The sequence below is a fragment of the Rhipicephalus sanguineus genome, chromosome 10 (genome assembly GCF_013339695.2).
Source record: "Rhipicephalus sanguineus isolate Rsan-2018 chromosome 10, BIME_Rsan_1.4, whole genome shotgun sequence".
Lineage (NCBI taxonomy): Eukaryota > Metazoa > Arthropoda > Arachnida > Ixodida > Ixodidae > Rhipicephalus > Rhipicephalus sanguineus.
Window position 1 is genome coordinate 122,641,100 of NC_051185.1, and position 72,089 is coordinate 122,713,188.

The 72,089-nt window shown below is 47.2% G+C and overlaps 1 protein-coding gene across 1 annotated transcript; it reads right to left on the reverse strand.

Annotated features, from left to right (window-relative positions):
- Nucleotides 1-9,367: 9,367 nt before the first annotated feature.
- On the reverse strand, nucleotides 9,368-59,101 carry LOC119406714 (uncharacterized). The gene is made up of 6 exons (XM_037673445.2): nucleotides 59,019-59,101; nucleotides 50,022-50,166; nucleotides 30,446-30,618; nucleotides 23,076-23,182; nucleotides 11,235-11,309; nucleotides 9,368-9,486 (listed from the first exon to the last, which is right to left on the reverse strand). Exons 1-6 carry the CDS (start codon nucleotides 59,099-59,101, stop codon nucleotides 9,368-9,370), a joined length of 702 nt encoding a protein of 233 aa, XP_037529373.1.
- Between the last annotated feature and the right edge of the window lie 12,988 nt (nucleotides 59,102-72,089).

Genomic DNA, 72,089 nt, shown 5'->3' on the forward strand with positions numbered 1-72,089 from the left:
TGCATGTTCTGTTTGCAGCGTCGGGACGATGCTTTTCTAGTGCGTGTGTGTGTGGGGGAGGATGAGGGAGGATTGCCACGAGCGCTAGTTTATTTTCACGTGTGCGGGCTTCACTCACAAATGAAGTGTTGCACGCGTTATCCCTCATTGCAAGCTCCGCCTAAAAAGCATCAGTACGTTCTAGAATGTTGTCGACGATTCGCAACCATTTTCTGCGCACCACGAACAACCTTACACAGCACCGACGTACTAAACTGCAAAACGATTCCCATCGATTCCCAATCATTTTCTGCGCAACACGAAGAACCTCGCACAGTATTCACGGATTTCACTGCGACATCTTTTTTTCGTATAACGACAGCGATCAGCAATTGCTCGCGATGACCACGTCATGACGAGGGAAATCTAGGTGCTGAAGGCAATGTTGGCTGTGATGTAACTGTTCCGAGTCAAAATTACGCCGATATGGCACGAACAATAAACGCTGGTAACGAAAATACGTGCATTACCTTGCCCATTATTTTCGTCTTTGAATCCGTGAGTACTGTGCAGCCGCCCATACCTTTAGTTAGCTTTGCGCGAGCGGTGCCTTCTCTAAAGCCCCATAATCTAGGATGAACGCGCTTTAGCCTTCTCAGTGCATCAGCACCATATGACGGAGCGAAGTTGCAAAAAAAAAAAAAAAAAAAAACGAGAGAGAGAAAGATAATTGGGCAGCTACGACCTAGTGGTGCGAAGACATCGAAGGTGGTGGCCTTCCCTTTCTCCTCACTCTCACTTCCCTTTCCCACCCCTTTGCTATCCTAAAAAATGACTATCCTTTGCTTTCTTGCTCTCCCTTTCTCTTTCTTTCTACCTCTGTCTTTCTCTCTGTCAATATATTTGTCTCTTCTTTCTGTCCCTTCTCTCTATTTCCTTTTTTCGTTCTCTCGCCCATAGCAACGTAATCATACGGTTCCCATAAACGCTTGTTCCGCTAGTGTGCCTGGATATCCGAGTAGTTCCAACGCTCGCCTTCGGACCGTGGGTACCGGGTTCGAATCCCACTTTGCAAAAAAAATATTGTGTACTTATTTGTCCTCCTCTCCTCCTCCTTTCCTTCCTCTAACGCTCTCTCTATTTCTTTCTCTCCCTCCCACGCGGGACAAATCGGCGCACGTGTTCTGGGAGCGAAGCAGAACATGAATGGACGAAGAGCCAGGGGCGTAGCCAGAAATTTTTTTCGGGGGGGGGGGGGGGGGGTTCAACCATACTTTATGTATGTTCGTGCGTGCGTTTGTATGTGTGCGTGCCTATATACGCAAGCAAAACTGAAAAATTTCGGGGGGGGGGTTGAACCCCCCAACCCCCCCCCTTTGGCTACGCCCCTGCGAAGAGCGCTTGCCGCCCGAATTATTGCGTTGGCCGCTCTAGGCTTTAAGGTAGGGGCCGTTCAAGATGATAATTTCTGTTCACGACTAACGGAGTTTCTCCGAGCATAAATAGATCCGTTGTTAGAAGGTTGAGGGTAAGCGCATGCCCACACAGCGCGCTCAGCTGCGCTCATCGACTACTAGGTTGTCATCCCACATTGGCGCCCTTCAGGCTAACTCGCAGCGTGAGTAGGAGTGGATTTACTGGTATTTTACGAACGAAACATCAGCATTGAATAGAGGAAATTACATTTAAAGATACGCCACACACGCATACTCATGATATAAGCCGAAGAGCACAGACCATTCATTTGTTACTTGCTGACGCAAACGCTTTTTATTGCGATAGTAATTATATGGACACATTCGGCTGTTTTTGCCGTCGCCATTGCCGTCGCCGTTATGTCCAGGATATGTATATCTATGTATATATAAATAAAAGCCACAAAGAAAAATAAATCAGAAGACAAAAATTTCCGAAGCGCGCCACCGGGATTCGAAACTTCGACCACTCGCTCCGCAGCGCGCTGGCTTTAAACAACTCGGCCATGCGCCACTTTTTTTTTTTTTCTTTATTGTCGGCCATGCGTCACCGACTGTTGTTCATAACAACGGCGAGCTCTTTATCTACACCATTTAACGCTAACGGCACGCAGAGCTCGGAAGTGCTTCGCGAGATTGCCCGAAGGGCGCGCTAAAAAGTGGCCCATTTCTGTACCCACTGACGATGTGGAAAGCCGAGTAAACGATGCGCCGAACGCCACCGCCCGACAGGAGACGTGGAGGGGTCACTCCACGCGCCACAGTTAAAAAAAAAAAAAAAAGATGTCTAAGAGCGTTGCGTTGTAGCGCGCTTCTCATACACGAAGAAGTAAGAACCGTAACAGTTCGCGCTCGTCCTGTGTGTGCCTGTGCGTTCTTTTCGAGTGTCCTTCCTTGTGTTTGAGCAGTGGGCTGCAAGTGTCGAGCTGTGACCGTTGTTAGTTCGCGGTCATAGAGTTTTATAGGATAACCTAGAGAGGAAACTGGCGCTGCGATCGTTCAATCACAAAGGGAATGATGGGAAGTACAGCCAACTGTCTACGTATCTTTTTCTACGGTTTCAGTTTCGTTCTTTGCGAGGCGTGTGCAGTGGGGTGCGTTACAAAGCACTCAAGCAGGCTGAAGACCGCTAGGTTTCTTGGTTTGCTGCCCCGTTGCAGCTCTACAGGTTGTATGTGACAGTTTTAGCAAAGCGTCGTGCACTCACCGCTTCGCATAGATGTAGCGTCCCATGCCAGTGCAGGAAATTGCATAGAGTTCAGATTTTGTGATAAGCGCTACTTGTCAAAACTCTTTCAAATTGACTGCAAAACGACGGCGAAGCTAAGTAGACGCACCGTCACGCTCCTCTGACTTTACTTCACAACAAAACGAGAGATGCGTTGGAGGCAGACCACTTGGACAGACGCACCTGGCATCGCCGCAGATGATACGTTAAGTGTTTCTCACTTAATACGGTACTGTTATTTCCATAAATAGATAATGCGTACTTTCGACGGAAAGACAAGCGTGTTTGTTTCAAGTGTTGTCAAGAAAATAATTCATTATATTGTGATGCGAAATCTGGAACACAATTGCAGAGCAATGCACACCCTGGTGGTTGAATTTGTCCAGGTTTGACTTTCATCTCACGGTCACGCAAACTTTTTGCAATAAGTTTTACGGACAAAAGAATTAAGCAAGTTTTAATTGGAAATAACTTCATATCACTTTGTTTTACACTATGCAAACAAGCGTCGCGAATCTCAAGAACCTAATCCATCCGAAGCAAATCCGAAGCCTGTACTTCTCATAATTTCCATGGTGGTTGAAGAGCCGCTCAAGGAGTCTGCGTAGACACTAGCTCCAGATTCCCCTCTAGGTATTATTGTAAGAAACTCTATGGTTCGCGGTCGTCCTGTGTGTGTTCTTTTCTCCAGTCCTTCGCGCTCGAGCGGCGTGTTGCAAGTATCGAGCTGCTTGCCATTCTTCGTGTGACATTCTAATTTGTTGCTATCGCATTCATTGCTTCGCTGTTGCGGCGAAACTGTGACTTTTTTTCATCTACAGAAAGGACTGCTACTTGCATCATGCGCACATAACAGTTTCAGATATATTGCATTGTCATTGCTAAGGGAAGCTGCCAAAAAAGAAGGCGAAGCTTTCACTATGCCGCGTAAGGCTAGAAACAGCGAAACAGGATAATTTTGAAGACTAATCTGGTTCCTTCTAGGTTGTTTCTAGGCCTTAGCTTGGTGATGCAGGTTGTTTCTAGGTTGCTGATAGGTCGTTGCTATGATTTAGCTAGATGATGCTGGGTTGTTTCGACGTTGATACTAAGCGAAGAGAGGTTCGACTTAAACCAGAGACAGTCACAGACACGACAAGGATGTCCAAACTCCAGACAAAGAAACTCGCGTTGAAACCAAGCGTTCGCACCTCTCATATAGATCTACGGGCACGCCGTCGTTGGCGTAGACTAGTAGTGGTGCCTCCGTCGTTTCGGGGTCTTCTCGAGCTGCCATTGCCTTCCCCTTTCCTCATTATACTCTCGTTGTACGTACTCGGGGTCTTCGGCTCGCCGCCATGGTTTCGTTGCCATTTGTTTCGAATGAAAACATTCGTAGCATTAAAATGCTATCGCGTTCAAATGCTACGAATGTTTTCAGTAATGTTCACGCCAGCTCCCTTGGGTGGTCAATCTAGCGTCATCTCGCCAAGGCTTTCAAGGTGCGTTGTCATACGCGTGCCGTGTGGAACGGAAAGATCATCTTGCAGTAAAAAATGTTCATCGCTGTACGGCCCATCGATCTTGTGAGGTAGGAGCTGGTGATCCACGATTGCTATATTGTCTTCCGAGCACAGACGACCCAGCCTACCAACAATACGGTGGAGAGGCCCGAGGCGGTCTTTCGTGAGAACCCCCAATACGTTCAGACTTTCTGCCACTTACTGTAACGTCCTGGGGATACGCTAGCATTTAAAACGAATTCATAATAGTTCGGTATATAAGAAAGCAGGCCACGTGGTCAAAATACAAAAGTAAAGTGATTTGCCTTTTAGCGACTGGCCGGCATAGCTTTTTCTTCTGGTCCCACTGAGTATAGAAGCCATTTTTATATCGAAACACGACATTTCGCCAGTCATCGACCGTCCATTGAAAATTCTTTTGAGCGAAGGTGAGCCCTATGGCACTGTCAAAGAGCAGGAGTGCAGCCACCCTGCGCTCTTATCCCTGCTTCCCTGAGCGGTTGCCTAATGTGTTCATCAGACAGATTAAGGCCTAGGTTAGCCCTTATCTCACTGATATGAACGTGTTGACTCTAACAAAGGCAACAATCTGCAGGTCTTCTACCTCGGTTTTTTTTAGTGACAAAGCAGGCAGCATCCTTGATTCGGTCTTCATTCCACTAGGCACATATGATTCTGCCCTCTGAAGCCTCAGCCACTCCAGTTACTCAAGCTATTTGCTTGTGCGACGAGCCGCTCAATGACATTCCCATATTACAGCGAAGCTCTCATAGTCTACCTTGTGCCGGCGTTGGCGCTCGCTAGTCGCGTGACCTGAGAGGCGGAAGTGAGACTCGGCGGAAAGGGCTGCGCCTCGCCGAGAGAGTGGCGAAAGAGAGGCTCGCATGGAGGTGGAGAATTGGCGAGGAGCGTCGTTGTACGCTCGCTTGGAAGGGGAGAGGAAATTTGGAGATCCAACAGACTTAGACGCAGAAGAGAAAGGACTTAAGCGTAATAACAGGAGGACAAATGAGAGCAACCCACGCCTTTCAAAGCCGTCGGCTTGCACCACATAGCTTAACATAGAGCAAAGATGGAATAAGAATGATATAACAAAGAAAATTACTAGAAAATTCTCGCGAAATAAGACAAGAAATCTAACACCGGATGAAATGGGGTGACATCTTCACTGTCCGCCGGCTTTCACGGCGTGGACCTGGCTGGAATTTTTGTCGGAGTCTTTTCGCTTGAGGTATACGAGGTGGCGTTTGGTAACTGTTGCAAACTGTCGTGAGCACAGCCAGCCTTAGAACAGCATCACTGATTCGAAGTTTCGCAGCGGCCTTGTAGCTTCGCGGTCACGCTTAAGCTATAAAGCACGCATGGTGCAGATATCAGCCCTTTTTGCAGCTAAAAAGAAGCATTTCAAAATGTTAACAGCGCATATAACGATTAGGAAGGGACGAGATAACAAAGGTAAAGAGCGCTGACTTCTAACTAGTCTTTATTTCGATAAGAAGTGCATATATACATGGCAAGGGAGAGGGCGCTAGACAAGAAAAGAAAGAAAGGATGTACAGGTGCTGCCATCGTTGCCTCATCATCGCCAATACAGCGCGCATATCACCACGTGTGCCCTAAAACCCAGCCAGGTAATCAATTTCTTGATTTAGAAGCGCAATATAGGGAGCGCTAACGCACTTATCTCCTAGCTTATGTATGAAATGGGCTTCAATAACTTCGCGAGTTAGCTGATCCCTATGCCTCGCCATCACTTAGCTCTGATTGAAGCCGGGTGTACACCCGCAGTCACGGCAATGAATGCCGATGTGACCCTGGACCATATTGCGCGGACACCACAATAACGTCTTCAATACGGTCCAGGGCCACATCGGCATTCATTGCCGTGACTGCGGGTGTACACCCGGCTTCAATCAGAGCTAAGTGATGGCGAGGCATAGGGATCAGCTAACTCGCGAAGTTATTGAAGCTGATTTCATACATAAGTTAGGAGATAAGTGCGTTAGTGCTCCCTATATTGCGCTTCTAAATCAAGAAATTGATTACCTGGCTGGGTTTTAGGGCACACGTGGTGATATGCGCGCTGTATTGGCGATGATGAGGCAACGATGGCAGCACCTGTACATCCTTTCTTTCTTTTCTTGTCTAGCGCCCTCTCCCTTGCCATGTATATATGCACTTCTTATCGAAATAAAGACTAGTTAGAAGTCAGCGCTCTTTACCTTTGTTGTCTCGTCCCTTCCTAATCGTTATATGCGCTGTCAACATTTTGAAATGAATCCACACCAACTTGCCCAAGTGTCAACCCTTGTAAAAAGAAGCGTTTGTGACAGCAAGTAACAAATAAACGATCTGTGTTCTTCCGCTGGCCTCAAGCGTGGAGGCGTGTGGCGTATCCTTAAATTTTAGTTCCTCGATCGCGCGCTGATCCTTAGCACATAATATACGAGCAAAACCATTCGCCTTCTCACGCTGCCTGTTCGTCTCAAGTGCGCTAGTGTAATATGGGCGACATGGGTGAATATGGGGAACTCCGGCGATTTTTTATATTCACCAACTTCAATAAAATTTTGAACAGATGTTCTCTTCGGCACCCTAATAATATGTGCCGAATTATACAACCCTAAGTCATTTAGTTTTTTTAGAAAACGACTTTATAAATTGGTAGCCAATTCTGGAATCACGCCTTTAAATGCAGGCCACCCTGTATACATGACGCATCATTTCTACCCTATCCTACCCCGACTCGCGCAGCGGATGGAGCGCGCGCTTTCTTCGTTTTGCCGCGGCTCGATGCCATCGATGCGGGGCACGTCAGCTGCTTCACACGCCGGCAGGTCCAAATCAAAAGGCGATGCTTCCGCGCTCAGGTAGCTGCACTCATCGCTGAACTCGTCGTTCAGACGAGCTGGCACAGCTGGATTCCGCGTCGGAAAACATCGCCATTTTTATTTTTTTCGCGCAATAGAAGAATCGCGTGTGCTATGGCGGCATCAAGTGTATTTCGTGACGTCATCGTCTGCCCAGCATGAAGCAGCTCCCTATTTCGGTTTCGCTTCTGACACATCGTTTATTGCTTATTTAAACTTATTGACGAGTCTCTCGGCAAAATGAAGCACCCTAGCTGTTACAGAACTGTTAATACTATTTCAAAACGGCATTATCTCAATATGGTCGAAAATACACCGGAGTTCCGGCAAGCACGCTTTGTGGGCATGCGATAACCCTCGCTCTGTTTGCAACTTGGCTCCGTCATATGGCGCTGGCACACAGATAAGGCGCCGCTCGCGCACGCTACAGTCAAAGATTTGGACGACTGTACATTCTGTAACTGCCACGAGCGCCAGTGATATCGCTTGAGCGCTCGACGATGCGTGCATAAAACCGACGCGTTTCACCGGAGGTCATATTACCAAAGACCAACGACTCTACCCGGCGCCATCATTTTACAATGACTGTTACTTGCGTGTACTGTGACTGTTTCTTTTGCTGAACATAAGTTCGCCCAATAAGTAACTAAATCTTGACCGGTAGGACTGCTTGGTAATTCACAGTCACAACCGCGTTACAATATTACTTTTGTCTGCGCTTACGATATCAAGCTGAAAATGTTTACACAACAACAACATCAGTATTTGATACAGAGTTAGGAATGTGTAGAAACGTTGTGCTTCGATCTGTTAAACTTGCTTAATTTTCATCAAGTTTTGCCAAGTTTTGAGGCCTGGATTCATCATTTTACTTACTATAGTTGCTATACTTCACAGAATTTAATTTCATCATTGGCTGCACAATGAAAACACTTCTGCATTTCATTAGCATTTGAGTGTGGCAATTCACCCCAAGGTGCTACCTTCTGCTTAATGGCGAACTGCAATTTAAATATCACTTCGGTGGATTGTGACTTTGCCAAGGCAATCCGAACAAGATAAACGCATTTGTAATTCCTTTCTTCTAAGCAGCCTTCAAGCAAATGAGCCAACCAAACTTGGTGGTTGTACGCGTAGGCACACCACCACTGAGGTGTTTCAGCATCCTCTTATCGCTGAGGCCAAACTGAAGAGCCCGGCGTTGTACACAGGCCTTGTCTTTGTCACGAGTCGCTTCAGGTAAGCAATGACGGCAACATTTTCTTGTCTTGCTGCCAAAACTGTGGGCTTTTCATGTTGGCTAACAGCTTGTTGTAATTGGTCGCTTCAGACAGATCTCTGCATTTACACAGCTTTGTTTGTAGTTACGGTATGAAGTCATCAGCGAACGGACGACGATGCGAAACTTTGGCGCCACCTCTTAGCCGCCGCAGGCAGAGCTGTGTTTCCGCGATCGCTACTCTCCGCCTTCGCTTTCTTCCTCATGGCTCCGCTATACCTTACTCTGATTTCCTCCTCTCAATCATTTTCCTGTCGCTGTCGTCCATTCTTTGGTACACTCCACGTTCGCTCTCTTCCAGTCTCTCCTGGGCCAATAGTTCATGCCGACGGCGTGAAACGCGCGAACGGGCGCCTAAGGGGCCCCTAAACCACCCAGAGGCCCAAATTTAGTTGTGGTGTTGCAGCTGTTCACGAGTCTTCAAAAGACACGTAACCGCGAGAATTTCTCGAAGCAGTGCCGTAATAGCGAAGTTACACGCGTTTGATGATCCAAAAACAGCGATTGCTCGTTTCACTACTTTTCGCTATGCTTCGTTCGTCGGCTCGTCTCTCCGCCTCTCCGAGTGCTTCTCGCTGTGCGAGGAGAAGTACTCGCGGGGAGAGAGTGTGCGAGGAAGGAGCGCACGAATGGTGACGTCACGACGAACGCTAGGGGATACCGAAAGACCAGGAGAGGAGTAGGGGATTGTTTTTATTTACTTTGATGCACGCTCACGGCTACTAGCGATGCCGCGATTGGTATTGCTGATCGTGACGGCATTCTGAACTCGATACACGTGTTTACTTGTGATGTTAAGAAATATATCGGAGGTTGTTTAGGGGCCCTTTAACAGAGCGTCCTAAACGAAGAGAACTCCCACCAGAATCCAGCGCCATCTTGCCATCGCAAAGGAAGGTAGGACAAACACCGAAAATATGCTTAATAATTATTTCATTGTCAAAATCGACTGCAAGACAATTCCATGTTTTAGGGCTTATAAGAACTCAACTAATTGTCAATTATAGTAAACTAAGCGTCACAATAGGGGGAACTCAAGTGCGATGCGCTGAGTGGAGGCTCCCGTCATCACTTGTGGCTTCGTTTGCTGTGGGCAAGGTTGGACCTAGAGACGTGCCTTCGGAAGTGTTGTGCGGAGGAACCGTTGTAGTTTCTGAAAAAAAAGTTAAGAGAAAAAGTATGGTAGCATTTACCATTAAAGACCTTGTTATGCGGTAGGGGAACTACACAAGCATATATTACTTCACATGACGCATTTATAACTCACTTTCCGGTTCACAATTACGCTAGAATGTTCCCTGTGTGGCGAACCTCACGCAACCCTTTCCCATATTCTTTTCGGCTGCCCTGCTGATCCTCCCCCGCGGGGACAGCCTGCCATCTCCAGCTGGGAGGACTGGGAGGTCCTGCTCTCGTCTGGGAACCCGGCGTTGCAACTTCCTGCGGTTACTCGGGCTGCCGATGTCATCGCGGTGAGAGGCACGACCGTGTAGACGTGACGTGAGGCCACGCGGTGGTCCAGGGACCCGGGGGGTCCAAACACACTTGCTAAACAAAAATCCCTCGCACTTCAGAAAAAAAGGATTCCTTCTTCCAAATTCTTAACATGATGCTCATACGTCCTCCTTATCAAATCATTTTAAAGCATTAAGGTTTGATTACATGTAGAAATATCGCTTCCTACTAGCTTTTGAAACTGAAGGTAACAAAGGAAATGAAAATACTAGCTGTGTAGCATGCCTGCAACGCAACGTCACGTCGCTATCCACTAAGTGGTGCGAGTATTGGAACATTCCCCGATTACCAAATATAAAGGTACGTAATATCGCACACTTAAGTTTCAATTTTCATCAGAGCGCCTTCACAGCGCGAAATTTGAGCTTAAGCTCTTCCATTATCATTACGGTGGAATGTACACCCTTCTGTATTAGGATAAGCAGCATAGAGTAGCAAATATCTATTTTATCCTCCTGCTTTTTTCGCATTTTTCTTAAAGTGAAACCGAAAATTTTTGCGTTGCCGTATTGTTGCAGTAACAAATTCCTCCCGTTTGAATTTTCGAATTTGTTTTGTACCTCGTTGTGTTCTCCATTGTGCTACTGAAGTGTTTGAAATGTATTTCGGAAGATGCCTATATTCTTGAATGCTGACACTTTTCTCATTTTGCCGGAATGCATGCGGTGCCAGTCCAATTTCTGATAACTCCAACTTCTTTTTGCCTTTCACACCACAGTTTGTTTCTTTTTTATAGGGGAGCGTCCGAATTGCATAAATTGTGCAAGAAATTGGAAGTTATTATTTATAGTTCATCGAAAACGTAAGGAACAATTGCATATCTACAAAGTAACTGACTCTTTTGAACGGTTATCGTATCGTAAGTTCTTCTCTGCACCGGCCTGCTCGCATATACAAAGCGTAGGGACTATTTCGGAGGCTTTGCCGCGGAATTCACTCGGAGCGGGAAGTCGGCATACTTAGAATTTCTCGCCATGTAGAGAAACAGACAGTCCATTCGCGAGGCGGGCTTAGGAGAATGAAATCACCGAGCAATGAGCATATCTTTATCTAGCTTCGTATCAAGCATGCTTTTATTAATGCAACACCTGGTTTACTGTGCAGATGGTGTTCCAAACAAGCGGCCCGAACATGTTGGCTTTCGTTGCAAGCATCAACACCCTCAGACAGCGTGCAGGTGATCAAAACTCAGCTCTAGACTGCATTTATGCAGACCGAACTCATGCTATCTGGAAATCGTGCTTCAATGGAGCAATAATTTCATTTCTGAAGTAGCGGAATCGGTAAAATACCGTGACACACAGATAGCATACGCGCCGCAGAAAAACGAGATGGCCACATGAGCCCTCGGGGAGAGAGATAAAAAGCTCCACGCCGCGGACTGACCGGCCGAAGTCGTGGTGTTGGGTTTCCGCTTGTGAGCCTCCTCCGTTTCATCGGGGACGCCAAGAATGTGCCTGACTGCGACGAAAATGCAAATGGAGTGACATAAACTATATATATATATATATATATATATATATATATATATATATATATATATATATATATATATATATATATATATATATATATATATATATTTGAGAACTAACAGACAGTAATGCCAAGGAAAGTATAGGGGGTGTTATTTGTAGTAATTAGAATATAAATGTGAAGAAAGTAAAGTGGACGAAAAGATAACCTGCCGCCGGCAGGGACCGAACCTGCGACCTTCGAATAACGCGTCCGATGCTCTACCACTGAGCTACGGCGGCGGTCATCTCCCCGTCCACTTTATGGGGTATATATGTGGATTGAAACTTAGGAGTGTCTCCACATCAATCCACATATATACCCCATAAAGTGGACGGGGAGATGACCGCCGCCGTAGCTCAGTGGTAGAGCATCGGACGCGTTATTCGAAGGTCGCAGGTTCGGTCCCTGCCGGCGGCAGGTTATCTTTTCGTCCACTTTACTTTCTTCACATTTATATTCCAATTACTACAAATAACACCCCCTATACTTTCCTTGGCATTACTGTCTGTTAGTTCTCATTAATATTGTGTCTAACAAAGAAAAACGAGCCCTTAAAGGGGTCATGAAGCACCCCTTGGGCTGATTGAAAAAACACATCCTGCGGAAAGCTGACACGGCTATGAACTGCTCTGCCAAATATTACAGTCGTGCGCGCCGCGTAATGGCCACAAGCGGAGCGCGAAGTTGCCGTTTCCCCAGGCTCCCTCTTTTCAAACAGAGGCCGGTTCTCACTCTCGTCGGTGGGCGGGGCGTCTGTCCGCTGTACGTCGCAAAGACATAGCATGCTTATTGGCCGATAGCCGACGTAAATCGAGAGCGGCGTTCGGATCAGATGCGCTTCTTGCCGCGGAATGCCGCCACTTGCCGGCGCCGCACTCACGCAAGCGAATCACAGCGGGAGAGCGATCGCGTTTCATGACGCGCGCTGGCGTAACTTCTTTCCCCCATGCCATCCCTCCCTGTCTAGCTTCCAGTGCGCTCGTCGGCACGAGAAAAGAGAGAAAGCGCTGGGAGCGTGCGCCAAACCCCCGTAACTCCGCTGATTCTTGACGGATTCGAGAAATTTTTGCGGCAATCGATTCGGGAGGCAGTACACTCCGATACTGAGGCCATTAGATCATTACTTGGAAAAGTGGTTCATGACCCCTTTAAGAGTAATCTTCTTTCCTATATATATATATATATATATATATATATATATATATATATATATATATATATATATATATATATATATATATATGTATTTATTTGGCTACATTTTAATGCTCGTCTATTTTAATCCTCTTGTTATAATTAGTATATCGTCTTGAGTTGTGGATTCCGTTTACCCTTCATTATTACTGCTTTGTTGCTTGTGATATGGTGAACCCATGGTTCTTCGAGTGGATCTAATATAAAGTTGGCAAAGACAAGGTCTATGCATGTTCCTCGGGTGGTTGTTGGTTGTTTCCAGTCATAGGAAATGCATCGTAGAGTGTATCGAGGCATCATATACTGCATAATCCAGTCGATGTCCATAATTTCTATATTGAAGTCACCGACTAGTATAAAGGATTTGTGTTTGTACTTTGTTTCGTAATCGTAATCGCAACATACACACATGTTTCGCCTTTGAGGAGGAAACGCCGCGGACTTCTAAAGTTGTCTCCGACTCAAGCTCTTACGAAAGCATTTCTTCAGGGTTTCTCGTTGAAACAAGCTGTCAGGCACGACACCTTCCACATACCACTGTGCACATCCTTCAGAATTGTGATAGACAGATTTGTTGATTTCGGGAACATAGTGTCCTTAATTATTATTTGATTTCATTTTTATTAGGATATTTCAGGAGTGTTTTGAGTGCTGCATATGACTTTTATATGAGACTTTATATTCGTAATCGTAATCGCAACATACACTCATGTGTTTCGACTATAGCAACGGTTTTTATACCGTGACAGCGGACAGTGAGAGTCGACTACAAAGCTAGGTCATAAGGTGCTTCGCCCCTAAAATAACTTGGGGTAGCTGGAACCAGCACTCTGTGACGGGGTTAATGCCAATTAAAAAAACATGCGCAAGAACTCGAAATTCAAATTTTGTAGAGAAGCCCATTCATAAAAGAAAGGCGCGCGCGTGTAGGTAGTAGCCAATGTTCAGAATGTTTTACAATATTCGATTTAGAATGCAATGGTTCGGCGTTGCGCAACCATTGAAGATTTTAGCAGTTATAACAGTTAGTAAACATGCGCTTGCGTAGTAAAGTGGTTTCAAGTGCCCGCCCCCCTTAAATTTTTAAATTTCGCATGTTTGAGTTCACACAGACATGCAAAAACACGCACGACCATACATAAAGGGTGTTGAACACCCCACCTCCCGAAAACAAATTTTGGCTACACCATTGTAAACATGCAACGTAGACGTATGCAGGATCATCGAATGTGACTCTACCGTCGAACATGCGATATTCAGTGGAAATTGTCGTTGAGGTATACACCATTATGCTTCTGGCTTCATGAATCTGGAATTGGTGTCATCCGCATTGAAGGACAGTGTTATTTTAGCTGGAGCAACAATTTATTTGTTGGCTCATGTTATGTTTTGTTCGCCGCTAAAGGTTCGGCGGTTCAGCGATTGCCACAATCGGTCGAGAAACAGTCGGCACAGTGTGGGCACTTTCCAGTAAAATTTCTCCACCGACGAACACTATGCCACCCTATAGTCGGATACAACTTAAGAGGTCCGGAAAGGCCCCACCCAGATGATCGAAGAGTGGCAGCCGATCGTCTCCGCGACTGAAGAAATATTCCCGCCCATGCACTTGTCAACGTTCTCCGAAGGCGGCGTCAAGGGCCGTCCTGCTGATGACGTCAGTCTGGAGGACTTGTAAGTGTTCTCCGAATGCGGGCTTTGGGACCGTCCTGCTCATGACGCCAGTCTGGAGTGCGCACCCATTGGTGCAGACTTGCACACATCGACGTTTGCGGAGGAAATGCCGCCGACGTCTAAAGTTGTATCCGAACTTCGGCCTCGAGTGCCTCAAGTGTGACAATCCTTATTAAGCGGCGATAAACAAGAAGTAAACCTAACAACATGTTGACAAGTAATGACTTGAAAAATCCGCTTTTTGCATAATCATTGATGTCATATCTATCAAAAATTGTAGCCGTTGTCCAAATTTAGTCTTTTCCTTATAGCAGCCATTAATTGAAGCATGCTTTGAAAACTGCTCCCTTGCATTCAGACATCGAAGACTAAGATGACGTACGCTTTTTACTCACGTCGTCCCACACATCTGAAACGAAACGAAAAAAGACATAAATAGAAGATTCAAAGCCAGCTTTGTTCAAAGCTTTTTTCTCTCTTTTTTTTAGAACAAGTTTCCCAGATACAATGGTTACGAGCTCATGTGCTTTGTGTAAGGAATGAACGAAAGAAGAGAAATTCTATCGCGGGGCTCTTTTTTTGCTGTTAGGCACAACCAACTAAATCCAACAGAGTATTAAAATTCGTATATATGACAATAAACATTCCTTTACTAATTAATTACTAAGTATGGTGTCATGCTGGCACTGGAGGACATCAAGAGGTTTCACTCGTGAGCACTGGCTGCCACAGCGCTGGCATGATGAACAACGCCGGCTGGAGTGAGCTAATGCATCGCGTCGCCTTTTGCTTCAATCTTTCACGAAAAATAGTAAAATAAGACACTACTCTCATTGCGAAAATGTAGTCGCAATAGACGCTAGAAAGCGGTAACACTCCCCAAAATTGTGCACCAAAAAACTGCGCTTTTTGATATTGCTCTTTCTTTTTCAAGAATAATCGCCATATACCAAAGGGTTATTATTATTATTATTATTATTATTATTATTATTATTATTATTATTATTATTATTATTATTATTATTATTATTATTATTATTGTTGTTGTTGTTGCTGTTGTTGTTGTTTTGTGTGTGAAACGCCATATGCTTATCGGCAAAGCTAACTTGTGGGCTTTTGCAGCGTGCCAAACTATTTGAATATGGAGCACGCCTTATTGAGTTGAGGATTACTGATTAAATCTGACCACCTGAGGACTTCGTGCCCCTAAATGTGTAGTACAAGTGTTTTTGCACGTCGGACCCATCGAAAGGCAGCACCTGTGGCCAGAAGCTTATCGTTATGACGCAGTGTTACTCGCAGAAGCGTGAAACACAGTGGTAAAGGTAGGTAGCGAACAAAACTATCACTAATAGGCGTGCGTGAATAATCAAGCAGCCTTCTCAGATAACAATAAATGCGAATCAAATAGCGCGGTGAGCGAATATCTAAAATTTTCATGCTGTTTCCGAGAAATGTGTAGCTTTCCTTCTATCAACGTCTTTCTTAATTTGTTGAAATTATCATTACCTCATGGACTATGCGTATTATGAAGTCGTTTTAATAAATACAAGCAAGGCGAACAGGGAATATCTCAGCAATTCACAAATTCGAGGCTAACATACGCAGTAATGCATTACTGAATACATATTTTATCCGAAAGCTTCGCTGTCTGTAGTTATGTTCTCTGTATACATCTTCGAATAAACAGAGAATTAAGTTGGTTCACTCTATTGGCAGAAGTTAAAGCAACCTTTTTTTCCTTGTTAGAACGGGCACAACATAATGTGTCACCCTTGCACCCAGAAGCTTAATAAATAACTTGTTGGGTTTTACGTATGACAGCCACAATTATGATTATGAGGCGCACCATAGTGGGGGACACCGGGACAATTTCGGCCACCTGGCATTATTTGAAGTGCACCGAAATCTAAGTACGTGAGCGCTGTTGTATCTCTCCGCCCTCGAAATGCGGCTGCTTTCGCCCGGAATCCCTGCCGCGCCTTGAATCTTAGCAACGCGTCCCCTTAGCTGCTTAGATGTGGTCGAGTTCGTTCGTAGTGCCATGCCCGCTTCTTGTTTTATTTTGATGAGAACGTTTCTTTCGTTGAGAAAGTCGTCCTGCGTCATGGCGCCCCAGAGGCCCTCATCACCGACAGAGGCACGGCGTTTACTGTTGACCTAACTCAGGCAATAGTGAGATACAGCCAAACAAGCCACCGCCTGACCACAGCGTACCACCCACAGACCAATGCCCTCACCGAGCGGCCAAACAAGACTATCGCCGACATGTTGGCCATGTTTGTCGACGTCGAACACAAGACGTGGGATGCCATCCTTCCGTATGTTACCTTCGCATACAACACGGCCATGCAAGAAATGACGCAAATGACGCCGTACAAGCTGGTCTACGGAAGGAGCCCGGCGACGACGCTCGATGCAATGCTACTAACCGCCACCGAAGAAGATGATCTCGACGTCGCCCCTTATTTGCAACGTGCTGAAGAAGCTCGACAGCTCGCCCGCCTGTGCATCAAGAACAAGCAGAGGGCCGACAGCCGTCACTATAATCTCCGACGACGCCACTTGGAGTACCAACCCGGTGACCGTGTTTCGGTATGGACACCGATACGCCGACGTGGGCTCAGTGAAAAACTTCTTCGGCGATACTTCGGAGGATACAAGGTGCTTCGACGTCTCGGCGCTCTTGAGTACGAGGTCATCTCGAACGGCATTACGAACTCCCAGCGACGTGGCGCACGACCTGAAGTCGTCCATGTCGTGCGCCGTAAGCCGTTTTTTGCACGTTGGTGAACCGGGGGACTCTACTTTTTTCTTTGTTATTGTAATTTTTGTGTATGCACTTGTTTTTTTTTTCCTTCTATGTTCTGTCACAAGCATCGGGACGATGCTTTTTCAGAGGGGCGCAATGCCACGCCCGCTTGTTTTATTTTGATGTATTCGGGTTTGACCAGCAATGACGGTTAGCAACGCTCGGCACTGACCGCGCGGCAGTGTTCGAGATGCTTCGCAATTGTAGTAGATCACTTTGTTAATCACTTTGTCGACGTCCTGCGCGCACACTTTGTTAAGAGTGCGCGCAGGACGCCGATAGTCTAGATTATTCCAGAGCTTGCGCGGCCACCAGTGATAAGACTGGAAAGTTCGACGCGTGATGTATAAAAGACGGCGCGTCGCAGCCATGAGCAGTTTATCGACGGCCGACGCTCTGTTCGCCGTTATCAGTGTACAGTGTGTATTGCTGTAGCTTTCCTTTCCGTGCCCGGCCACAAGTACGGCCAAATAAACTTTCATCTTGGACACGTCGACTCGACTGCTACCTTCGTCGACGTCACGACCACGTTTATACCCCTGTCACACGGCCACCACCGAACTTCGTTAAACTCCATCAATGTAAAACTCCATGATGGGGTTCGACGGAGATGGAGTTGTGCCCATGTCACACGGCAGTTTTACGAGCTTCGGACAGAAGCCGCAAGGGGTCCATTAGGCGCTGCTGCACCTACGTCTGCATGCAAGATTTCGCGTCTAATCACGCTGAAAACATTCTCAATGATATGTGTGATTATAAAAGTATAAATTATTCACACCGATACAAATTTTTTTAGTCTTTATCACATAAACGTGTACCTGCAAGTATGTTGGCAGTAATTTTGACAGGAGTGCTGGCAACACTGCACGCTTGTTTTGGTACGCATCTTTTCTACGCGTACCGATTGTCAAACACGCTGCAAGTTGTCGCCGAGCTCTTTGAAGTTGCGCTACCACCCAGATCACGTTGTCCTTTCCAATTTCGGTTGAGCACAGGTCTAACGTCCAGTCCACGAAGCCTTTGCTGCGTATGGCTCCCACAACAGTCCGCATGTACTGCCAGCACGAGTGCCGGCGTCGACGAAGAAGGAAGAAAACCGGCGTCACTCACTGTTATGACTATTGGCAGTGTTGAAGTAGAATGAAGGGCAGCGCAATAAGAAGGGAACGAGATGCACAGACGTAAACAAGACGATGCACACGGACTCGGAGACACTTATTCAAAATGGCGGCACGACGATTTTTGTCGAGGCATGGTGCAGAGAGTATGTGCACTTATATGCGTATTTCTTTTCTTTACACGCACGTTATGAATGAATTAGGCAGTGAAATATCTTTCAAAATTATTAAAATTCATTATTGTGTTGACTGCGGCTGTTTTGTGTTTGCGGTTTTTTCCGTAACTACAGATTACTGGGGGCGAGAGTACTCCATTAGGCCGCTAATGGAGATCGCCGAACTCCCTTGGCGAAACGTCCCGTTTAACTTCCTTGGCGTAAGGGAGACCGTGTGACACGGACCGCATCTCCGTTGACGTAACGACGAGGGAGTTACACGGAGTTAGCGGGTGCCCGTGTGACAGGGGGCACAGCTCGATTCAGACAAGGGCCGAGGAAGCGCTCTTCTGTGGTCTGTGTTCTTCATCCCTTGTATCAATCGCGCTGTGCCTTCTTACTGGATGCAATATACAGTCGATTTGCTGATAGTTTTGCATCAATACTGCGAGGCCATCCATTGGTAGTGATGGGGGCATTTGGCGCCCCCTGGGCGTAGACCTGTGCGCCGGTCCCAAAATTACTGGCGGCGGCGCGCCGGTGTTTGCACCTCCGGCGGCTGCGTGTGAATGGCGCGGGGTTGATCGGATCGGCGGCGGCGTGGCGCGGGAGGGGGAAGGGGGGAGAGAAGGACATTCAAGAGATGGTGGGAAGAGAATTTTGCCTCTTGATTTTTAGAAAAAATCTCTTTCACGAAAAGGGCCAAGCAGTGAATGCGATAACAACGTGGCGTAATGTTATACGAACTAAGGCTAGCAGCTAACTCTTTTTGGTCCAATCTCGCGTAACTCTACAAAACTCTGGCGCATGGGAATACGGCCGTACCCGGGAAAGAAATAGTTTTCGTACAATTTCTTGTATCAGTGTACACGGCACGAAGCGGTGAACTCACAGCGCGTAGGAGGGTATACGAGCCGTTTGCTGATGTCTGCCGACATAGCGACCGCGCCGCTTATATATAGTCAATGTTCACAATTGCTGCTCGAGCCACGCAGGCCCCCCCTACCCCGGCGTACCTTCATGGTCCTTCACCCAGCGAAAGACGGGCGCGGCGTTTGCTTTCTGGTTGAAGAGCAATTAACGGCAGGCCTCGCACGCGGGTTGATATTATCGCATGCGCCCTCTGTGCGACACAGAAGGCCTGCTTGTTTCAACTCTGCTTCAGCCGTGTTCCTCGCCAGCGCTCGCGAGCTTTTACTCGCGGGTACAACATACGATGCGCGCAGCGTTGTCGTCGATTTGGGCTTTATACGGAACAGTACGGCGACGGTGAAAACCTGTCCAGGGTGTCCATATAATTGTTATTACAATAAAGAAGTATACAAAAATCGTGGAACAGGGCTCGCCTTTTTTCTGGAGAGCTGCATTGTCTCCACTGTAAAGAGTTCGTCCGTTGGAAGAACCAAATAATCTGACGCCTTTTCCATTGTTTTCGTTCTCGCCTTCACTACCCTTCTTGCAGGCGATATCTTCTCGCGCCACATACAGTAAAACCTCGGTGATACGAATCTCGCGAGGTTACCAAAAATATTCGTATGATCCGAAATTCGTATCACCAGTAAACATGGAAAATTAGTATGCGACAAAAGAAAGTTGGCGTACGTTTTGATTCAGTGTTTCTCAGGGCCGCAGCGACGTCATGAACAGCTCTGAATGATTGCCAGTAAAGTTTCTGGACGTCAGCGATCATACTTGTACTCGTAAATATACGGTGGATGCGCGCTTGTGTAATTAACGAGCCAGATGTGTTGTGCCCCGTGAACACTAGTAGCCCCTTCCTAATCTTACTACGCTTTTCTGCATGACAGCAGAGTACTGCGGCGAAAGTGACTTAAGAATCGCTTTGCACACGAGATACAGGCCAAGCTCCTTCGCCAAGCCCGTCCGCTTCGTCTCTTGGGGTCTTCGCCCACCTTTAAGAGGACTTCATGACGGACCCGCAGCCCAAGTTTCAGTCTTGTTTCATAGAACGCCTGATTGTGGGGACGTGGCTTGCATCGACGTGGCAGGCACGTGTTAACACAGTACAAAGACGCTGCGGCCTTGAACACAAGAGCACGCGTCAACGCGTCCGTCGGGGGAAAAAAACGCGACGTCAACGTCATCTGTAATCTAAACACGAAGGCGCCTAAAGGCATCCAAGATTCGCGCGCACTATCTCGGAGGCAACGACGCATCGTTGATGGTCAGGAAGCGCGCATGCCTGCGCCCGCGCGTGACTGCCGCGTCTTCCGCGACAGCGCGGGCAGCACCTGTTCGTACCTGTGCGCTAGCGTACGTTCGTATCAAACATCGCGGGGTGCAAATCGGTTCGCAACAACTGTACCCCAATACATTGCAGGCGAATGAACCTTGGCCGGGACCACAGAAAAATTCGTATCACCCCGAAATTCGTACGAGTCATGATCGTATCACCGAGGTTTTACTGTATTTTTTCATAAAGCCCGCGTACAATGTCGGCACTAAGCGTTGAGCCTATCAGTATTTCGCGCTTGTCGGCTACACCCTGTTATCTCCGATTGCGCAGTCGGAAACGCACAAAATGGAGCGAAATATATAGTCACGCGAGACAAGGAAGGAAAAGTGGGCGACTCCATGGCAAAGAATGGTGGAGACAATTCACAACTGATATTTCTCGTATATCAAACACTCAAAAGCGCGTAGCCTAATGGTGTCACATGAATCACTGTTGTGGCATCACGAAGTGCGCCAAAAAGGCGAGAAACGCCGAGAGAGAATGACGCGCTCGATTTTGTATTTTCAGAGGCTGTTTTGGGGCCCTTAAAACGACAGGGCGTGCAGACACGCACAGAAGAGAGTAGTCAAGACACCACAAACGCCGCTGCCAACTGAAATATCGTACCAGCTGCGGAAAAGAAGGTAGACACAAATGCTTATCTGCGCATTCCCAGGCAAGAGGCGATACCTATAAATCAGGTGCGCGTGGCGGTCTACGTGAGAGATAACTATTCACTCTCTTGATTTCTCTCTTGTGTCTGTTTGCCCGTCGTGTCTTTTTAATGTGAACACCTTCCAACTAACTCAGCTATCTGTTATTGTAAGTTTTTCATTGCCTTCACTTCTATATCTATTTACCGATTTACTCGAGTAAACACGAAAGAAAGTGTACTAACGCATCGATATATATTCCTTATCTATTTTATTTATCTATGCAAAGTGCACTGGGTCCAAGGCTCCACGAATATGCTATACAGCGAGCTGCGTCCTCGCCCTTTAAGGCTAGAGGACGCCGCAGAGTTGAGGTCAGGCAACACTCGGAAAACTTCTGAAGGAGAGAAATTTCCAGGCAGTTATTCTCGATGTGTCCACCTTAAGGAGATATACACAGTCCATCTCGCCAGAGAGCAATCAGTTACTCGAAAAGCGCTGAGCCGTGATGTCACCTCACGCTTGACCACGTCGACGCACCAACCCGCCATCACCTGCCCACGGTAAGAAAGAAGTGGACGAAATGTACAGAAACAGGAACTTGTCAAGCCTGAACGTACATATGAATGTGTCCCAGATGTTTGAGAACGATGCAGGAATGCGTACCGACCTTCGCAGGTGCGTTAGACGGGCGGCCGCATTAACCTAATTTGATGGCCAGCGCACTTAGAGTTTATGCACGGCCTCCGAGATGTGCACCCAAAAGCGGATCTCTTGCGTTGAAGCGCATTGCGTCCCTCAGTAATAATAGCTGGGGTTTTACGTTCCAAAATTACGATATGATTATGAAAGACGCCGTAGAGGAGGGCTCCGGAAATTTTGACCATCTGGCGTTTTTTAACGTGTACTGACATCGCACAGTATACAAGCCTCTAGCATTTCGCCTCCATCGAAATACGACCGCCGCGGCCGAGGTCGAACCCGCGCGACCTTCGGGTGAGCAGCTGAGCACCATAACCACTGCTTCACCGCGGCGGACCATTCCGTCCCTCTCATTTGTGTCGAGAGTTGTGAAAGCTTCGTGATGTCAAAATGAGAAAAGAACTGGAAACAGGGGGCGCGCTGCTCGCCGAGCTCCTGCCAATCAGCGGCGGCTGTACAGTCCATTACATAGAGACATCGAGAAGAGCTCCTCCGGTGATGTGTTGTATTTTATGTCCCGATTCCGCGTACATATTAAAATAAAAGACAAACGGCAGCGCGCCGCAATTATAGCGCGGCGGCGTCGTCATCCCTCTCGGGACTTCGGCGGCGGCGCACAGCTGCTGGGCGTGGTGGACACTGCGGACATCTTATCTGCGCGCGCGCTTGTTCGTGTGTGCGCGTGCGTGCGCGTGTGTGTGTGTGTTTGTGTGCGTGCACGGAAAGAGGAAGGAAGTCACGGGAACGGGAGTGAGGCCTAAAAAACCTGACATATCAAAACAATACCCGTTTATAATGCTTAGATTACGCAAAACTGTATCGCTTCTATTCAAACGTTTCCTCAAACGTCGAGTGATATTAACGTCCCAGCGTGCTGTAAACCTTCTGTTCGCTGTGTATGGGCTATTGCATCATTTCCGCTCCAATGTCATGTTTTGTACCTTGTAGGACGTGAAGCACTTGAGAAATGTACCGAATATTAGTATTTTAGATCGACACCATTGAATTCGAGGGCTGAACAGAAGACGACTATGTCAGATGTGCTATAGAAAGTTTCGCACATCCCTTTATACATAACCTGAGACAGCAAAATAAATCCCAAAGAACATGTTCTTGTCATTATACAGCGTACTTTAAATGATATAAAGGACATTTTCGCGCTCACCGGGAAAGTATACCTTGATACACAGGAAGGTCACCATCGTGATGCAAATGGTACCGACGAATACGAAGGGTGTATAGTGGCACTGGAGGTGCTTCTTTTGCATGGCCCTGCAAAGGTCCGAAAAGACGATGTGAAAAGCACATGCGGAAGTGGGTTTAGTTGGTGCGCATCAGAATAAAAATTTCAAGAAAAAGAAACAAAACTCTAACGCACCGACATTGTCCCGATTTATGGCGCTATTAGCTGTCACAAAAGTTAATGCAACCTGCATGCCAACACTCCTCTGCTGCAGCAAGAAGCACGCAAAACGAAAAGATGCGAAGAAGAATGCTGTACTTCCTGTTGCACTTCCGTTGTGCCGCTTCCAGAAGCCCATGTGACATCCGGATGCACCCTTTCGTTCTTGCGTTCACTTCCAGTGTCCAATTTCGATTTCTACATCCGGCTTCTTAATTTTCTTCCGCCTTCCACTTCCTGGTAGTTAATTCACTTGCGGTTCTGCAGCGTCGCTGTATTAGGATTCCAGCTTAGGATACAGTGCAATTTTCCGTATGTGCGCTTTTTATGCGCTAGCTTTCAGCGACATTATGTTCCCAGCTCGGCGACTTTCAGTCAAATTTTTTGTCTACCGGAAGTCGAGATTTCTGGCTGTGTGCGAAAGCCTCGAAACTCATCAAAAGAAGTTAATGGCTTCAGTTAGAGTTGTACTGCATATATATGACATCGCAGCATGGGTTGAGACAAGGTCTAACTAACTGTTGGAATAAATCATGGAAATTAATCGGACGAGTTCATTGGAAAAGCAGAAGGTTTCCTGGCATGTAGCTGGGATCGTTGTGGCCATTGGCAGAGCAGATCTCAACCACGTGGATCTTTCTACGTGATAGTAACAGCCAGGAGTAAACTGAAGTTATGGAAGTCGACACGATGACCAAAAGTTAATGTAGAGTCTATCCAAGTCCATCAAAACTTTACCATTGCTACGGGCTAGCGCCAATAAAGACACCTAAATGGAACTACAAGGTCCGCTATTTTTTTTTCTCTTACATTTTTTTCTCAAACAACTGCACTGTAGTAGACGGGATATCAGATCATAAGGCAGTATTTGCATCCATTTCTTGTCTGTTCCTAAATCAAGATATGTATATACTACTTTTCACGACATTAACCATGCGGATCATGTTTCCATCATAGATACACTTAGCGCTTCCTTCAGCCAGTTTGAAATGCTTAGTCTTTCTGATGATGTCAAAGTTTTAACGGAATTTTTTAGTGACCTTGTTAAGACGTGTCTTGCGCGCTTCGTTCCACTAAAAATAAAAAGACCAATACAGAGCTCCCCTGGATCACTCGGGAAATATTGCATCTGTCGCGGCGACTTGGCCGTTTGCGGCGTGTTAAACGTGCACATGCTGCCGTTCATACTGCTTAATTTATTTCTATTAAGGAGGAACTTCATAACAAAATTATTGGAGCCCGTGATTTTTACTTCCAAGTAACACTTCCGGGATTGCTAAGCAGCAAGCCAAAACAATTCTGGAGCGCCGTTATACCGAAAGAACAAACAACTGATTCTTTCGAGATAAATGAAACAGTTAAGAGAGATACTTCTATCACTGCTAATGCATTTATTACTTATTTCACATCTCTTTTCACCCATGACAACTTCGTTGTTCCTCCTTGTTCACATTAGCGTCAAAGTTCAATTATTAACATTTTTGTTTCAAATCAGGGAGTATTGAACGTGATTTTAAAATTAGATTACAAAAATAAAGGTAGTCCGGACAATATAGACAATGCATTCCTCACTAGATATTCATTATGGACTATTCGCTATTTAACTATCATCTTTCAAAAAATCCTTTCATTCTCGAATGTCCCTCAAACATGGAAGTCCGCTAAAATTCTCTCTCTATCACTGAATTTTTGGAGTCAAATAATATTTTACGTGACGCTCAACATGGTTATAGCACCCTAACCCAACTCAGTGAATTTACTCATGATATCATCGCAGCTCTCGATGTAGGCCCCAATCGACGCGATCTTCATCGATTTTTCAAAAGCACTCGATACTGTATCGCATTGTAAACTATTAAAAAAGCTCTGTCATCCTTAACAATCAAGCATTAGATAATTGCATTTCTTCTTTTCTTTAGAATTGGCTTCAATATGTACAACTTAAGCCTTTTCAATCATCTGTTTCCAGTGTAACGTCTGGCGTGCCTGAAGGCTCCATATTAGGCCCTCTCCTTTTCTTAACTTACATAAATGATCTGCCACACAACATTCCTGTTAAGATTCGCATGTACGCCGACGACTGCGTCTTGTACCATACGATTAAAACCTCCAATTATCGCATCATTCTTAATGATTCATTAGCATACATCCAATCATGGTGTGAAACCTGGCAGATGCAAATTAACTTCCGTAAAACTGTCTCCATGTCATTTACAAAACGCTCTCTATCCTCTTCTTTTGCTTATTCGTATAATGGTTCACCTCTGAAAAATGTGTCTGAATACAAATATTTAGGTCTTTTATTTACTAAGGATCTGTCTTGGTGACATCACATTGAAGTAATGTGTAACCTTGCCCTTAGAAGACTGGGGAACGTACAACGTACTCTACGTTTGGCCCCAACTAACACAAGACTCCTGACCTATCAAACCCTAGTTCGTCCAATACTCGAGTACGGCTCTGTCATATGGAATCCTCACGAAATATCTGACATCACAAAAAATTGAATCTGTCCAAAAGAAAGCAGTTCGCTTCATATATCGTCGCTACGACAGGTATTTTTCATCTAGGTCTCATCTTCATAGCCTTCAGCTTACTACTCTCTCTTTTCGTCGTCACGTCGAATCTTTAAAGTTTTTTTACACTCTCATTCACTGTATACGATTTCCTTTACTCAGCGACTACATCACACCCGCCAAACCAACTTCCACCAGACATCATCATGACTCCTTTTAATCACCGAACAAACTCGTATAAACACAGTTTCTTTGTCCGCACTATTGAAATATGGAATGCGTTGCCCGGCCATGTTAAGTCTTTATCACGTGATGAATTCATTTTGTACATTAATAACCACTGATCTTCATGCTCTGTACATTTTGCGTTGTATTGTTGTATTGCAATTTTTCTTGTATTCTGTACCCACTCCTGCGATAGCCTATCAAAACTGCAGTATGTCAAAATAAATAAAATAAATAAATAAATATGCTAAGCATGAAGCATGAAGGCGGCAGTCACAAGAACCTGGCAAAGGAAACGAATTGCGTCGGTTGTCGCGTAGCGTCTGCATTGTTTATGTGTTCTTGGCTGGTGACAGGAGTGTTTCAACTGCCTTGTGCATCAAGAAACGGGGAGAACTTTCTCGCACAAAGTCGCTCTATTCTACGTATGAGCTGCTCGAGTTGGCATATATCTGTGAATACTATTTTTTTTTTTTTGAACACGAAAGTGTTGCATGCCGGGGTCCACCTAGCTTCACTAACCTTATTTCTGTCGCCGAAGTGACATCGTTAAAATAGACACGAACAGATGACAAAGAAAGACCAGAAGAAAAAAAAGGAGACCTTTCGCTCCGCTACGACAGGTGCCGGTCACTCTACCCACTGCGCTACCGACGTGCATGCACAGGGTTTCACAAACGCGCCTTATATCTCTTTCGCCATTTCCTTCTCACAGTGACCGTTGTTGACAGGGGCGGTGTCACCGTGTGGAAGCGGTGAAAGAAAGCAATGCATTGTCACACTAACGAGCACCGGCAGGAAATTCTACGGTCGGTGCAATGCACTGTACGTCGTGTGTTTCGGTGCGGTGACACCGCAATACGTGCTTTGCACTTCCCGTCATTTTAGCGAGTGACACCTCCTCGCCAGAGTAGTGCAGCTTCCACATGCACCAATGGTATTTCTGCGCCACCTGCTGCTTCAAGTGCGATAGCACCGACTAATAAAACTGCTTCAATAAGCGGTCCAAGCCAGAGGGTTCCTGGAATTAGGGACCTTCCCACATTCACTTATACCCTACTTACACGGGCACGCTAACCTCAGTTACGACGGACTTCAGTTAACCGGAATAAACTATAGTTAGCGCCAACTGCGGTTGGCACATGTTACACGCGAAAAGTTGTCCCTAGCTTGGGTCGCTGAAGCAGGTCACGTGACACTAGTTTCGTGAATAAAATATAAACGTTTAGCTGGTTTTTATCAAAAATACTGACGAGTACAATGTATTTCAGTTAAAATAAATCGTTTCTCCTTGCATCTGTAGTCTCTGAGCGTATTCCATCAAATGTTTTGACAGTGTTTGGCTTAAATAAGGGCTAGTCTCGCAACTATGGGCCAAGACAATCCGTTGCTTGATACGTTTGGTGTCGCCGTGCTTGGTACGTGGTTTGGTTTGACGGACTGTTTCGCGTGTCAGCGCTTCTGTTCTTGAGAAAGGCAAGTTTACTTGCTTTCGGGAAGACGTTTCAGCCTCCAGTGGAGCCACGCTGCCTTCGACCACCGACTTGGGTGCCGCCATTTTGTTAGTTAGTGTCACGTGTTATCTCGGGGGTGCTTGCAAAAACGGATCGGGAGAGAGTGAGATGGGCCCAGGAGACCATGGTAGGACGGGCAAAAACAAACAAAGTTTATAATGAGCAAAAAGGTGACAAAGGAAAAAGCGTTAAAGACACTGAATAATTCCATACAAGAACTATTTACATTCTACAAAAATCTCAGTTCCTATCTAGAACTGCAACTTCCTAAACCATGCGTTCTAGCTAGGCTTAGCTACGTCTCCAATTCAGTCTGGCCACTATGGGCCTTGTGACAATCGAACGTTCTTACAGATCGTCGCGACGACTCGAAGTTCCCGTTGCGTCAATCTCTCGTCGAGACCGTCGTCGACGTCCTCAGTAGGCCTCCGAGTTCCTCGTCGGTTGCCTTCGTCCAGCCCGCTGCTTGCTCTCGTCGCGTGCGTCGCCAGTAGTCTTCTCCATCCTCGGTCCGTCGAGGTTAGGCCTAACTGGGTCTTGGTCCCTTGCTTCGGGACTCCACAGGTGACGGGCGTCTTGTTGACTGCACTGTGGTCTGCAGCCGTCCTGCCGAGAAGAGAAGGGCTGCTGACGATCCCGGAACTGCTGTAGTGAGGGGCGACGTGTCCGGGCAGCCTCGCTTGGAGCCTTCCAAGGTCGACGGCCACTCCCCGGGCCTTGCGTGCCACCACCTCCAGAACCGAGTACCAGCCGCTTTCGTCGCGGGTGCGACGCTTGTTCCTTCCTCGATCTTCTCCGTCCGGCGCCCCACAGCACAGTGCCACGATCATCTTTCGTCGTTCACCATCACGGCTCGGGTCGCATGCCGCGAGCCCCTCTCTGGCCAATCCTCTGCGTCGACGTGGCTGGTGCGCGTGCCATCGGGTGACTTTGCTTCTCGCGCACCATCGCCGCGCTTCCACGTTTGGCACGCGCCTCGTGCCCCTCCTTTACTCATCACAGTTAGCTTCCTTAACTGAGGTGCTGAACCTCAGTTCGGAGCAACCATGGTTAGTGGGATAACTGCGGTTAGGCTTTCCGTCTAACTGGATGTAACTGCGGTTTAAGGGAACTGAGGTTTACTGAGGTTAGCGTGCCCGTGTAACAAGGGTATTACTGGCCACCTAATAAACGTTTTTCCCTCTCTCTCTCAATAAGCGGCACAGAAAGGTTATGATGTCGACGGGCGAATGTCACGCAGTGAGTGCTTTAGTGCGATGAGAGCATTTACGGCTCAAGTGCAACTTACGGTACAAGCTACGAACTCTCGCGTTCCTAATGCTCTGTGTGGTACATCAGGAGTACAGGCGTAGGTTACCCTACTACTGGGAAGCGCACATCTTGGTGCTTCTCTCGTCAATAGCCGACGCTTCGAAAATAGCTTTCAATGAGTGCACATCGAGTACCAGTGTTTATTGTGTGCTTCGTGGTGCCGTCTTTGCGCGGTATTCACCGTATGCTGTGCCCAGATGTATATTAACTGCTTTAGCTATCAGAAAAGTTAAATCACGATCATGGACGTTTGTCGTCGGGATGGAGATACGCCAGAAGCCTTTTACGTAGGTGGATTCCCGCCAAACGGTGCTATAGCTGCAAACACCAATAGGCATTGTGCAAGCTCACATACATCAATGTAGAATAAACTATCAACTATACTCCTATGAAGACATGGCTCACTTTAGTGTTTCGCATATACCGATTCCTACGACGGAGGGATCAGCCATGTTTTTTTCTTTGAACTGAAGCTTTGTTTACGAAGGGTTTTTTTATAACCGAGCCGCTGCTGTCTAGCCAAATAGGTCACACTGCCACTGGCCTGTTCTAGCTAACCAGAGACATGGCGGGCAATAGCCGAAATCCCTTATGCACTTCCTGTCAACCATGCGACTTCCAGTCTCATGTTCACCTGCAATCTGTTAAGTTCACTTGCAGTCTGTTAAGTTCACAAGCGGCCCCTGAAGTTCACTTCCGATTATGGCAAACGTCATTCCGGTCTTCTCTTCACTTTTGGTATAGCTTAGCCAAGGAAGGCATTGGCGATATCTTCGAACATTAATGACCGTCATTATGTATGTAGCTTCGAACGACAGAAAGTAGACCTTTTCTATAGTTGGTTGGTATTCATAGTGCAAGAAAGTAAGGGTTGAAAACACGGACACGAGAGATAAGTAGGCGTAAGAAACGCGAATTACCAGTTAAATGCATCTCTCACGAAGATAGCACGTGTAGGCGAGAGATTACATAAAGTTATATCTCGCGTATATACCAAAGTGCGCATGAATGACGGCAGCTGGCGTGCATACTTGAGCGCGCACGCATTAAGTTTTATGTCTTTTAAACCTTAGTGTGAGCTTTCAGTCGAGAATCTGCGTTTGTGTTGCCTGGTTATCTTGTGGCCGTGTCTGCACCCCTTACGTCTTGCGTACCCAGCGACCGTACCCATCGTGCCCAACGGGGTACGTAGTATTCCAGACATCGTACCCAGGTATACAATGCGGATTGCCCAGAAGCACACGTAACCTCGTGTGCATCTGAGCGTTGCTCCAAAGAAACCACTGCAAAGAGGTTATGTACTCTAACCTGGCGCGTTTGGGCATAAATCATACTCTCGACTGTATAGATCGGAGAAAACACAAATTTCTGACATCACCACTTCCACCTGCAGTTTTGAGCACATGGTGAAAGCATGTACTAATAGCGTTTGCTGTCGGGCTAGTTGGTGCATAGCTGAACTTCAATTGATGGCGCAAATGTCCGTGTCTTACGTGTCTTCTACGTTCCTGTCTTAACATTTGCGCCATCAATTGAAGTTCAGCATGTACTAAAGCCGGTAGCTTACCTGATATATCGGTTGCGCTCCTCGATGCCCACGTACGTTCCATCGGGCATCTTCAGCTTGCCCTTGTGGCTGTGCGTGCCGTCGGGGGAACTTTTCTGGCCTTTGGGAGTAGCTTGGACGCCATCTGGAGAGCTCGAATGTCCAGTGGTCCCGCCATTCTTGGCCTCAATTTTCTGAGCAGTCAGCAATGTTGAAGAGATCATAAGCGCCCGCACTGTCCTGACAGAACATAGCACCACCAGAATTCTAAAGGTCCTCCACGGTCTTTTTAAGTAGAGAGCTCTTTAGGGGCCTGGGCTTTCGGTGTCTAATGTGTTACGTCAATGTATAGCTTAGCCACGTACAGGGCTGGGCAGTATCGCGATACAAGAGTATCGCGATAGTATTTCAGAGATACTTTTGAGTATCTGTATTTCTGTATCTAGATACATTTGAAAAATGTATGTATATCTCAGTAGTGAAATACATTTACGATGTATCGCCTGTATCGCGATACTATGAAGGACACGGGTATTTCGTTACATTGTTTTTTGTGTCGGAAATGAGTTGAGGCGTGTTTCCAAAGGGGGAAAGGCCTTTTTTTTTCTTTTTTGTGCCAAGACAAGCAAAGGCGCGCCGCCGGTCGCCGACAGATAGGGCGGCGATGGTTTCCCCTCAAGCACAGAATGGTCCATGTGGCAAAGCGCGCGACGCCGCAGACGGCAGAATCGCGGGGGCAGTGTTGTCGGCCTCAGCCGACGAAAGTCGCTGTCTCTCAAGGTCAGTGCAGCACGCCTAATTTTTTTCGGGTGGTAAGCCATTACTTCGCGACCCCCCGCGCGGATACCTCCTTGGAACAGGCTTTGCAATGCTTCGCGTGCGTTCAGTTCTCAAAGCGGTGGCACTTCCAAAAGCAGTTCCCGTAGTCGCGGCGGAAGTGACTAGAAGATGGCTATCTTCGACGCGCTTTCAGCCACCTCTCCTATGTCAGGGTGCGTTCCTAATTGATTACATGCGTGAAACGGTCTTTTGTGGTAGCAGGCTCCCCCACCGCCGGAGCCGACTTCGCCTGTTGCGGCTTTCTGAAATGGGTGCTGGTAGCGTCGGTGGTGGTGACAGCTTCATTGAAGCCGACAGGGTCAGACGGCTGATGATTCCGAAAATGGGGACAGACTTCGGATTCTGAACAGTCAGAACAACCCAAGTGAGGGCGGAAGTGTTTCGGTATCTAGATGACCCGAGAAGAGATATCGCCACGCTGCAGGGCAATACGGCTATGAAGGCGATATTTATTCACTATAACACGAATTTGTGCTCGCCTTCAGCGGTAGACAGACTTTTTTTCTATCGTGAGTCTTGTGCTGAGGCTGAACCGATGCTGTTAGAAGACAGCCTATTTGAGAAGCCTACACAGCAACCTTCTCAGCAAAGCAGATCTTCAAAATGAGTGTGTGCTTTTTCTCAATTCACTGGTGTTCATTAGTGATTTGAGTGATTTGCTTAAAGTGTGCTATGTCTAGCATAGCTTAGTTTGTTCGCCAAGTATGTCGATTTCGGTGTCCAATCCTTGTTAGTGTTGCTGTGAAATAGTGTATTTTTATTGCAATTGATGCTTGTAATTATGTCATTATTACTAATTATGTACTTTGTCCACTCCCCTCCCCTGCAATGTCTTATATGGCGATGAGGGTACTGTAATAAATAAATAAATGAACTGAACGTTTCGATGCGCTGTAACTTTAATTAGAACATTATGCTGCACTAATAAGTGTCTTTGCGTAGTATGAGCATCCTTGAAATACAAAAAGTATTCCAGTATCTGTATCGCTGTAACTGTATTCCGGAATACTTTTTTCGTCTTATCGCAAAAGTATCTCCGAAATATCCCGTTACGTTAAAGGCAAATGTATCTCAGTATCTGTATTTTAGGCTTCCAGTTCATGTATTTCGATATCTGTATTCCGGAATACTCTTCTGAGTATCTCTGCCCAGCCCTGGTCACGTATAACATAGTACAGCAATGGGGCGGGAAAGGTAAGCGAAGGTAAGAAGCAGAAAAGGGAGGAGGGGAGAGTGTTACTCATAGCATATCCATGTGTAGTATAGTATAGGAAGGGTGTGGGAAAGGAAAGTGCTGGTGAATAGGAGAGAAAGGGCAAAGCATAGAGCAGCCGTGTATAATGAAGTATAGCAACAGGGTGGGAAAGAGAAGTGATGGTGAGGAGAAGTGATGCGAGAATTAGGAGGAAGGTAAGGAGCAGAGGGAAAGGAGGAAGGGGAGAAGGCACCACTGCATCCCAAATAAAGGTTTCCTTTTCCTTCATCACTCCTCCTCACGTCCTACAGCTTTTGCATTGAGTGGAACAGAATTTACTTTTTTCTATCAATAAGACAGAATGTGAAATGAAAGGACGTAAATGAGTGGCTGCTCATTTATTTATTTAGTTATTTATTGATGCCACCTTATAGGGTCCAGAAGGTCATTGAGTAAGGGGGACAATCACAAAGTGTGTTTAAGAGAAAAATACGTCAATAAATACAGGGAAATAAATGAACAAATGTGTACAGTGCAGTTAATGAGAAACTATTATACAGGGCAAAAAAAGGAAAAATTACAGTTCAAAATATTTAAGACATAGAAACAGCATCTCTTATTCAATAGGCAAATAGTCCCCAATTACACACACTCACAAAAGAAAGAATGTACGAAGGCTTGGCGAATGAAAAAATAACGATGACGGCATGTCACTATTTCAAAAAACATGCCTGATCCCTCCGTCATAAGAATCGGTATAGCACGAAAGTTAAACGTGTTTTCACAGGGGTAGTTGAGCGTTTATCCTGCATTGTTTCGCCGCAACGGCGAAGCAATGAATGCGATAGCAACACATTGGAATGTCACGCGAAGAATAGCAAGCAGCTCGAAACTTGCAACGTGCTGCTCAAGCACAAAGGAAGCACGAAAAGAACACACAAGAGCACGAACTAACAACGGTCACAGTTGTTACTTCTTTGTGCTTGAGCAGCGCGCTCCTTTAGCAAACGCGGCCGCTGCAGCGAGCAAGGTGACCTTCGTGCACTCTGTAACTTCAACGTAAACTTGCGGTTAAAGCACAAGACGTACAAACCGCCCCCATTACGAGATAAGCGCGCGCGCACGAGCGACCACGCCTTGTAGAGCCAAGTACAGGTGGGGGCGCGCGCGCATCGCAACGAGCGGGACGACGATCGTTAAAGTGCGCCCTTCGCGCAATATCGCTGGTGATAACGAAAACAAGTGCCTCCGAGCTCTGCGTACCGCCAGCGATAAATGGTGTATATAAATAGCTGGCCGTTAGTACACTGACGACCGCAGGCTTTGTGGCCGAGTCGTTTCGCGCTGCGCGCTGCGGAGTGAGGTGTCGTGGGTTCGATTCCCGATGACAGAACTTTTTCTTCGAGTTTTTTCTTTGTCATCTGTTAGTGTATGTTTTGCAATGTCATATCCGTGACGGAAATACGTCAGTGAAGTGTTTGTGGACCCTGGCACAAAACACTTTCGTGTTAAAAATGTTTCCGCAATTCATAAAAAAATAAACTATTTGTGGCGCAACTTAGACAGGCAACAAAACAAGAGAAGACAAGATAGCGCGCCACAATTTCAACTAGTTTATTTTCCTCGCATCACCCAAATATATGTGCTTCCAGGTATGCGCACTGTTCGGAGAAACTCGTGTGATAGGATGAAGCAGGGAAACGTTAACACGTGAAGTACTTGAGGCATATCACATACAGTAGAAGGGGAATGAGTGCGCCAGTGTCTCTTCGATATGTCTGTACAAAAATGAATGCCTATTTTTAGATAGCGCTGTGCGATAGGTTTTTTTTTCTGATTGTGCTATGTGATAGTCGCTTGTGCTGCGCCCCCACTTTGTGCGCATTTCTGGAAGCATATATATTCGGGTGATGTGAGGAAAGTTGAAAGTCTGGAGCCCGATCCTGTCTTCTCTTGTTTTCTTGTTTGTTTCAGTTGCGCCTGAAATATTTTGTTAAGATATGCACCAACTCGCCCAACGTCACACTCTGCTAAAGCATCAACAAATAACTTCCGTCTTGCGTTACGTAAGACACGGAAATAGTCAGCGAACCGACAAAATAATGACGCACAATTTCACAACAGGCTTACTTTGTTACAGGCCACATCGCATGAAAAACATATGCGACGGTGAACGCAATCATCAGCGTAGGAGGACTAAACAGAGACAAGCAAGATATCACGCATTATCAAGAGCTGGTGGACAAAGACGAACATCTTCGTTATAGAGATCAGTAAAAGACGGTTGGAGGATTACTGATGGTAAAGTTGGAGAAGAGAAAACAACAAAAAAAGTTCGGCAGATCCCACGCCTTGTGGGAATCGGTTTCATGCGAAGCAGTCAGCGAGTACTTCTATGCTGCTTTTTTTGGCTTTCAGCCAAGCGTTACGAGGTGGATCGACGTGTTTTTGTAAGTGTAGTAGTTGTGTGCACATCGTCGTAGCTGCAAAGAGTATTTTAATGTGTTTTGAAGATTCCTCTTGGGACCTTAAGTTCACCTATGAACTCTGCAATGAGAATGCAATTATATTTCTCGATTTGGACATTAAGTTTCAGTGTGGTGCGCATGTGTGCTGGCGTTACTATCCCACGTCAACGAATATAGTTGCTATCGCAATAAATATAGGCATATAGTTGCTATCGCAATAAAATGAAAAGTCGAGGAGGAAGGCCTCGCTTACCGCACTTCGTCGTGTCCCCCGAGTTGAGAACGTAGTCACGTGGTGTGAAATTTTACCGATGCTAGTTTTATCATGCGGGTTTTACCAGTGCGGGTTTGTACCGATGCCACCAAAAGGCACTGTACTCCGCGCATGTTGGTGGAGCAGTCACACGCATTGAAACCTTTGGACGAAACGACATACTACTGGTGCTAGCGTACGTTCGCGCATCGTGTGCTCCTTTCGCTGTTCTCACTGCAAAATTATGGCTGGACACCATTACAGCAAAGCTGTCTTCTTAGTGACATCTTTTAGCTGCGGCTCTTTTAGTGGCTCTTTCGCGGCTAAAAGATGTCACTAAGCAAGTACCAACTAGGCCAACAAACAGTTTTGTTAAAAGCTGTCTTCGTCGACTTTGTGTCGTTGACGACGTTGCCTAAGCACTGGTCGCCTGACCTGAAGGCCGAGGCTCGGTGAAGTCGAAGGGTTGCTCCGTGCCTAAAGGGTCCTGGCAGAAAGGGGGGAAACTGTGCCGCGCAGAGTGGGGCGAGGGTGAGGCTCTGGGGGAAGGGAGAAAGGGCAGTGTCGTACTGAAATGGTCCTGGTTGGTTGGTCGGTCGGTCGGTCGGTCGGTTGGTTGGTTGGTTGGTTGGTTGGTTGGTTGGTTGGTTGGTTGGTTGGTTGGTTGGTTGGTTGGTTGGTTGGTTGCGAAACTTTATTGAGGTCCTGCAAGTCGCGCGTTAGCGCGCAGCGGGTGACTCCTACGTCGGGACCGTCAGGCCAAGCCTGTCAGCCGCTCCGCAGGCCTTTTAAACGGCCCAGAGTTGGCCGGCCAGGAGGCAGCTGCGGAACCCGCCTCCCACCAGGCCGCAGTAGTATCAGGGTTAGTGTAGTGTACGTTGCCTTGCACAGAGCATGTGTGCCTGGTGTCTGGGGGAAACACTGCCTCGCCGAGAGGGGCGAAAACTCGTCGGAAAGGGGGAAAGCACTGCAGCACGCTGAAAGGGGCCTGGCGGACAGGGGGGAGAGAGAGTGAGTCGCCTAGAGGGGCGAGAGTGAGGCTTGGCGGTAAGGACTGCGCCGCGAGGAAAGGGGCCCGGCGGAAAGGGGGATACACAGTGCCTCACCGAGAGTGAGGCTCGGAGGAAAAGGGGGAACGGCGCGAAATGAGCAGGAAGAGATGCAACGAAGCACTACCACAACACAATCACGCAGCAAGAGAGAAAATTGCGAATAAATACAGACAAATTTTCGTGTGAACCTCTTGATTTAATGTCTCAATTACGTAGTTGGTGCGGGCGCTCCACAAATAAAGTAGGGCCAATCACACGCCGTGAAAACCGTCCACCTGCAATCACATAACAGAACAATAAAAAACAAAAAAGGAACCTATAGAAAACTTAGCAATAAAGGGGGAACTGCGAAGGTCCGTGTGAAAGGGGGCAATAGAGTCGCCGTTCGACATTTTTCACGGCGTGGAACAAGCAGTACGTTTAAATTTTTTTACGCGGCCACACATTATTATTTTTTTTACGCGGCCACACGGTGTTTTTTACGACACGTGCAGCGCTGAGAGAACCTGTTTTGTGACTGGCATACCCGTGCCGGGCTGAGATTAAGAAAGACGCACGCACCGCCGCCCAGGTCTGGGCGCTTTTATAGGCTCTCTCACCACTCTCGCGAACGAAGTGGACGCGCTCACTCGCGCAATCTGAATCCTACGGCATGCCACGCGTGTGGTGCAACAGTGGCATAGTGGACCTTGATGATGCCCTCACCAGGGCGACGAGACGACCACCCCTCAGCAAACTTGCCCTTGAAGTGTGTCTGTAATTACGATCGCAGTAATATAACGAAAGACTTTGTCTGGAATTGATATTCAATATGTGAGATCTTGAAACTGAAAACTGAACTTGTTTGCACGCATTCGTCTTTTGGTTCATGTAGCGCTCACAAATGCAAGCACAAAGCTGAGGAGTAAATAGGTTATACCTTTTTACCGGAAAGGTGCAAAATCCTTGACTAGGGGTTGCCGCTGGAGCCAGGGCTGGGCAAAGATACTTTGAAATAGTATCGCGATACGATACAAGATACTCAGGCAAAAAGTATTTGAGATTCAGATACCAGATACTACAGCACGGATTGTATCTGATACGATACATTCCAATTGTATCTTAAGATACTTAGTTACATTAGCAAATTTGTTATATATCTATACAAGGTGTGTAAAGAAATATGTACAAAATTCTCAAAAACTAGAAAAATGCAATATTTGCTCGCTCCCTTCACAGTTTCGTTTTCTGTAGCGGCAGGTAAAGACATCATTTTGGACAGTAATTAAGAAAGTGAAATTATTAACTTTATAACTAGTTGAGTTGGGCGGTTATCTCAAGAAGGAGAATTGAGGTTCTTCATTCGAAGAATCCATCGCAGTTTTGAGATGTAGAAAAAGCTACCTCTAGTAATTATTGTGGCGTAATGAAATTCAACGGCGAAATCGAAACCGTACCACCGATGAGCGCAACAAGCAGACGACTGGAATGACTCCACTGTTCGAGACAACGATTACAAAGGTGCAGTTATTCCGCGTTCGTTAACGTATGTGCGCCATGCGTGCTATAATTGCAAGGTGCGTGTTTGGGCTGGTTGGTACTCCATAATTGCAAGCGCTACCCGCACACCCACACAACGAAGTCGCTTGATAAAACGACGCTCACTCATTAGAGAGTGCTGGGTATCCAAGCGGCTTGCGCACCCAGGACGCTGGGCGGCGGTACTGCGCATGTGCGAAGCCCCCAGCGCATCCGTCCCCGGGTCGCTGGGGCCGTGCGTACGCACCACTAAAAACATCGCTGCCACCACTGACCTCCTAGTGGAGATAAGCTGTCCCTAGCTGGTTACGTTACCCATGACGTCAAACACGTCACTCACGGAGAGCCAAGCCGAGGCTAGCCAGATCAATCTACCCGAGCGCAAGGACGCCCGAACATCACGGCTCGACTGGCTCGACGTACAGCAAAGATGCCACTTCCGGCGAAGCAGCATAATGCAAGGCTATGCTAGACGAAACTGAACGGTAGACGGGAAAAGACGTACGACGCCGACCAGACCGCCATAAATTCATCATGTGTATGATGTTGTCGGACAACGACCAACCTTCAGCTTTTGTACCGGCTTCAGCGGCAGCTTCGACACGTACAAAGATATTTCTTGCCTCGAGTTGATAACTTTGTCATATTAATTAAAATATTTTATTGGAAGCAATTCGTTTCACGCCACCATCTATGCATACTTGGTTTAACATTTTAAATTGCCCAATTCAATGTACTTTAAATAAACACAAACCAGTCCATACGTGACCAGACGCTACGGCACTGCGAGCGCGTGTGACCTAGGGAGCCTACATGACAGGCCGTTCGTGTAGGCTCCTTAGTGGGACCTTAGTGCGTCTTGCGTTTGGGTACGCGCCACTATAAGGCATGTCTGCTTAGGTACGCAATCCAGCGCGTACCCAAGCTCTTGGGGCCCCAAGTGCTTGCGTACCCAGCAATGAAGCTCTCTATTCTGAACGTCTCAGAAGAATATGGCAGTTGCGCTCTTCCGCCTGACTCCACTAATTAGAAAGGTTGAAGTTGCTTGAAATTGAAAGCAACTTCAATTGAAAATTGAAGTTGCTTAATTACTGTCGCATATTTGTCATCTAAATGGGACACTAAAGACAAAAAACAATTTATGTCAGAATGAAAGCTCAATGTATGACAACGTCTAAAATGCAATATTATCAACAGCAGTGCCCTACTTACCGAAAAATTAAGCTAAATGTATAACACAATGAGCGCCACGAGCGCGACATTTGGAAATGATACCGATGACGTGAGAGAGTCCGACTAGTACTGAAACTAGCTGCAATAAAAAAAAGCACCTTTCGTGCATCAACAGACGTAATAAAATGCTACTTGTTCGTTTCTGTTTGATTCATGGGAAAAAGAACCTCTTTGGCATTGCCATGGGGAACGGCGCGCGTGGTTCAAAGGTTCCGTTTTCGCCAAACTGCGCTTCGCCCGGCGCCCTGCTTCGCGCCGGGCGAAGGTTCGGTATCGTGGTAGTGGTAGTTTCAGTATCGCGTACTGCCGCGTGTGTTTTGCGCGCTCGTGAAAGTTGCTCGCACAGAAAGTTCGACAAAATGCCGCATGCATGTGATGTTGCCGGATGCCCGAATGGTGCACGCCGCCAGTGCATGCCACCGCGCAGTAAAGGCGGGCAACATTGGGCACGGCAACAGCGACGTGAGAAAGACCGCTTTCAGGCGGGTGATTTGAAGTGCGCTAACGCGATGCGGACCCCTAAAACGTGATTTTATTTGAAAATAAGAACTTCCTTGGCACAAAAGTAGCACTACGAGGTTTCTGGACTGCTATTTCAACAATCAACCTCGACTTAATACTTGTCTTTAGTGTCCCTTTAAGATGCCCGCGGCTACAGAAGTAATTGTGAAGAGATCGAACAAATATCGCGTTTCCCTAATTTTTGAAGATTTTTCGACAGATTTCTTGAACACCCGTATAATGTAGCACTAAACGCCTATGCACAAAAATGTTCGCCTGAAAATTTATTCACTGCGACCAATTGTGTTTCATTCGAATAGAATGTCTGTTAGTATATCAAAAGTTTTATACTTCTTGCTCAAGGTATATTAGTTTCATTCCGAAACAACTTATTGGCGTAGCTTTAGCTGCTTAACATGACAGCTATTTATACACATCGCTATTAGCGGTTTCTGCTTGTCGTTTTTGTAATTGATGGGAGTCGCTGTTCTGCTTGCCGACCAGCTAGCGGCTTGCCATCTAATCACAAGAACTTCAATAAGAAGCCTCCGCACGGTGGTGCAAATACCGCTGTGGAGTTCTACCTTGTCCGTAAACGTATTACGCTTTTCGCAATAACGGATCACCGGACAGGTGCACGTCACCAAGAACATGTGCAGCCCAGAAACGTTTCAGACGTATTGTACAGTTGCACAAAGCGCCGCAGGACACCGCCGCTATGCACACTGCTGCCACTTATTGTTCCGATTACCTGGTGATTAGTATAACAGTAAAGGAATTTAGGGAAGCCTAAACGAGGAAAACAACTATATCTAAGTAAAATAGAAAAATGGTTCCGTATCAATAAAGTTGAGTTCTTCACCCGCGATTTGAGAATCGCAGTTCAGCCAGAGGCTGACCACCAGGCAAGTGAAGTTTTTAAATGCGAAGCATTTCTTAGCGAACTTCTGCGACTTTGAGCGTATCTATCTATCTATCTATCTATCTATCTATCTATCTATCTATCTATCTATCTATCTATCTATCTATCTATCTATCTATCTATCTATCTATCTATCTATCTATCTATCTATCTATCTATCTATCTATCTATCTATCTATCTAGCCGCCTACGACTTTGTGCTCTCCTGGTCGCTTCGTTCATCGAATGTGCACCAAAATTGGTATGGCGTAACATGACTGTATGACGAACATAAATGACAAGTCATAACATGAAAATCATGACACGCATGTCATGTACAGCATGATTTACATGCTACGCTCATGGTGCGCTGGCGGCCGTTTCGCTAGTTTGATATACACCAAAACTGGTATCTTGTGACGTGACTGTGTAACGAACATAAATAACACGAGTTAACATGAAAATCATGACACGCATGTCATGTACAGCATGACTTACGTGCCACGCTCATGGTGCGCTGGCGCCGGCTTCGCTAGCTTGATCTACCCCGAAATTGGTATTGCGCGACGTGACTGTGTGACGAACATAAATAACACGAGTTAACATGAAAGTCATGACACGCATGTCATGTACAGCATGACTTACGTGCCACGCTCATGAGGCGCTGGCGGCGGTTTCGCTAGATTCATATACACCAAAATTGGTATCTTGTGCCGTGACTGTGTAACGAACATAAATAACACGAGTTAACATGAAAATCATGACACGCATGTCATGTACAGCATGACTTACGTGCCACGCTCATGGAGCGCTGGCGGCCGTTTCGCTAGCTTGATCTACCCCGAAAATGGTATTGCGCGATGTGACTGTGTGACGAACATAAATAACACGAGTTAACATGAAAATGATGACACGCATGTCACGTACAGCATGACTTACGTGCCACGCTCATGAGGCGCTGGCGGCCGTTTCGCTAGATTTATATACACCAAAATTGGCATCTTGTGACGTGACTGTGTAATGAACATAAATAACACGAGTTAACATGAAAATCATGACACGCATGTCATGCACAGCACGACTTACGTGCCACGCTCATGGAGCGCTGGCGGCCGTTTCGCTAGCTTGATCTACCCCGAAAATGGTATTGCGCGACGTGACTGTGTGACGAACATAAATAACACGAGGTAACATGAAAATCATGACACGCATGTCATGTACAGCATGACTTACGTGTCACGCTCATGGGGTGCTGGCGGCCGTTTCGCTAGATTTATATGCACCAAAATTGGTATCTTCCGACGTGACTGTGTGACGAACATAAAAACACGAGTTAACATGACAATCATGACTCGCATGTCATGTACAGCATGACTTACGTGCCACGCTCATGGGGCGCTGGCGGCCGTTTCTCTAGCTTGATCGACCCCGAAGTTGGTATTGCGCGACGTTACTGTGTGACGAACATAAATAATAGGAGTTAACATGAAAACCATGACACGTATTTTCCTCAATGACATACAAGACGATGTATGCAGCTCTTTGCTGGCTGCTTCGCATTACATCGATTCCCACAATGCGTGGGATCTGCCGGCTTTTTTTACACTCGAGGTGTCCCGTCAGAGACGGTCCTTGCGGCGACTAGCGTGCAGAGGCTTGGAGATCGTGAAGCAAGTAGTTTTATACACAGCAAAGGTTACAAAAGGAACATATGTACAAGGTATTTACAACTTCTGGCCGGCTACTTTGGACATTGTCCAACCTCGGGTGACCCGAGCACTGCCTAGCAGTAGCACGGCTCAGACCAGACTGCCTTTCTTCCCACGGTCAAGCCTTTTTTGTCTCTCCCTGAGCACCCACTTTCCCCACTTTCAGTCACGTGGTTTCGCCGACCTTGGCACGACTATTCCTATCGTCCATGCAGCTGCACCCACGGAAAAAGGGCTCTACCGAAGGGGTGGGGCAACGCCCTCTAGACTAGAAGTCTAGAAGGTGTTCGGTGGGGTGATCTCCCTAGTTCTCCGGGGAGAGTTTTCTCGGGAGAGTTCTCTCGGGAGCGCACTCTCGGGAGAGTTATCAGTTAACGACGCGGGCACGCCGCCACCGACTGCCTTCCCTCGGCGTCAACTTGCCTCCGGTGACTGACCTTGCCGTCCAGCCGTGGTGGCATTGTTCTTGCCCAGGTGGCAGCCGTCTGCAACCCCCGCGCCTTCTCTCTGTTTGCGCGGGCAACGTTGCGGACATACCGGCGCCAACCCCGGCTACGCAACCCCCGCGCCTTCTCTCTGTTTGCGCAGGCAACGTTGCGGACATACCGGCGCCAACCCCGGCTGCGTATTATGATTTCCTGGCGCGGTAGCGCACGCGAGAGAGAAAAAAGAGAGAGCAAGGAGGACGCCAGCGGCCCTCGACGAGCGCTTGCGCGCTGTTGGTTCTTCTCTTGGGGTCACGTGGCTGGGCTGGCGAGCACGTTTCCGCACGCACGGAGTGTGTTTACGGCTGTTCCATCGTTCGGAAGCACCCCTCACCACGCCGAGACGCCGCAGATGCGCGCGCCGAGGGCGCCTGCAAGCGGGTTTCGATAGTTTCGATGAGCAACGTGGTTCCGAGTGTCAACGTAAAGTGCCTCCGCGTCGACCTGTGCACGGACGGCTACGCACACGAGTGGATCGCCAGCTACAGTAGGAAAACCAACACGACATGAATCGTCGACAGGGAAACCCGAAATCCAAAGAGGCAAGTTCACGTGTTCGTTTCTTTTACAAGTGGCGAATATGCCCAGTCTAATAATAACATTTGATGATATCGACGCCGATCGCGGAAATGCTAAATGCGAAAGCGCTGAATGCTCGCTCATCGTATCGAAAGGCGCGACGCTGTGTTTTGGACTGAATGCTGCAATGATATTGTGCACTAAAGCCGCAGCTGCAGCATGGAAATGCCGCTGCTGAAGTCCGCAAAATTGTCAATGACTGGTACGATTAGTGTACTTGAAAGGTTGTTTTGAACTGAAACCAAGAGGCCTCTGTTTTCACTGTGAATTTTGGTGATATTGTGTGATTATTTTCCATTTTTGGAAAGCCATGCCTGAAATAGCCGCGTCCATTGAACCATGCTTAACTGCAGAAGATTTTATCACCAACTTTTCTTATTTGCGGCCCTGTCGACCGTTTGGCTCGTTCAAAAGTTTGAGTGGCAGATCGGATCGCGCCGCAAGCAACGCACTGCTGAAGCCTTAACCTCCCTAGCATACGGCCATGCAGGCCCGTAGCCAGGAATTTTTTTCGGGGTGCGCCCACTTGCTGAAAACTTTGACTATTTGAGCAAAACGTCTATTTCCATTATTTATTTTCGGTAAAACACCATATATCATAAAAATTTGGGGGGGGGGGGGCTCCCCTGGCTACGGGCCTGCGGCCATGTAATGTTTGCATTTTCGGTAGTCCATTTTCGCGTGTTTACGCCCCCATTTAACATTCCTACATGTCACTGTACGTCCTAGACCACGCGGTCACCCTTAGCGTCGCGCCCTTCGATACGATGAGCGAGCATTTAGCGCTTTCGCATTTAGCATTTTCGCAATTGGCGTCGATATCATCAAATGTTATTATTAGACTGGCCTATTCACCACTTGTAGAAGAAACGAACACGTGAACTTACCTCTTTGAATTTCGGGTTTCCCTGTCGACGATCCATGTCGTGTTCGTTTTCCTACTGTACCTGGCGATCCACTCGTGTGCGTCGCCATCCGTGCACAGGTCGACGCGGAGGCACTTCACGTTTGATGGGCAGTTAGAACTTGCGTCTAACTCACGCGTGAACGTCCGCGTGCTCACCGAAACCTGTTCGATGTTACATGGGCTATGAGATCTGGCGTTTATTTCGCACGTAGGCGTACTCGTGTCCAACATGTCACTCGGAAGCACGTTTATGAAACCCGCTCAACGTGAGATGGGCAAGCGGAACTCGGAACAGGCGCGCGTACTTGAGCGTCCGCCATGTGCGTGGCGCGAATCTGCCGCGTGGCTAGGAGGAGGGTGCTTCCGTACGATGGAACAGCCGTAAACACTACTCCGTGCGTGCGTGCGTTCGTAAACGCTCTCGCGTGCCCAGCCACGTGACCCTAAGAGGAGAACCAATAGCGCGCAAGCGGTCGCGGAGGAGCCGCTGGCGTCCTCCTCGCTCTCTCTTTTTTCTCACTCGCGTGCGCTGCCGCGCCAGGAAATCATAATACGCACCCCGGCTCGCTGGTTTCTCCGAACCTTACAGTATCAAACACAGCCAATGAGTGTAAAAACACGATACTGGCGGCACCCCCAAGCGCTAATAATAATTGCTGCGTTTTACGTCCCAAAACCACGATATAATTGTGAGAGACGCTGTAATGGAGGGCTCCGCAAAGTTCGACTACCTGGGGTTCTAAAACCTAAATATAATCACACTGGCCTCTGGCATATTCCCTCCACCAAATGGGGCCGCCCTGACCTTCGGGTCAGCGGTCAAGCACCATAACCACTAGACCACTGAGGCGGGTAACCCCTAATAGCTCATGACAATTAAATTCAGTGCCTATGGAAATTGCGTAAAACGGCTCGTTGGGACGCTCATTGAAAAAAACGGAGCATTTGGTATAACAATGTTTCTCGAATACCCTTACTAACATATTTAAGATGGCTCCTAATAGTTTACGTTATTATAATGCAAACTCAATGTCACTATTTTACTTAGTAGTAAGCAGAACTTTTTTTACTCTATACTTCAGGCGCGCTATTATTATATGTTTGTTTTACAACATCGCCTTTACGTAGCAGTAAATTGAAGTGGAATATAAGTATGTAAACATAATCAGAAATGACGCAGAGAGTTAAAAGTAAGAATACAGCAGAGAGCTTACCATGCCAGCACGTTGAAGACATATTGTAGTAAGCAGACCGAAAAAAAAAAGAAAAAAGAAGACAATATACAGACATAGTTAATGTTTGGGATGGAATAGAAGGACAGCTAAGAAAGAACTTGTGGTAACAATGAAATTATGATATTAGAAACTCTTTGAGCAAAAGAAAAAGAGACATACGCCAAGATAGCGCCTGTTAGGTGAATCTTTGTTCTGCTAGATCCAGCGTCGGTACCGGTGGCGCTAAGCTGTTAGAATCATATTTGCATATAAAGCGATCTTATTGCGTGTAATTCAAACTTACATCCACGAGATCCTTCAAATCGCCGATGTGTGAAAGCCGCAAGACGCAAAGCAACCCCCTATTTTTGCATTCTTCAGACTTCGTAACGAAGCATATCACGCAAGACAAACTTCGATAACGACACTACAGCGGCATCAGAATGTGTGCGAAAGACGCCGCATGCACTGTAGTACGCGTCACAGGACAGTGGCTAAGTGCCAAGGGTCATGGCACTGACACAACTAAAAAAAAAAGGTCTGCTGGGCGTAGGTGTTCCCGCGCTTGCCTGTCGAAACGACGCGAGCGCCACGACGTGACTCTGCTCAGCCAATAGGGACGCTCATCGCCTATTCTCGCTGGAAAACTAGCGGAAAGAATGTTACTGCCTTCAACTTTATTCTGGTGACTTAGAGCCAGGAGCACCAGCTTGAGAAGCGGAGAACAGCCAATGTTTATTGTTACGCACGGTGGTGGTGCCATCGCAGTATCTTGTATCTTAAGATACACGATACATTCCTTAATGTATCGGAAATACAGATATTAATACACGTCTTGCGAGACGTATCGCGATACAGATACAAGATACCCATAGAGTATCTAAGATAGTATCTAAGATGCATGTATCTTCGATACTGGCCAGCACTGGCTGGAGCCAGTGTTTCGAGACGTGGTCCTGTCTTCTCCAAAGCAGCAACTGCCTTGAAGAAGACAAGTAACTGCCTTGAAGTAGACAAGACCACTTGTGCAAACGTTGGCTCTAACGACACTCCGTATTCAAGGATTTTTCATCTTCTCATCGTCTGCCTTATTTGGATGTTTACCGGAAAGACATTTGCATACGTGTCTACAGGAGCAAAACAGAGGAAGTACAACAACGAAAGCATTACACGTGAACGCACGGCGCCTTGTCGTGGTTATCACAATCTACATGTGCTGCGGTGAGGTATTTAAGCTCGACGCCGCAATTAACAGAAGAGTAAGTTCCAGTGCTGGGCAGTATCGAAGATACATGTATCTTAGATACTCTATGGGTATCTTGTATCTGTATCGCGATACGTCTCGAAAAGCGAGTATCTGTATCTGTATTTCCGATACATTCGATAATGTATCGTGTATTTTTAAGATACAAGATACTTCTATCGCAACACAACCGTGCGAAACAATAATCGCTGGCCAAGCTCCGCTTCTCAAGCTGGTACTGGTGCCACTAAGCCATCTGAATAATTCTAAGGGCAGTGACGTTATTTTATTTTTACACCGGAGTCATCCAGTGAGGGCAGAACATGAGGAAGACAATTTTCTTCGTTCAGCGAACTGGGAGCGCGGAAAAAACACAAACGACGAAGCGAAGAACCACACAAGACGAGCGCTCGTCTTGTGTGGTTCCTCGCTTCGTCGTTTGTGTTTTTTCCGCGCTCCCAGTTCGCTGAACGAAGATAATGAATTACCAACTGGCCCACCTTTCGATCCTCCTGCAATGAGGAAGACAAGCGTGCGGACGTGTACGCCGAGCCCACGTACCTTGTGTTTTCTCGATTTTTTTTCTTTTTGGTTGCGCCGATGCCGCGACACTTGCTCTTGAGGCCTGTACACACGTACGCGTTGCAGCGTGTCAGCGCGTGACCTCTTGTCTTGACGCGGCGCCGCACCCTCTCTCTATGGGGAGAGAGGGCGCGCGGCTACGCGAAGCTGCGCGCCCTCTCTCTCCATAGGGAGAGGGCGCGACGCTGCGTCAAAAAGTCACGCGCTGACGCGCTGCAACGCGTACGTGTGTACAGGCCTTTAGTCACTGTCCTGCACCGCGTACTCCACAGCGCGCTGCGTCTATCGCGCTAATTCTGATGTTGCTACAGTGTCGTTATTGAAGATTCCCTTGCGTCTTGATTCGTAACGAAATGTGATGCGTGTGAGAAGGGGGTTGCTTTGCGTTTTGTGGAATTTACATATCAGCGATTTGAAGAATCTCGTGGATGTAAGTTTGACTGCATGCAATGAATTAGCATAAATGCAAATAAGATTTTAACAACTTTAGCACCACTGGTACTGATGCTAGATCTAATAGAGCAAGCGTTTACCTAACTGAAAATATCTTGGCGTACCGTATTTTTCAATACCTCTTACATTATTTCAAAGAATTTATGAAATCATAATTTGATTATTAGCACAAGTGCTTTCTTAGCTGTCATTTTGTATCCCATGCATTACCTAGGTCTCTGTACTGTTTTTCGGTCTGGTCACTGAAGTATATATGTCTTTTGTAACGCGCTATCAAAATAAGAACTCTGCTTTATTTGTACTACTGCTTCCACATTTACTCGTTGCCAAGGCGATTTTGAAAACAAATATATAGTTATGTGGGTGTGCCTTGAGTATACAGTACAAAACATTCTGCTTACCGCTTAGGAAAATAGCGAAATTGAGTTTGCATTATAAAAATGGAAAGTATTAGCAGCCATCTTCAAAATGCTAGGAAGGGTATTCAAGAAACCTTGTTTTACTGAATGCTCCGTTTTACTCGTGAGCGTCCCGACGAGCCGTTTCAGGCAACTTTTCATAGGCACTGAATTTTCTCAACAGGTAAGTTGACGATACTTCATGCTCATAGCTATTAAGGGCGCCGTCTGTACTGTGTTTCTGCACTCATTCAATGGGAATGTTTGATACAGAACCACCTCTCTATTTTACTTATATTTGTTTTTCTGCTTTAGGCCTTCTTAAATATTTTTTGTATTACTAATCGCCACGTAATGGGAGCTATCAGTGGCAATAGCGCGAAAAGCGGTGGTGTCCTACGACGCTTTGTGCTACTATAAAACGACTTCTGAGACGTTTCTGTATTTTTTGCACATGTTCTCTCGTTGAAGAAAAATTGCTAGAAAATTGCACGTTAGTGAGTATATCAACAAAGAATCCTTTAGCCAGCGGATAAGTATAATATGAAAATTCATTGCAGTTTTACGTCATCTACGTATACACCAGGGGTCTAAAACTCTGCTTATAGCCAGCGGGCCGCAGTCGCGAAATTTAGTTCCAAGGGCTGGGACAGTGAAGATGGTGGGATCGGGGGTCGGAGAGAGCTTGAACAAAATGACGTAGCCATTTGAAAGGAAGTCTTTCCTGTATATCTCATATATAGGTCATTTCCGGAGGGGGTTTGGAGTCAACATTCGAGAAACATTGACAGCGATGTACACAAAAAGTGAAATCTGGACGTGAATTCTGAAATATAAAGCTTTTGTTCCACGGTTATGTTTCAGCACATGGTGACCACCATTCCCCACGAAAGGAATGCTTAAGACCAGTCATGTCTGTGTAGCTCACGGACATACTTATTAAGAAAATAAAAACATATGGGACGAAGATGGTCATGTGTGCGGACCGGGCCGCTAGCGAAAGGTCTCAAACCCCCAGAATACACCGTGACAACGCCCCACCCCCTCAAAAAAGAAATGTTGCTACCAGCGTTGTTGCTGATGTACACCTGTCCGTATATGCGGTATTGCGCAAACTGTCTTTTACGGACACGGTAAAAGTCCACACCGGCATTTGCGGAGTCGTGCGAAGGCTTGTTATTGAATTTCTTGAGATTATATGGCAACCCGTTAGTTGGTCGGCAAGCTGGGCAGCGACTCCCACCAATTTCAAAAATGACAAGCAAGAACCACTGTCAGCGAAGTGTATAAAGAGTTGTCCTGTGAAAAAGCTAAAACAAACCGCAATAAGTTGTTTTGGAGAAGGAAACTAATGTACTTTGAGCAAGAAAGGCAAAACTTTTGAGATACTAACAGACATTTCATTCAAATGAAACAAAATAGGTCACAGTTTAGAAATTTTCAAGCAGACATTTTCGTGCATAGGCGTTTGCTGCTACATTATATGGATCTATAATAACAAATTTGAGAATGTATCGAAGTATCTTAAGATACTATTCCCGAGTATCGTATCGGATACAATTATTGCGACAGTATCTTGTATCTGTATCTCCAATACTTCTTGCCTGAGTACCTTGTATCGTATCGCAATACAATTTTAAAGTATCTTTGCCCAGCCCTGAAAGTAACACACACGTCACCTGATACTGAATGAGAATTTCGCTCATTCATGAATCGTCTTCCACCGTGAAGGGCTCTGCAGGAGTCATTCGCTGTAATTATAACGATTCACAAATGAAAGTGACGGTATGTTTCTCGAGAGGGCTCATTCTTTAATGGTGTAACAATTAACAGTTTTCATCAACAAGGGCGTTGGTGATTTTACAATGCATGGGATCGAATAATACATTATGTAGTTTAGGTGGTCAATTCTCATCGACGGTCAGAAATGTTTTGTTAAAGGGAACCCAGATTAGCGCCAATAAAAACTGGCCTACTGAATGACCTAAGAACGTGTCTGGTAAGAAGCAATAACGCTTCCGATTACGAAGGACGTGGATGAAGGTGATGGATGGACTCGGCTGTACCTTCAACCCGGCGCTCTCCGGTGGTCGTTCCTTCTTTCCTCCTTTCGTGCGATTGGCGGGAGAAGACTTCTTTGTGTCGCTGGGAGGAGAAGCGTGAGTGGTGGTGCCCGCTTTGGGCTCAGCAGCGACGTCAGCTCCAGGGCGCCTGCCAAGGTAAGATGCGTACAGAGGTCACTTAACGTGCTGCCTATTGCCGACGATTCCCGCAACAGGTGCGACAAAACCTGCTACGACCTGACCCCGGTAACACTGGCAAATTAGTGTCATTTTGAGCGAGTGCACTTACGGCCACAGAATGGCACTTTGGCAGGGCGCTGCTACACGACAAAGGGAAGTGCACTTTGGGAATTCTTGTAATGGCGATCGCTTCAAGTCCGCACACTGCCCATGCCAAGCAATCAAAATAAGCACATAACACTCCAGAGTCAGCTGTCCTAGTCAAGTTTAAATTACCGACTTTGTTTTACGCTATAAAAAACCCCAATCTCACGGTCCCTAATCCCAAAATTATCTGGAGGGAAAGCAAACTAAACATGTTTCTGCACAATAATTTCATTTTATTCGCAGTTCGCTCTAATTACGGCGAAGTTACTGTTGGCTTCAAAGCAATATTATTACGTAGCACGTAACTATTTGTGACATAACTGTAGAAAACTCAATGAACCAATCATGGAATGACTTTCCATGTGCGATCGTGCACTGCTTAGCTCGATTTTATATCTACTCATTTAGTGTGCAACATACTATAGTTGCCTAAGTTCTTTCTGTGATCTTCTATGTTTGCATATCTAGTTTTGATCATGTTTTCGTTACTGTTACTTGCATCCCATCATGTTTGCTAGTGTTGCTATCACTATACTTATTCATTAATTCATAGTTACTGTATGCAGTAGGACCCAATTCAGCTTTTATTATGGGACCTTCTGTGTGCCTCGACCTGTCAAAAATGTTATAGCAAATTTTGATATACATTAATTATGTGGCTGTCAGTGTTCTTCAATTTCCCTCCCCATGATGCCAGCACCCCCAAGCCTCGCAGTGGCAACGAGCATGTGGAGAAGGGCTTCCGCTTGGGCTTGTTGGTTCTGCATTAATGCGAGTAGTGTTGAGCATAAGACCGGACAAAGGGAAGGGCACGGATGGCACACGCATAGCAAAAATATAGAGCTTACGCTCTGTGTGTGTCATCGTGTCATTTCTTTTGCCCCGTCTTATGCGCAACACTATTCGTCTTAATAAAGAAGGACGTCTGCGGCCCAAACATTTGCTCACATTCCGAAGGCACTAGTCGACGACAGTGGAGGACAGCTCTCACGGCAATAACAGGTTGACGAAATCAGCCGGCAGGCACAAGAGTAAAATAAGGGCAAGGAGAACGAGCGATCGAGTGCAGCACCGGCCGAAGCAAATTAAATAGCACAGCGATATCACCGGAGCGCCTAGGTCAGAGACCGTCTTCTTCGTCGTCTTTCCTTCTTGTGAATTTCGAGCCATCATTGGGATGATATATATCCCAAGAACGCGGAAAATTCACCATATCAATATCTTTGGAAGATCATTTGGCCAATCTAGAAACAAACACTGTGATAGCGACTGATGGCGGGTGTGGGAATTGTATCATTCTCTCTAGATGGTCTTTCTCAATTCGGTTGCCGGACTTCACCCCTATCATCCAGGCTGAATTGCTGGCAATAGTCCTAGCATTGAGTAAGTTGCCCCAGGGTTTATCAGCAGTGGTTGTTCTAAGAGACTGCCTCTCTGTCTGTTCTGCCTTAAGTGCACCTAATTTATCGAGTACATTACAGGCATTCTATTCGCTAATTCCTAGACATGTGCGTCTGGTTCGATTAGTGTGGGTACCAGGCCATAGAGGTTTAGCACTCAATGAATATGCGGATGCATTGGCAATGGCATCCCACGATGGCCGTATTTCGTCTGTATTGCCCACATCGGCGTATATCACAGCAGCGCGATTTGAAAAGCGTACCACGGCCAATAACTTCGACAAATCTCCTTTGTTTTTATCAGATTTCCCCCAGCTAAAGTTTCCTTGGAAGAGCAGGTGGTGTTCCGAGAAATAATAATTACAAGGCTACGCTGTCGAGTCCCCCCACTGAACTTTTACCTTCACAGGGCGGGTCTGGCTGAGTCACCTTTATGCATTCACTGTAATGAGAGGGAATCTCTGGAGCACTTCTTTTTCACGTGCCGAAGATTTAAAACACCAAGAAAAAGACTACTAGAAGAACCCCTACGGAAGTTGGGCTTGCATTTGTCACTTCCGGTGATTCTTTCATTTGGGGCAACCATATTTGGTTTTAGCCACAGGAGCGTTTTCAACGCTGTATCAATTTTTTTACGAGAATCTAAAAGAATTGAATGATAAATGTAGCTGAATTCAGTTGTCTTAGTTACAACTATATATATTTGTTTTTATTATTGTTGCTGTTGTTGTTATTTTCGTATAGGTTTTTTTTTGCGAGTTTATATTACCATTCTGTAATGGCTAAACATTTCATTTTCAACTTTTTCCTTCAGTAAGTGCATTAGTTTCCTAAGCAAGGCACCGTCCGATTCATGGCCTGTCCCCCGGAGTGGGTTCCGCCAATATATTGAGAAACCAACCAACCAACCATCATTCCCAGAGAAGAAGTGGATTACGACCAATAATCTTAACGTGCACTGTGCCAGTTTTACCCACTCAGCTTACAAATCAGCATTTCATCTTTTTTTTAAAGTTGAACACTCGCAAAAAGCTGTTGCTAGAGGAGCTTCAAATAGCATGCGTGACAGTTAGCCTTTTTGCAGTATGAACACGCTTCAACGGCAAACTGTTGCACATGTTATCGCTGGGCGCGAGCCACGACTCGTTGTATTGGAACTGTCGGTATCTTCTCGAATGTTCCTAAGGGTCCCTGAAACGTTTTTTGACATCTCGTTTTTGCCAAGAACATTTACTGGGGGAGCAAATCATTGGCACCATAATTCACGGTGAATTCCATTGGCGGATTCGGAGTGGCCGACGAACTCTACGCCGGAGCACTCCACTCCGGCGGAGAGCAACCGAAGAAACCTGCCAATATAACACAAGCATCCTCACCAGAGCAACCGGTAAGGGGCGCTAGCGCACACCTGCTTCGCAGGTGTGCGCGAAAGAAATGGAAAAAGAGAAGAAAACTATTCGTTGGAAAGGAAAGAGAAAGCCAAAAAGTTGGTGGAACAAAGAAATCCGGGAGGCGATCGAGAAGCGACGTGAGGCATCACGGGAGCACAGACAGGCAAAAAACATGGCTGATCTCTCCGTCATAGGAATCGGTATAACACGAAAGTGAAACGTGTCTTCACAGAAGTAGTGCTTATTGTGTAGTGATATATGAGAGCTTGTACAATGTCTATTCGTGTTTGGCAGCTATAGCACCGTTTGACGTGGATGCACCCATCTTGACAGCATGTCTCTATCGCGACGACTAACGCCCATGATCATAATTAAACCGTCGTGGTAGCTGACGGTGTGAACATATATTTGGGCACAGCGAATCGTGAATCCCGCGTAAGGATGATATCAACAAGCTCATAATCAACACTGGTACCCTGCATGCACTTCTTCAGAACGTCGTCAATTAAGGAGAGAAACGGCACGGTGTGCGCTTTCTAGTAATGGGTAGCCGACGCCTGTGCTCATGCATACATAACACACACTGCGCTTCAGCAACACGGGAGGTAGAGGTTCGTAGCCTGAGCCGCAAACGCGTGCGTCCCGCTGGCCTCTGTCTCTGGCGCTGCTCTCGCTCCACCAAGGCACGACATTCGCCCGTCTAAATCGCGTCCTTTCTGCAACGCATATTGCAGCAGTTTTGTTAGTCGGTGCTCGCGCCATTGAAGCAGTCGGCGGCGGAGAAATCCCGTTGGTGCACGTGGAAGCTGCACTACTCCGATGAGCCGACGCACGCTAACACGAAGCCAAAGCAAAGAACGTAACTGCGTCAAGGATGCCTCGGCGACGCCAGCGCAGCCAGTCTGCCTCTCTGGTACCGAGACTCTTTAACCATGACCTCCGATATCGCGTGCAATCTCGGAGTAAGCGCTAGTAAGTGTCGATCATAAAGCATTACTTCTTTTCACATATCACAGACGACGGCACCGCCCCGCTCCGCCCGCCGCGAAAGATCATGTGTGAAAGATATAAGGCGCGTTCGCGCCGTGTCTGGCATCTTTCGAGTTAGCTTAGTCGGTAGGGCGTCGGGCGCTTGCCGACGCGGCCGCAACGTCGTGGGTTCGATTCCCCGCGGGGTATCTTTTTCTTGGTTTTTTTTTTCTCACCCGTTGGCGTCCATGTTATCAACGTCATATCCGTGACGGATGTACTTGGTGGACCCCGGCGTAAAACACTTTCGTGTTAAAAAGGAGAAGCGGCCACAGGACGAAGTCAACCAAATATGGGAAATATATTTAGAGCAAAAATCCATTGTGCAGAAATTAGTCGAGGCAAAAATTAAAGGTGAAAGTGAACGCTGGATGACAGAGATTCGCGAAAAGAAGAAGGCCGCGCCTAGGATATTTTGGAGCCACCTAAAAGCACTGGGTAGGAAGTCTGTCACAATGCAACAACGTTGGGTAGATGAAGGAGGAAATCAACTGCAAGAGTATGAAGCGCTAGGTTACATCCGAAAGATAACAGCCGATTCGTTTAAAAAGGTCGCCCAGGGGATTTCCCCGGTGAGTAAAAAGTACGCAAAGGAGTGCAACCGAAGAAGATGTAGTACTAGAGAATTTCAATTGGAAGAAGGCCGAAGGAAAAATTCCTAAGCGCACTACTCCGGGCTTAGATGGGGTTCCCGTCAGCCGCATTAACGAACTCGGACATGAAACTAAAGAAGCACTGCTGAAAGCCGTAGAAAAGTGCTTACAGGAGAGGGAAATACCAGACAGTTGGCGAAAAAGTAGAATGAACTTAATATATAAAGGCAGGGGAGAAAAGGATAACATTCGCTCATATAGACCGCTAACCATTACATCGGTGCTATACAGGTTGGCGATGCAGGCAGTAAAATTAAAAATCGAAGCGTGGGTAGAACAAAATGATATTTTGGGAGAACTTCAGAATGGATTTCGAATCGACTAGCGGTTAGACGACAATCTGTTTGTTCTTACCCAGTGTATAGAAATATCGGAAATAGAAAACAGGCCCTTATACGTAGCTTATCTAGATATCACCGGGGCGTATCACAACGTTAATCAGGAAATTTTGTGGGATATATTGAAAGAAGTGGGCATAGGGGACGACTGTATACAGCTTTTGAGGGAAATATACCGAGAAAATACAGTTTGTATAGAATGGGAAGGAATAAGTAGCAAGGACAGCGTTGAAATTAGCAAGGGGCTGAGACAGGGACGTCCTTTGTCCCCGCTGTTATTCATGCTGTACATGGTGAGGATGGAAAAAGCGCTAGAAGGTAGCAACATTGGATTTAATTTGTCACACAAACAGGTCGGCACGATGGTTGAGCAGAAGCTCCCAGGTCTATTTTATGCGGACAGTCAAGATGATATACAGCGACTGGCAGATATATGCGGAAGGGAATGTGAGGCTCTAGGACTAGGATTTAGTGCAACAAAATGTGGATTGATGGTATTCAATGATCACGGAGACCATGCGGTCATAATACAGGGCCAAAAAACACCCAGGTTAGGCGAGTACAAGTACCTCGGAGTATGGGTAAATGAGGGGGATAGATATATGGAGGTACAAGAGAAAGCATCGGTAGCAAAGGGAAAGAGGAATGCTGCAATTATGAAGCACAGAGCTTTATGGGGATACAATAGGTACAAGGTGCTTCGAGGGCTGTGGAAGGGTGTGATGGTCCCGGGGCTTACATTTGGGAACTCAGTGGTGTGCATGAAGTCAGAGGTACAATCAGGAATGGATGTAAATCAAAGGACGGTGGGCCACCTCGCGTTGGGCGCTCACGGGAAGACGACAAATGAGGCTGTAAAGGTTGATATGGGATGGACAGGCTTTCAAGTGAGGGAAGCTCAGAGCAAAATGAGATTCGAAGAGAGGCTGAGGAAAATGAAGAAGAGTAGATGGGCAGAGAAGGTTTTCAGGTATTTGTATAGAAAAAGCGTTGACACGCAGTGGAGGAAAAAGAACTAGGAGGCTCACCAGTAAATATACGGCTAGCAGTGCGGGCGATATGGCAACAAGGAGCATTAAGCGGAAGGTCAGAGAGGCGGAGAGGACTTATTGGATGGCAGCGATGGAAAAGAAGCCGGCTCTGAGTAACCACCGAAAGGGAAAAAACGAAATAGGGAGGGAAAGGTTTTATGATAATTCAAGGGGAAGCGCTTTGCTGTTTGAAGCAAGGATGGGCTGCCTTAGAACGCGTAGTTATAAAGCGAGACTCAGTAACGAAGAAGAACAATGTACATGCTGCGGGGGAACTAAGGAAACGATGGAACATGTACTGATTGAATGTGGCGATATTCACCCAGGTATACGTGTGGGCACGAGTCTACATGAAGCCTTGGGTTTTAGGGACAACAATGGAAAGCTGAACACGTCCGCGATAGAAATAAGTAAGAGACGGTTAGAGTATTGGTGGCAGAAAAGTAGAGATAAAGTACAAAAATAATGGGGAAAAATAAGGTCATTCTGCCTTAAGAGGCAGAGAGATGGACCGTGAATTTATATTTTTTTGGTATAATAACATAGATTTAATCAGTGTAGATAAGGTATTAAGCCAACTTGAAACAAAAAAGTTTCTTTTTTCTTTTTTTTTCTTCGAGCCTGGTGGCAGTGATGTCACCGCCCCGTTATAAAGGGGTCGCTCATAGCATCCATTCATCCATCCATCCATTCGCAAGCGCCCAGCATTCTTCGCGTTTCGCGCCGTTTTTGCCTTCACGGGCGCGAGCGGAGATAACGGGCGCGGTCGGACAGCGCATTTCATCGCGCACGCGGTACGCCACGCTCCGCGCACGCGCGGGGAGCTTGCGACTTCCTGTCGAATCCGCCGCTTTTCGCAGAGTAGAGAGGGCTGCTCCGTGGAGTGAATCTGACGCAGGAACTGCTCCAGATCTGCCAATGAAACATACAGGGAGCACTCTCAATCCGCCGAACAGACTTGCTCCGAATGGAGCAGGAAAATTACTACCGTAAGTGCTGCGAATCTGCCACTGGAATTCACCATCAGTCGAAACACCCTTTATTAAGGGAGCTGCTTATAATAAATAGCTTCCCTCCTCCTCCAATCCGCCTTTCACCCTCAACTTTTTCTTCGAGCGCTCGGGGCTACGCACCGCCTTCAAGAGGCTCTGCGTCACAATGTGACGTGCGAGACCGCTTGCGTGCCGCGTCGTCTACTTCCGGTAAGTCGAAGCCGGCCAGCGCAGTAGCCACCGGTGGGTCAGGCGCTGGACCCAAGGTCTGGACCGCTGGCTCGGCTGATCGTCCGTCTCTTGCGAGCGCCATGTGCGCGTAGCGTGTGTTTTGTTTCACGGCAGTTCAGACAGTTGCTCAGAATGGACCCCGGCCTCGAAGAGCGGTTGCGCCGAATGAGCCGAAAAATGGGTTTCGAGCCATACAAGTGACACGCCATTTCGTGATCCAGCGCTTCGTGCTGAGGGTGGCAGCAGTGATACGCCTGAACCGCCACCACCAGACTCGCCCGGCCGTATTATATCAACGTCGTCGCACACGAGTTGCACCATTGCGGGGTTTTATTTGAGCTAATTATATACGACACCGCATACCGCACACTTCAACCGGAGATTTCCAGCTGGCCCTACAACGTACACAGTTGTGCAGAGGTTTCAAATGCATTGTTTTCAATTCGCATGCACCCTGTCATTTTTTAATCAGTGCTGGAAACCTCTAAGTGGCGAGGGGCATTCTGTGTATATATAATTATTGCGAAACTGGCCACATTAAATTGAAGAGACGGAGTCGTTATAGTTATAATTAACGAGATTACGTGGAATTTTGTGAGTGCCCACGTGCGAACCGCGCACTATGCACACACAGCACACGACCTGAAACGATTGTGAACTTACCTTTCCACCGGGAAGGAACAAAGACGGCAGTGCGTCGGCTCTGAGGGGATACCTCTTCAGACCGAGGCCGAATAGCTGCATAAACACGGAACTGAGCTCGTAGTCTTCCGGCTTAAAGTGGCGACCGCAAACACGTATATCCTGCCGTCGATACAAAAGTCCGATGCGCTGCAGCCACTCGGCGTGCCTGCTGCCTTCCAAAGGCACACGGTGTCGTATTTTCACTTGTCGCCAATCGCTGGATTTGTAGCCCACAACACAGCAAGGGCGATTCATGATGTCAGACAAAAACCTCGCGATACACACTGGTCGCGCAGCTCACGTTAACATGGAGCGCGTGGTATCACATGCAGTCGACGTTCGCTGTGCGCCGGAATTCCGGAAGTCTAGTTGTAAATTGCGATTGTGTTCGCTTTATTAGTGACTGCTTTTTAACCAAGACAAATTTTAAAGAGTTTCAAAGATCACGAACATTTGTTCGCAGTTACGTCGAAAAAGATTGCCTGTGACTTGGACTGTGAATCCAATCGGATCAGCCGCCTGCGTGACGTCGCGCTTCCAATACGACGCGCACTGGAAGTGGGATGTTTGAAAACGCGTTTGGCTGAGCCGCTGTGATCGGTGGCGATTCCCCACTTTAAAGCCTAGTAATAAATTAGTTTCGGCACAGAGCTTAAATCGGTCTGTAAATGATCCTTAGGACTCGCTCTACCGGCCCAATGTGTTTGTACAAAAACCTCAAAACCGTTTCAGGGTTCCTTTAAACAGACAAAAATTTTGGCCTCGCGTTTTTTTTTTTTTTTTTTTTTTTGCTGCAATGTGTTGCTGGGGGCCTGTTAGTCATAACACGGCACATCGCTTGCTGCAGCGCGCGACAGGTAATTACTTACAGGCTGCTCATTACTGGCCAGTGCCAAGTTGGGTTTCAAAAACGGCAAGCCCCACCGGTGGAGTGCCTTGATGTCCTCCTCGCCCACCGTTCCGTAGGGAGTGGAGACAACGGCGGCGTCTGCTACGGCGTCCGCCATTTTCACGCCGGCTCTGATCTAGGGGCGCTTTGACGGCGCGCGTGTGAACGGAGTTTTGCGTAGACTATAATACTGCGGAAATGTATTATCATGGTTTATTAACTATTGTTTTTATATAGTTTACAGTCTAACAGCACCATGAAATTCGACGCTTCACGCGATGATATGCTGCTGCCTGGTATGAGAGTGTTGAAGGAAAAGCGGGATTCTCCAAAGAGGCTGTGACTGCGCTAAAATTGAAATGCTTAGAAACCAGCAAGCGAGGCCATCAACCTGTGTGCAGCCTCATGGTAGACGAGATGTCAATTAGACAGCAGGTTCAGTGACAAAAGGGTCACTTTGAAGGCTATGTAGACATGGGCACAGGAATCGAAGGTGACTGCTTGCCACAGGCAAAAGCAGCCTTTGTGATAATGGCTGTGTCCATTAATGGACATTGTGAAGTTCCTCTTGGCTACTTCCTTGTTGACGTGCTCGTAGGTGAGCAGCGAGCAAACTTAGTAAGACAAAGCTTGCTGACAGCCCATGAGGCAGGGGCCACGATTGTTTCACTACATGTGATGGTGCGCCAGCTAACATTGCAATGCTTCATGAATTAGGTTGCAATTTTGCAGATATTCAGAAGCTGCAAGCAACCTTCCAGCACCCAGCTACTAAATGACCAATTGTAGCATTCCTTGATGCCTGCCATATGCTGAAGCTGGTGAGAAATGCCTTTGCACATCACAAATGTTTCATTAAGAAAGATGGGAAGGTTGTATCGTGGGCACACATAGAAGCATTTCACGACTTGCAAGAGAAAGAGGGTGTGCATCTTGCAAATAAGTTATGAAGGGCTCACATCGAGTGGCAAAGACAAGCAATGAAGGTTCTCCTGGCAGCCCAGGTGATGAGCCTGTCGTGTTGCGGCCGAGCGAAAGGCCATGCGCAGCCTGGCCGGCCGCAGGAGCAGAGAAAGGGACTGAGCCGCTTCCGATGCGCGCGAGATAACGTCAACGTTTATTCCATGCAATCAGTATACGTATATAGCAGACACTCATGTGGCCAATGACGTCACGTACAAGCTACACTTTACAATTGTGGGTGACAGCGCCAGAAAACGCGGACACTTGACGCGCATAGGCAGTATCGCCACACCTCCCCTTCTTTAATAATACGCTGACAGTTGCAACCAACTTAGCAGAACTGCCAGCGAAAGAACACTTTGCATAAACAAACAATGCGCAAGAAGCAATACAGTCAATTGCTGAACCCGTAGCGGTCCGGCTGTCGAACAAGACGACCAGGTCGCGTTCGGTGTTCAGGAAGGTCAGTTCCCAGCAAGGAAGGGCTAGATAGATCGTCAGGTGCCATGCTGTCTGTAACGCGATTAGATTTCTGTTCCGTTTCTACCTGACTATCATTTGCCTGAGGAAAATCATAGCTACCTCCGTCATCCTCACCTTCTTTTGGCTGTGAAACAAAGCGAACCAAGGATTTCCTGTTTCTTTCTAGAACTACACCAGTGGAAGTTCTAACCACATACGACCTCGGCCCCTCAGCAAGTCGCAAGACTTGCTTTGCAGTCCGTCACCCAGACTTCCGCGCCCGGTTCGAGTGCTCGTAACGAAGTAGCCCTATGACGACGGTTGAAGTTCCTACGCTGCCGCTGTCGGGCGGTCGTATCATGGCTTCTGAACTTCCGCAGGTTCACCGTCTGAGGCAGAAGGCTGGTGGGACGGACAGGCACCGTTGTGCGTAGCCGCCTGCCCATTAGAAGTTCTGCAGGGCTTTTCCAAAGTAGCCCCGGAGTGTCCCTATACGCTAGGAGAGAAAGATATGGGTCCTTCGCTTTTGTAATGAGACATTTAATTGTCTGGACCATCCTCTCTACTTCACCATTTGCCTGAGGGTACCTGGGGCTAGACGTCACAGCGCGAAAACCGTAGTGGCGAGCAAACAACTTGTATTCCTGCGACACAAATTGCGCTCCGTTATCAGACATAAGAACTTCTGGTATGCCATGTCTTGCAAAGGAACTTTTAAGGTGCGTAATGACAGTGGCACACGTTGTAGATGATAACAAAGCAATTTCTGAGTACCTAGGAAAATAATCCACGACTACCAATACCATTTTCCTTGAATATGGCAGAGATCAGCGCCTAGTTTTTGCCAAGGACGCTGTGGAGTGGTTGTCGGGATCATTGGTTCTGAATTTTGGTGTCTGTGCTCGGCGCATACGCGGCAATCGGTAAACAAAGCTTTCAGCTGACAACTCAACCTTGGCCACCATACCGACTCTTTCGCTCGAGCTCTGCATTTTTCGATTCCCAGGTGACTCTCGTGCAAGCGTATCAAGACCTCTGAGCGCGATTTTTGAGGAATGACCAACCTCACACCTTTAAGTAGCACGCCTTCAGCAACTGTAAGCGTGGCTCTTTCCTGCCAATATGGACGCAAGACCATCGGAAGAGATGAGAATTTTGGCCACCCTATCCGACTGAATTTTACGAGTGCTTGGCAAACTTCGTCAGCGGCTTGTTCTGCTTTCACTCTTTCAAAGAGGCTGGCCTCGACCGTGTTTAACAAGCATCATGAAACGTGCTTGCTGACGTCATTAACAGACAGTGCATTATCACTTTCTTTTCCCTGAATCGGGGCCCTCGACAACACATCTGCAGTAACTAGGCTCTTGCCCGGGACATGCACAACTTCATAGCTGAACCGCATGAGCCTCACGCGAAAACGCTGAATGCGAGGTGGTAAAACATCTAAAGGAGATTTTCCCAGCAAGTTTACAAGAGGTTTGTGGTCGGTTTCACACATAATTTCAAGGCCTTTGATGTACCCTTCGAATCGTTCTGCCGCCCACGTCATTGCTAGTGCTTCTTTTTCAATCTGGGAATATCTGGTTTCGGCAGGCGTCAGCGAGCGCGATGCAAAGGCAACGGGTCGTTTTTCGTTGTTTGGTTGAACTTGCATCAGTACCGCCCCCAAACCGAATGATGACGCATCGGCGGAAAGAATCGTAGGGTACTTTGCATTAGAGCTGTGCACGGGCCGTATTTCCGAGCCCGAGCCCGAGCCCGGCCCGGGCCCGCTGACTTCGTCGAAGGCCCACCCGAGCCCGACAGCAAAGGGCTGCGAGCCCGCCCGGCCCGGCCCGACGTACGAAAACACAATCTCGGGCCCGGCCCGGTCCGGCTTTTTGAAGGTTCGCTGCAGTCACAAAACACCCGAACAGGATGTACGTACATGAGCGACGTACTAAGCACATCAGCTGTACACCAACAAATAACGTAATAATTATGCACGTGCATATCAAAATACTGCGAGACAACGGTAAACGTTTTACGTACAAAAGATGCAACAAGTATTTTATTTGCATTGTATACCTGCGACAGCACGGCACTTTTGCTGTACAAGTAGACGGCCTCATGCCAGCAACAATGGAGTTCGCTCGCCAAAGCCGTCACGTGTATGGGGTATGCCCATGCAAGCGTCAGCTTGCATGAAGGCGATCCACGTCGGGTCGATCGTCGCTGTCGCGTGCATTTGTACTCATATGGAATTTGGCCTTAAACCTAACGCGAACAGTCGCGTGGCGCCGTCACTAGCTCAGGTGGCGTTACTTCTGTTTGTCGGAGTGCAACAGAGGCAGTGCTTTACCTGCTCCCCTTTTGTTTAAAGTAGCGAATGGAAAGGAAAAGTGGTAAAGGGCGGTCGCGGAAAAGGCGCTGTATGCGTGCTGGAAAACAATTCCTGCTCATTCTCTATATTTCGGGCTTGAGTCGGGCTTTGCTACGGGCCCGAGCCCGGCCCGGGCCAGAGGTGGAAATACGCCGGCCCGCCCGAGCCCGGCCCGTGGGCCGGGTCGGGCTCGGGCTTTCGGGCTACCCGGAGCCCGTGCACACCTCTACTTTGCATCATAGTTAGCCATGACGCGCGCCGAACCGATAACGTCTTTAACGTACGACAGCGCTTGCACTTGGGCTGGTCCCCACGTCCATTCAGAACTCTTCAAAAGCAAGTGACGTAACGGCGACGTTTTTGAAGCCAAATCTCGTATGAATCTTTCCTGATGGTTAGTCATACCGAGACGCCGTCGAACGTCAGACACGTTATTTGGCGTCGGCAGTTCTTTGATGGCCCGGACCTTTTCAGGGTCCGGCCTGATTCCGTCTCGACTTAGAACACAACCAAGAAATCTTATCTCGGTTACTCCAAAACAACACTTTTCTTTGTTTAGCGTAACGCCAGCACTCATGAAACGGTCTAAAGTAAGACGCAGACGCTCATCATGTTGAGCTTGGTCGCAGCCATGAATGAGCACATCATCCATCATGTTTACCACGCCTGGGATTCCTTCCAGAATCTGCGACATTTTCTTTTGAAAAAACTCAGGTGCTGACGTTATTCCAAACGGTAGCCTCTGAAAACAGTATCGCCCAAATGGCGTAATGAAGGTAGTTAACAACTGGCTTTCCGGCGACAACTTGATCTGATAAAATCCAGAATTAGCGTCCAGCTTCGAAAAAACCGATGCCCCACTTAACAGACCAAGGCTATCTTCAACAGTTGGCATAACATAGCGCTCGCGAAGTACACTTTTATTTAGTTGCGTCAAGTCCACGCAAATACGAACGTCTCCAGAAGGTTTGAGTACTGGTACAATACCCGCGCACCATTCTGTTCATCTACTTTGCGGATTACGTCGTCTCGCTCCATACGCTCGAGCTCCTGCTTAACTCGGTGCCGTAGGGGTAAGGCAATGCGACGAGCAACCTGAATAGCAAAGGGTACAGAGTTCGGCTTCAGTCTGATATTGTATTGCCCTTTCATAGCTCCCAGACTACCGAAAAGCTGAGGGTAGCAAACTTAGACGGCTGTCGCGCTACTGACCGAGTCAGCGAACTTGATCAGCTCAAGGGCTTCGAGCGCTGGGAGACCCAAAAGTATCGAGTGCAAAGGCGAGAACACGTACACCGTTTGTCGGACAATGCGTTGTTTCCACTGGATAGTGGCAAGAAACTTTCCGAGAACATGCAGTGGCTCATTCGCAGGGCCTAAGGTTATGTCGCACTTCTCTAATTTGGTAGGAAATCCCGGAAACGTTGAGGGTACAACGGACACTTCTGCACCCGAATCAAGTTTAGCGAACACCGGAGTGCCGTTAATGACAACTTGAACATACCGAGAATTAGAGTGCTCCCCATTTACCGCGCCTACGAAATACGCCCCCTTGTCCATATGGAGAGAAGAAAGCAGTACCTTCTTTCGCTCTCCTGCAGCCTTTTTCCGACACACCACTGCGAAATGTCCGGAACAACCGCAGTAATTGCATTTTGCAGCTCGTGCCGGGCCGGAGGTCCTCGGGTGCTCTCCTTGACCGCAGTTGGGGCATGAACTGGGGGTGAGAGGTCAGTAGGACTGTGGTCTGGTGCGTTGACCTTGTGTGACAGGTGCACTGGTCCTTGACGAGGTGTCGGAACGCTGTCCTGAAGAATTCTTCCGGGGCTGCCGTTGTTTGTTGACCGCGTCCTGGTTGCTGGCTGGCGCTGCCGAAGGTTCGTCGCTGGTTTCTCGCAGCTGTTGCTGCTGTCGTTGGACGGTCTCCTTCAAGCGAGCTTTTGCCAAAGCGCTGGCGAGTGTCAAATTTGCATCCATTTGCAGAGACTCCGAGAGCTTGGCATCACTGAGGCCGACTACAAACCGGTCGCGGATCATGCGTTCCTTTTCCTTGTAGTCGCACCTGTCCGCCAGTGTGTGCAACGCGGTGATGAATTGGTCGACTGACTCTCCAGGTTGTTGTATGCGTCGGTGAAAACATGCGCTCTCGTAAACGAGGTTCCGTGCGGCCACGAAGTGATCGTCGAACTTTTTTCTGACGACTTCGTACTGCTTCTGCTGTTCTTCAGATAGTGCGAAGGTCGAAAAGATCTCTCTCGCTCGCCTGCCCATTGTGTAGAGTAGAGTCCGGACTTGCGCTTCTTCACTTCGCTCATTTAAGCCAGAGGCAAAGCGGTAGTCGTCCAATAGTTGGATCCAGGAAGGCTATTTGGACGTCCGGTCGAAGTCAAGCGTTGGAGGAGCTGGAACAGCGAACATGCCGTGAACTGGCTTGACTTCTTTGTCTTCTGACATAGCGCCGCTTGACGAAGACAGGTGCAACGCCCCTCGAATATCAGAAGACGGCCATTTCTGACACCATGTCGTGTTGCGGCCTAGCGAAAGGCCATGCGCATCCTGGCCGGCCGCAGGAGCAGAGAAAGGGACTGAGCCACTTCCGATGCGCGTGAGATAACGTCAACGTTTATTCCATGCAACCAGCATACATATATAGCAGACACTCATGTGACCAATGACGTCACGTACCAGCTACACTTTACAATTGTGGGCGACAGCGCCAGATAACGCGGACACTTGACGCGCATAGGCGCTATCACCACAGAGCCAATCTGTGGCAACAGCAATTGCTGAATGTAGGGCGATGTGCTTGAGAGGATTTGCAAATTCGGAACCAACTGAGGAATTTTTAGTAATTATATCAACAACCTGTTCGATGTACTGAATTCCCGGAGTATGTATCAGAGAGGGTGGAAAAAACCAGTCAATCAACACAATGCAAATAATATCAAAGACATGTTTGACAGTGCAATAAGATACCTTTCCCTCTTGAAAGAGCCAGCAAATAGGAGAAATTTATTAGAAAGTGGGCGGAAAACTGGTTTTCGGGGGCTTGATCATATTCATGAACAGTCTGTTAGCCATGTGTGATTTCCTCATCTCTAAAAAGAAAATACTAAAGTACAGTACATTCCTAGGCACAAAATTTGCCAGGATCATTTGGAATTATTTTTTGGCTTAATCAGAGCACATGGAGGGCACAACGACAACCAAACATCATAACAATTTCAAGCAACATTCAAAAGAGTGATAGTCCAAAATGAACTGTCTGATGTCGTCTCCGGAAATTGTCAAGTGTTGGACCTCATTGCCATAGTGTCATGCAGCTCGACTAAGTGGCATTCAACAACAGAGTGGCTCGAGCACCCACCCCCTGTTTACGGATTTTTTCATCATTCAGCAACAGATGTGCTGAATGCTACCACACAGAGGAGGCAGCTCTTGTCTGAAAATTTTGTTGAGCAGAGTCATGTAATCAGCGAACATGATTACTGTGCATCACTAGAACATATCAGTGATTTTGGAAGTCGTGCTATGGCCTACATTGCTGGCTATGTGGCACACAAGCTGGGCTCAGAGCTGATGTGTGCGCAGTGTACTGCGGCACTGTTTAGTACTTCAGGGGCAGCAGACACTGCGTTGATTCAAAGAAAAAGCAGGGGGGGGGGGGCTTCACTACCCATCCAAAAGTGTAATTGAAATTTGCCAAAAATCAGAATCTCTTCTTCGATGGGCTATGCACATGAAAAAGTTAGCATCCAGAACGCTCTTGCAGGGCCTTGTACTGCAAGTGCTAGAATCACTGAAGCAAAAAGAACTGTTTGCAGAGCTGCACTCGACATGTTTGATAATTCTCCATTGGAGAATCATTATGTCCATCTCTTAAGAAGTGTAGCAGAGTCTTACTTGAATGTGCGCCTCTATCATGTCGGTAAGCAGACAACGCAGAGTTTCCACAGCAGCCAAGTGCGCCAAATGTTCACAAAATTGACCCAGTTTAAAGGGCAATAGAATTCAATTCAAACATTTAATTTGGTACGTGACAACAGCATTTTCATTTTTTTATCTTGGAATGTCCTTGCTATCTGTCATTGCAAGACTGCACTATGTTGCATTTCTACCAGGTAAGAGTCTGAAACCTCTCCTCTGTGCAATAAACATTTAAGGTATAAAAAGCAAGTAAACATATGAATGTTTGCATGAGTTGATATCTAAACTGAAGAATGAAAACAGTTTGAGTCAAGGCACAACTTTTGTAGTACAAATCAATGTTTTTATGTGTGATGCTGAAAGTACACGATTTTCTCTACAACTCTTTGAGGCGCTTTGTACGCAACTGTGTACATCACTTGTTTTTGCTAGTCGTGTCGACTAGTGGCTAAGAAAAACACGATACATTCAAGAGTGGATAAATGGAACTTCCTGCGCAATAAATCTGTTTTCATTTAACTTCACTTTGCAGTGTACAGTTGAATATAGTCACGTAGCTAAAAGCACTATCAAGTTCGTTGTTCCGCTTTCTCCAAGTCACCTATAAAGTATAAGTTATCTGTGCTCGAAATGAACATAATCGAAAAAGGAAAAAGAAAACTTAGCACTATATTTCTAGCCAGAGATTTCATTTTATTTATGCAAACACTGAACATGAATGACTTCAGGAAAATGCAATTGCATTTTAATGAAGATTAGTTACTATAAGGAAGGGAAAGAAGAAGAAGCTGACGAGTGCACACATCGACACATCGGCTTCTGTTTTCTTAAATGTTTTCGGCCCGCAAGTCACCTTTAATCCCTGACAGAACTGGTCCATTCGTCGCCTAACATCAAGCGAAATCCATCGACGCCTGATTTTTATGGTGGGTGGCCTTTTCCAGAATTTGAGAGGTCTGACTGCGCCGCCGCGCTGCTAGGCCTAACGCTACACCGGCCTAGCCTCTCGACGGAGGTTTGGCGGTGGTGCCTTCGCGGCATTTCTCAGCTATTAGAAGATGGCTACGGCTATGCAAGTCACTGTTGAAGGGGAGGATATCGGGCCCGCGGAGATCAGCGAAAGTGCGGGATGGATTACAGCATTTTCAAGGAGAAAATCGACATCGTCACGCCAGACATTACAGCCCTGCAATGTTCCACGGGGCGCAAACAAGGGAGCGGCTCCGGCCAGTGTCAGGAAACGACTCACCGCGGCCTCTAGGCTCCCTAGGCTACCGACGGAGCACTTTAGGGTCATCGTTCGTCCACGGGGTGGCCTGGATATCAAGAAGACTGGCCATTTCAAGATCGCACAGGCCCTCATTGCGGCGGCAGGACTAACATCCGGAGAGGTGGAGGAGGATGTCATCTGCCCGAATATGATTCAGAACATCATGGTAGCTAGTACACCTTCTGAGAGGAATGCTAAGGCCTACAACACAGTGGCTTCTTTGATCATTGACAATGTGACTTATGAGGTTAATGCCTACATGGCAGCTCCAAACAACACGAGCAAGGGAGTGATTCGAGATATCGATCCTACCCTCGACCAAGGTGAACTCACGAGACTCATCGTCCAACCCAGGAACCCTACTGTCATAGGAGCTAGAAGAATAAAGAGTACAAGCTCTGTGATAGTGCTTTTTGACGGACTTAAGGTGCCGGAATATGTAAAGTGTGGGCCTAGCCTAGTGAAGTACTCGCTATACCGGAGGCAGACTGACATTTGCTATGCATGCGGCAGATTGGGCCACCGAGCCGATGTTTGCCCATCTCCGGAGGACGGGATATGCCGAGGTTGTGGCACCAGCAACCCGGACGATCAGCACAACTGCTCCCCGAAATGTGCGCTTTGCGGGGGTAATCACCTCACTGCGAGCAGGGATTGCAAGCGAAGATTTCAAGTTCCATACGTCGTACGGCAAAGAAGAAGAGCTCGGCGCTACCAGAAATCCCAAGGAGCCCACGACTCCACTGGAGCAGAACCTCTCCCACCCAAGTCGGCCACCAGCAGGAGGTCCCGAAGTTCGGAGACCAGAGGCAACCGCTACCGGGTGCTGGCGGAAGATAACAGCCCGAGCCCGGGCAGGGCTTCCTCTAAGGACAAGGGGCGATCCGTCTCCCGGGGCCGGAAGGGCTACAAACCAGACTCTCGTTCGAATGGACGATCGCCATCCAGGAGCAGATCCAGGTCCATCGGCCGTTCCAGTTCTCGGTCCCGCAAGCTCAGCGTCAGCATCCAGGAACCGGCAGAGCAAGGCACTGGTCCCACTTGGGCCGATCGAGTCAAGGGACAAACCAAAAAGGTAACGGGGGGCACACCGCCAGAGCATAGCAATACTAGAGTAGCGCAGCTCGAGAAACAAAATGCACTGCTGAAAAGAGAGATGCAGCAACTCAGAGCCGAGATCGCTGAACTTAGGAACGCGACAAAACATAATCCGGTACAACCTCCCGCGCCCCTTCAGTACGTAGAGGATGAGGCTCCCATGGAAGTCCCAGTTGAAGAAGCATCTAGCGAACGCCCCGCCAAAAAGCGAGCCATTGTAGATTCAGCGTGTAGCAGCTCAGCTATGAAGGCCAAATCGGAAATCAAAGACGCCATTGAGTCACTCAGCATCACGGTTGGAGCAATCAAGGCTACGCTTGATGGCCTCGTGGAAGGTTTCAGTTCACTGAGTCTCCGACATGACGAGCTTGAGAAGCATGTATTCTCCATGAGTCAAACCCCAGATCCTACTAAAGGAAAAAAGACTAGTTCCGCCTCGGCCGAACAGACAGCGGCTGCATCTCGCGGCATCTTCTACGACCAGCTAGCCTTCAACCATAATCATGGCAGCAAACCACAAGCCGATTAGAATTTGGCAGTGGAACTGTAGGGGATTCCAGCGCAAGAGGAATGTCCTTCAGCAGTTCATCCGCTCGCATCAGGAAAAACCGCATGTCATTCTTCTACAAGAAACGCTCACAGACTCGGTCTCACTACCGGGCTACAAGGCGTACACGATTCACGATAAAGAGAAAAGGGGCATCAGCACCCTTGTAACCAATAGAAGCACTTTTATCTCTCACAGCATTAACGATCCCGTAAGGAAAGTAGAGTACTCCCTAATAGAAATTATACCCGGTAATCTAAACAAGGACAGCATTTTCGTACTCAATATATACAGTACGCCTTCGGATCTCAGGCAGAGATTCGCAGCGATCATTGCCAGAGCGGCTAGTAAAGCAAGGAATTCCCCTCTAATCATAGCTGGGGACTTCAATGCGCCGCATCGGGCGTGGGGATATCCGCAGAATACCCACAAAGGCATCGACCTATGGCAAAGTGCAGCCAATCATAACCTCACTTTAATCACTGATCCTGCTTTCCCAACTAGAATTGGCAATTCGTGCTCTAGAGACTCTGTGCCGGATCTTACATTTGTCAAAAATGTCGATTCGATGACCTGGTCAAACTTATTGACAGATCTTGGCAGCGATCACCATATCTTAGCCACTAGCATGTTTGTGGAGACGAAAAGACTGAGAAGCTTTACCGTCACAGACTGGGACCTGTTTCGAACACTCCGAGAAAAGCGTGGGCAATCCCAACACTCACCTCCTGATTTGGACCGATGGTCTGAACAATTAAAAGAGGACGTCAAGGCAGCCACGAAGTCAATCCAGACCGACCTCGAAGTCGACAGGATGGACAGCCGGTTGGCGCATCTTCTGGAGGCTAAAAAGTCACTCCTCGACCGATGGAAAGGGCAGAGGCTCAATCGGAAGCTTCGAAAGAAGATTTCAGAACTGAACGGGACCATTGAAGAGCATTGTCAGGTACTAGCTAAGCAGCAATGGGACGAACTGTGTAACTCTGTGGATGGTCAGATGAGAGTCGGAGGAAAATGGAACTTGCTAAAACACCTCCTAGATGACACGAATTCTAAGTCTAATCAGAGGCACGCGATAGAAAAGGTCCTTCATGAAGCGAAGCGGTCGGAACCCATGGGCGTCATTGCGGATAAGTTGGCAAACAGATATCTTCCGGTTGGTAGCGTGCGTCCGACGGACTATCCTACGTACAAGGGCGAGCCGAATCCAACACTTGACGAACCATTCAGCACCAGCGAAGTCAGGGCAGTATTACATAGCCTAAATGGAAGGTCTGCCTATGGTCCGGACGGAATTTCCAACAGGGCTCTCAGGAACCTGGATGACGACTCCATCGAGTATCTCACTGAAGAGATAAATCGGGTCTGGAAGCAGGGCTTGGTTCCAGAGACCTGGAAGTCCGCATCGGTGATACTCATTCCGAAGCCCGGAAAACCCCCAGGCCTCGCAAACCTTCGACCCATCTCCCTCACGTCATGCGTGGGGAAGGTTGCAGAGCACGTCATTCACAAACGCATTTCGGACCATGTCGAGAAGAGCAATTTATTTCCATACAACATGGTTGGCTTCCGTCCGGCTTTGTCGAGGATGCGATGAAGCTCATCAAGTGTCAAATAATCGACAATCCAACCAGAGACGTCCGGGCTATTCTGGGTTTAGATTTGGAAAAAGCTTTTGACAACGTGTCTCACGCACACATTCTGAATGCCATATCGGATCTCAATTTGGGCGCATCCTTTCACAGTTACATCAGCTCCTTTCTCAAGGGGCGGAAAGCGACACTTAAAATTGGAGACCTAACAACAGAGGCTTTCGAGCTTGGCCCTAGAGGAACACCGCAGGGAGCGGTCGTTTCACCGCTATTGTTTAACATAGCAATGAGAGGTCTCTCGGAAAAGCTCTCTGCTATAGACAGTGTTAGTCACACAATCTATGCAGATGACATAACTATATGGTGCACCAAGGGATGTGAAGGAGATGTTGAGGCGAGTCTCCAATCGGCAGTCAATGAGGTTGAATCATACCTGGAAAACACGGGACTAAAATGTTCCCCCAGTAAGTCCGAGTTACTCCTTTATAGACCAATCAGACGAGGTCCCAAGCCCAGGGGATGGAAGCCACTCGCAGATGTCGATATCAGGCTAACCACACGTGATGGAAACCTCATTCCTAGAGTCGAGTCCATACGCATGTTGGGCATGGTTATCGAATCCAATGGATCCAATAGGCTTACGTTAGATAGGATTACAAAGAAAACGGAAATGGTCATCAGACTCATTACTAGAGTGTCTAATAGAAGAGGAGGCCTGAAAGAAGACAATTTACTCCGGATTTTCCATGCCTTTCTCATGAGCCACATCATCTACGTAGCGGCCATGCACACCTGGCACAACTTCGAGAAAAAGAAGCTTAACACCCTCATTCGGAAAAGCATCAAAAGGGTGCTAGGCATTCCGATGACGGCTAGCACAGAACG

Excerpts from the sequence above, each read along its gene's own strand:
- LOC119406714 (XM_037673445.2), bottom strand. The coding sequence starts at position 59,101 with ATGGCGGACGCCGTAGCAGACGCCGCCGTTGTCTCCACTCCCTACGGA. Across the intron at positions 23,183-30,445 it reads GAGCGCAACCGATATATCAG|GGCCATGCAAAAGAAGCACC; the intron begins GTAAGCTACCGG and ends GGACCTTTGCAG. Across the intron at positions 9,487-11,234 it reads CAACACCACGACTTCGGCCG|AAACTACAACGGTTCCTCCG; the intron begins GTCAGTCCGCGG and ends CTTTTTTTTCAG.